The 71730-nt window shown below is 46.4% G+C and overlaps 2 protein-coding genes across 3 annotated transcripts in view; both read right to left on the reverse strand.

The window, feature by feature from the left end:
- Positions 1-19367: 19367 nt before the first annotated feature.
- Positions 19368-53029, reverse strand: Aldh18a1 (aldehyde dehydrogenase 18 family member A1). Of its 2 annotated transcripts, none has more exons than XM_032891938.1 (18): positions 52879-53029; positions 50165-50280; positions 44386-44600; positions 43132-43281; positions 42944-43048; positions 39168-39320; positions 38678-38768; positions 35766-35890; positions 34582-34726; positions 33878-33951; positions 32348-32441; positions 30419-30639; positions 27814-27951; positions 25622-25817; positions 25394-25515; positions 22665-22851; positions 21558-21653; positions 19368-20455 (listed from the first exon to the last, which is right to left on the reverse strand). In XM_032891938.1, exons 2-18 carry the CDS (start codon positions 50250-50252, stop codon positions 20274-20276), a joined length of 2382 nt encoding a protein of 793 aa, XP_032747829.1. In that variant the 5' UTR covers positions 50253-50280; positions 52879-53029; the 3' UTR covers positions 19368-20273. The 2 variants fall into 2 exon arrangements, with proteins under 2 accessions (XP_032747829.1, XP_032747828.1); XM_032891937.1 differs by having other exon boundaries at positions 39162-39320.
- Positions 53030-58738: 5709 nt separating this feature from the next.
- Tctn3 (tectonic family member 3) overlaps positions 58739-71730 on the reverse strand; it is a 13927-nt gene continuing 935 nt past the window's right edge. Inside the window, 12 exon segments of the mRNA XM_032891939.1 lie at positions 58739-60797; positions 64015-64152; positions 65203-65356; positions 65596-65690; positions 66098-66205; positions 67165-67290; positions 68209-68289; positions 68823-68858; positions 69302-69417; positions 69511-69619; positions 69811-69916; positions 69918-69936. Of these exon segments, the coding sequence (XP_032747830.1) occupies positions 60564-60797; positions 64015-64152; positions 65203-65356; positions 65596-65690; positions 66098-66205; positions 67165-67290; positions 68209-68289; positions 68823-68858; positions 69302-69417; positions 69511-69619; positions 69811-69916; positions 69918-69936 (1322 nt within the window). The 3' untranslated portion in view covers positions 58739-60563.

Consider the following 71730-nt stretch of genomic DNA (forward strand, 5'->3'; position numbering starts at 1 on the left):
AGGAAGACATGTGACCTTGATCTCTGGCCTCCACAAGCACATTGGCACAGGTATACATGAGCCCCCTCATTCATAAACACACACTAGATACACACACATACAAATGAAATAAGGAAAAAGAGATTCTGTAGGGAGGGGCCCTTCTGCGCAGAACAATGCCAAAGGGTGCCAGAAAGAGGTGGGATGGGTGTTTTAAATACTTTTCCTGTTATTGTGACAAAATTCTTTGACAAAAGCAATTTAAGGAAGGGATTTATTTTGGCTCACGGTCTGAGGGTGTGGAAGTCCTAGAGGCAGTAGCATGAGACAGGTGGCCACATTGTATCAGTTAGAGGCAGGAGGATTAGACAGCTGGACACATTGTATCAGTTAGAGGCAGATTAGACAGCTAGACACATTGTATCAGTTAGAGGCAGATTAGATAGCTGGACACACTGTATCAGTTACAAAACAACTAGTGATGATTGCTGAGATTCAGCTAGTGACCCGGTCCTGACCTTTACTACTGCAGCCACCACCTCTCTGTTTCAGATGGGTCTCACTATGTAGACCAGGCTGGCCTCAAACTCATAGGTATCTGCCTCCCACATTCTGGGATTAAAGGCCTGCACCATCACACTTTGCTCTCTCACTCTTCCTCTCTTTCATATAAAAATTGAAACTATATTTATTACTATTATGTGTATAACTGTATGGTGTATGTGTGTGAATGCAACCATAGTATCAGAGGAAAGGAAGGAATACTCTCCATCCACCGTGGGTATCAAGAATCAAACTCAAGGCTATCAGACTTGTACAGAGATTACCTTTACCTACTGTGCTGTCCCAGCCTTTCTCCTTATGGTGATAATGCCTGTCAGCATCACACTCAGTCTCATGGAGATAGATTGTCTAGATCAGGTTGGCCTGTGGGTATGTCCAGTATAATTACCTTGATTGCATTAATTAAGTGAGGAGACCCACCCACCATGGGTGGCACCATTCTCTAAGTAGGAGATGGTGACCTGTGTAGGAGTAGAGAAAGAAAGCTGAACACAAACGTGCAATCATCGATTACTTTTTATTTCTGAGTGTGGAGGTAAGGTGACCAGTTCTCAAAAGCTTCTATCGCTGCAACTTCCCAGATTATAATCTGAAATTGAGAGAAAGAATAAACTTTTGAAGTTACTTTTGTCAGGATATTTTTTAGCACACCAACAGGAAATGAAACTTAGACACTCCTTTTTATCTAGTCCAGTACCATAGCCCAAGGAATAGTGCCACCCACTTTCAGGAGGTGTCTTCTCATCTTAACTAATGAAATCAAGATAATCCTTTACAGCCAAGTTCAGAGGCTTGTCTCTTCAATAATTCTGGATCCTTTAAGGCTGACCATCAATCTTAACCACCATAGGTGGAAACAGAGGGAAGAGGGTGTGTCCCTGGGAGAAGCTGGAGAGAGGGGAATTAAAAAACTGACACTTAATTTTTTTTTAAGATTTATTTATTTATTATGTAGCTGTCTTCAAACACACCAGAAGAGGGCATCAGATCCCATTACAGATGGTTGTCAGCCACCATGTGGTTGCTGGGAATTGAACTCAGGACCTCTGGAAGAGAAGTTGATTTGAGCCATCTCTCAGCCCCAAGAAGCTGACACTTTACTGCTTTAGGGCTCCACACTCTAGCCTGCAGGAAAGGCTCAGTATTCCTGAGAGTACATTTCCCCCTGAGTTTAATCATACCATACATTGAGAACTCGGGATCTGGTACAGGACTTCAAATTTGAATTCCACCTTTAGGAGGAATGGCTAAGCGATAATGGTTTAAACCCTAAGAGTGGAAGACCAGGGTACCTACCACCTCAAAGAGGCAATGAGAAGCTTAAATGAGATTATATTGAAAAGTTCTCAGCAAAGCACTTCCTACTTAGTGAATACTCAGTAACTGTTGCCAATAATTATTATTTAAAAAATAAGACATTTTGCTTTTTTCAGGCTCAAGACGACCGGTCACCAAAGGCATAATCTCGACAAGCTGAGAAAGTCAGAATGATTCTTACCCAAGTGCGGTTTTATCCAAAGGCTCTGTTCGTTTCATAATGCTTGACATGACCTGGATTCAAATGGGTGGAGAACGGTAGGAGCAGGAAACAGAAACAGCCCATTAAATAACTCGAAAGGCGTCAGCACAGCTTCAGTGATTTTCGCAGCTATTTGTCAATCTAGATGTGTGTTCTCTCTGTCTCAGTTTCTTTTCCTGTGTAACCACAGCCAGGTCCTGACTTCTGCTAAGTAGCTGACTCTGGATTTGCAGATGGATCTTCAACTCCTCTCTCCTAATATCTCTAAACACCATCACTGAATCTAGGAAATACCTTGGATCTCTTCCTTTCTTTCATTCACATTCCAGCAAACTTCGTTCATTCTATCTTTAAAGACCTTAGGGACTAGAGAGGTGGCTCAGCAATTAAAAGCATGTGCTGCTCTTACAGAGGTTCAGTTCCCAAGAGCACACGCTGCTCTTACAGAGGACCTGGGTTCAGTTCCCAGCACCCACACGGTGGTTCACAACCATCCATAACTTCAGTTCTAGACTATCTAACACCTTCTGACCTAGATGAGTACTAGGCACACGCAGAGGGAAAACACCCATGTGCATAAAATAAGATAAATCTGAAAATATTTAAATAACAATAAGAGTTTAGGTCCCTTATTCTCAGGGACTCAGGCTATTACTGGATCAAAGTTGTAGGTGCTAAGAGCTATAAACATGCAGCATCCAGGGACTGACAGACCAGAGATACAAAATCTAAGAGAACCTGGGCAGAACATTCTAGACTTTTCACTTGTGTCTTGCCTCAGGCCCTTGTCTATTTTCTTGATATTATGGCTTATAAGTAACTAATGTAATAATTTGTTGTCTGCCCCTCCCCCTACTGCCCAACACATAGTAAAAATAGATGTTAGCTTGTATTCCTTTTGGGCTACAGTCTCTGGAACAGGTATGGTACATTGTGGATGATCCACATTTGAGACTGATCAGTGGCTCTCAACCTTCCTAATGCTTCGATCGTTTAATACAGTTCCTCATGTCATGGTGACCCCAACTATAAAGTTATTTCCTTTGTTACATCGTAACTGTAACTTTGCTATTGTTACGAATTGTAATATAAATGGTTTTGGAGATGGAGGTTTGCCTGAGGGGTTGTGATCCACAGGTTGAGAACCACTGTAATAAAGTTAATGATGGAGCATTGACCAGGCACCTTCAGTGATGGAGAGCTTCAGCAGCATGGGGACAGCACCCCACCCTACCCCACTTCTGGAAACTCCTAGGTAGACGACCGTCTCAAGGCTGAACTCTAGTGCACTTCTCCTTCATTAGCGCCCCAAGTGGTCTCCCTGAAAAGTCTCCTGCAACGATTGCTTCTCTTTCACATTCCCAGTGTCCCATCTTTCTCTTTCCCAAAACTTCCTCATTTGACATGGGTTTTAGCCTCACTGGCATCTAAAAGCCCACTAGTCTGACAAGAATCTATTTACTGACCGACACAACACATAGCACTCCACCCTGAATCCGTTCAGTCTTGGAAGGTGATCTGGGGGGCAATCAGAGAAGCTTCTGGAAGAGTGACTCAAGATTAGCAGCCAGAGCTCCGGAGTTAGCACACCCAGTTTAAAATTCGCACCCTGCCCATCACTGACTTGGGCTGAATCTTGGGCGAAATGCTTATTTCTCCAAACTTCAGTTTCTCCATTTGTGCTGAGAAAAACTAGAGCAGCCACACTTCTGAGTTGTAAAGTTAGGTTAAGACAGTGGATGTAGACCTTAGCAGAGTGTCTGATATTATTTCTAAGCCCCAGTGCTTCCCTAAACTTCCTATCTGAACTAGTGCTCCCTGTCAAACCCTTCCCTTCACCCAGTTTCCACTTGGACCTCCACATCCCTTCAGTCCTGATAACACTCCCTGGTGACCTCCTGGCTAGTCTGTCTTCCCATTCTGTCATCCAGACCCTTCACCTCGGATTCTCCCTTTCTCTCTCCATCCTACTGCCTCCTCCTCCACATTTCACCCTACAGCCATTCGCCCTTTCTCATTCATTCCTCTTTTTGCTTGATTTGCTTTGATTAACGTTTTGCCTTTTTTTTTATGAATATAATGTCACTGTCCTCAGACACACCAGAAGAGGGGACTGGATCCCATTACAAATGGTTATGAGCCACCATGTTGTTGCTGGGAATTGAACTCAGAACCTCTGGAAAAGTAGTCCATACTCTTAACCAATGAGCCATCTCTCCAGCTTGTGTTGTCATCATCATCATCATCATCGTCATCGTCATTGTTGTGCTGGTTCATTATGCCTCCTACCTTGGCTCCAGATGTCTAAAAGGAAACAATTAAGATGGAAACAGGGGGTTGGGGATTTAGCTCAGTGGTAGAGCGCTTGCCTAGCAAGCGCAAGGCCCTGGGTTCGGTCCCCAGCTCCGAAAAAAAGAAAAAAAAAAATGGAAACAGGGAGGTGAGTAAGTGCTACATAGGCATCTTAAGCTGTGGCCATTTTGTATCTACATGGACTCCTTCATGCTCTCCTTGAAGCTTTTCTCCCCTCACATTAGATCCCCAATCCAAAAGGAGCTATTTGTCATGTCCCTCACAGGGACAAAAGTTCCTCTGATAGTTTACCTGACAGTTTACCACTACCCATGGCTCCCTCCACTGCACCTCCAACTAGGTTTGTGGCTAAACAGTCTTTATCCAACTGGAGGGAGAGCTCTCCCATCTACTTTTTTTTTTTTTTTTAACTATGATGATACTTAGTTGAGTTTATTAGCTTTGAGTTTCTAGACAGGATTAGAGCACTCAAGATGAGAAATCAGAGTCCCTCCACAGCAGGCTGCCTGGGAAGTACGAGAAGAAAGGACTGAGGCCAGGCAGCCAGGCTGGGGATGAGGGAGCATCCTGTCCCAAGACACTGTGGTGGTACACATAAACCCTCACAGTTGGTTCTTAAATAAAGACGTTGCAATGTGATTCTAGTGGACCCCTGGGTATAGTAACAACAAAGCCAGCCTCTAGATCTTGTAATTTATAGAAGCAACCCTGGATTTTTAAGGAACGTTTTGACTAAAGCTGAAATAGCTAAAACTCCATCTACCTTCCATGCGGAAGCTTTTTGGAGATAGACTGATGCTCTCTGTCCGCTCTAACAGCTCTGTGAAAACCGGCTCTTGTTCTTGCTGTAAGCAAATCAGAACATTTTCTTTTCTCCCTGAAGAGAATCCCCAAAGGAAACCAAATCATTCCCAATGGAGACAAGACTTGATTACAGGACCCTTTAAAGGGGCTTTTTAGAGTTCCACCCTGAGCCGGAGAGATGGATCAGCGGTTGAAAGTACTTGTTGCTCTTGCAGAGGACCCCCGTTTGAGTCCCAGCACCCACACGGTGGCTCACAACCATCCACTACTCCAGTGCCAGGAGATCCAAAACTCTCTCCTGACTTTTGTGGGCGACAGGCACATTTGCGGTAAACATACTTGCTCGTAGACGAAACATCGGTATACATTAAACAAAACAAATACATCTGAAAATTAATTTTAAAAGTAAAGATTTCAGTTTTACATGTGGGTACCTTGGCATCTGAGGTGGGCTGTTTGATCTCTACTGACAGTTTGGGGGGAGGCTGGAAGGAGCTAGGGCATGTTTCTGCCATCCTGACAGGAAGGACTGTTGAAAGAAGACGTTGCTGGTGAAACATTGATAAGGAGGACGTCGCACTGGAAGGACTCCAGCAAAACTGATAAGATTCCAAAGTAAGTACTGAACACACAGACATTTCCCAACAAACCAACCTGTGCCCGAATCAGGGTTGATGAAGGCAAAGAGTGTCCTAATGACAAAGTTCCGGTGTCTCTCGGCTTTTTGGCTACTGTAGCAAGCATCCCAGACAATAAACTCAGACAATGGAGGCTTCAGCTCCTGTTGCACAGGAAGATTCTTGCAAGCCTCTGGTAAGAGGGAAGGAAGCACATCACAGAACACTCTGAATGGCAGAGACAGTCATCTCACAGTGGGAAGGAAAGAGGAAAAGGAGACATGCGGGCTCTACAATTCCCGCTGATGGTACAACTGCAAACACACACACACACACACACACACACACACACACACACACACACACACACACACAAACACACACATGCACACAACACACACACAAACACACACACAAAACACACACACACACACATACACATACACAGACACAAACACACACAAAAACACAAAAACACACAAACAAACACACACAAAAACACACACAAACACACACAAACACACACACACCACACACACACACACAACACAACACACACACACAAACACACATGCACACATGCACACACACACAAACACACATGCACACACACACACATGATCTTGCATTAGGCCTCCCCTCTGCAAGTTTTCCCAGCCACCAATAGTGCATAGCAAGACACCAAGCCTTTCATACACAGGCTTTTAGAACTATAGACTCACCTCTACTGATTGCCGTCTGCCTCTATCATACGCTTGTAGTGACTACCGTCAATGGACAATTGGTCAACCTGCCCCGTGTAACCAAGAGATGGCTGTGCAGGTCTTCCTACCTCAATCGCACTCTTAACTGGAGAGAGGAAAACACGGGCTCTGAAACCTGTCATCCAGGGGAAATTTAGACTCCCCAGCAACGTGTTAGACAGCTGCGGAACAGTCTCAGCGGTGGGGAGTCAACAAAATCTACAAGAAAACATGGAAAGAGCTGGCATAGCTCTGCTTCAAAAGGAGAAGGTGACAGTCTATTATAGCGGCCATTTGCAGCACAGAAAACAAGATCATCAGTGCTTTCCAAATCTCTGTGCTTAGCCAGTGGTGCTGTGCTGGAAAAGCAGCGAACCTGACCTCAGGAGAGTGAGGCTCCACTTTCACCACCGCTAGCACAATGACCGTGGCAATCTTCTTTTATAGGTCTCAGGTTCCACGTCTGTAAAATTTCAACGTTGGGCCATTTGGAGAACTCTTTGGAGGCTTCTTTTAAGGGTCCATAAAGGACGAAATGTCTGGAATAGTTGTACTTTTAAAGTTTACTATTGTTGTTGTTTTATGTGTTTTGCTTGTGTCTTAGTTAGGGTTTTACTACTGTGAACAGGCACCATGACCAAGGCAAGTCTGATAAAGGACAACATTTAACTGGGGCTGGCTTACAGATTTAGAGGTTCAGTCCATTATCGTCATGGTGGGAGTATGGCAGCATCCAGGCAGGCATGGTGCAGGCAGAGTTGAGAGTTATACATCTTCATCTGAAGGCTGCTCGTGGAAGACTGGCTTCCAGGCAGCTAGGATGAAGGTCTTAAAGCTCACATCCAGTGACACATCTATTCCAACAAGGCCACACCTCCAAATAGTGCCACTCTCTGGGGCAAGCATATTCAAACCATCACCGTGCATGACTGTGCGCCACATGTACACCCACGGTGGCCGGAGAGGGCATCAGGTCCCCTGGAACCTGAATTATGATGATTATGAGCCACTATGTAGGTACTGGGAACAAACCTGGGTCTTCTGGAAGAGCAGCCAGTGTTCTTAACTGCTAAATCATCTCTCCAGTCCCTAAAATAGAATACTTTTAAATCAGCACAAACCAAACACATTCACCTGGTGATCCATACGCTATGGAATTTGAAAGGTAAAAAAGCTTGACAATGTAAGCGAGAGACAAGCCTTGTGCGGTGGTGCACACCTGTAATACCAACACTCAGAAGGATGAGGTGAGAGGCTTTCAAGTTCAAGGTCAGCCTAGATTACGTAATTACACAGTGAGATCCTGTCATCAGAGATTCTTTTTTCTTAGTTAAGGAGCAGACTGGAATCATTCTAGAGATGGTATGGTACTGTGGTTCCTGCATCATCTCCTCTTAGACTCCCAACATGTGTCTCTTTAGTACATAGGGCGAATGGTGTGCTCGTTGGGATTCAAACATACAGACATAGAAAGAACATACAATTGGACTTGATATACCCATTGCCCAGCCTGAAGAATCTTCCCGAATGGCCACTCTACCTTTTCTGCATTCCCACTAACAGACTCTCCTTAAACCTTTCTACAAATTACTTTGAGGCAAGTTTCAGAAATCCTATAATTCCACCTACAGATATTTCAATGTGCCCTGGTTTAATCACTATCGCTTGGTTATTTTTTAACATAGGGTTATATTATATAGCTCAAGGGGTCTTGAGCTCATAATTCTGTTGCCTCAACCTCAGGAATCTAGGATTATAAGTAAGTGCTACTATGCCCAGCTTCAAAGTATCACCTTAAAAGACAAATTACTTTGTAAATAGTGAAAAACCACACGATATCATTATCACATATAAAAAGCTAAGATGCACACTTAAATATAACTCCAAGTTTTTCTGATTTTTTAAAATCAGAACAGTTTTAAAAACAGTTTTTAAAATAATTAGCTAAAACTAAGATCTAAGTTTCACTGATGCTATTCCTACTAAGGGCCAGAATACTGGTGCCATTAATCTAGATCCCTTCTCGAAACTGATTAATCTAGAGCCCTCCTCTACCCTTGACTCCTTCTGATTTACATATTGAAGAGATGGGGCCACTTGTAGTCTATACAAATTGGTAGTGAGGGCAAACGTTGGATGAGGCCTAGGTTCAGATTGCCAGCAAGAATACCGCATAGGTAGATTTCTGTGTTTCTATCAAGATGCTGGAAAATAGCGATCATCGTTGTCTAGATGAATTATTTCATCAAGAGCAGCAAACAATGATATGCTAACTTCATTTCTCGCTTTCATAAGGAAAAGAAAATCCTCAGCGACTTCCTTCTTATCTTGCGCACAGCCAGGAATGGAAGGGCAGAATAGCTGCTCCTTTTCCTGGATTTGCCTTTTCTAATTCATGGATGGATAGCTGGGGGTGGAGCTCATTCGGTAGAGTTTTGTCTGCATTTGATCTTTAGAGCCACATAACCCACAAGTGGAGGCAAGTGGATCAGAAACTCAAAGTCATCTTTGTCTACATAGCCAGTTCAAGGACGGCCCGGGCTATATGAGACCCTTCCAAAAAAATTGATTCTTTACCATCTTTCAAAGCATGACAGATGAGATGAGAGTCCTCTCTTGAGGTTTTGCCTTTGAGGAACTTTTGAGGAACTCATGTCCTCAAGGATGCTGTGAGTTTATCACAGGGACAACCACTCGGTCAGACTCAGGAGACTAAACAACCACGAAACTGTCTCAGTATCCAACATCCCACTCAATCTCTTTCTCCTTGGCACACCCTTAGTCATGGTGGAAAGGAAACAGAGAAACCTTAAGTCGGCAAACAGTCGGCTTGCGGTCTCAGGTTTCTGCTTTCTGTGTGAGAATCATCAAAGAGCAAATATCGCCTTCCATATACAAACAGTTCTCCTCCTCGCCTGAGACCGCATCCTTTAGGAAATTCCTCTATGAAGCCTCAATCATTTGAATCTGATGGGGACTTCCAAAAAGTGACATCAAAATTTAACAGCTAGAAAACTCCAGCTATAGACCAATCAGAGGAGAACCACGCTGTTATGAGTGGATGGGGTTCTTGAGACCCTGGCTGTTGGTTTTTTCTTGTTGGTCATGGAGAAGTCCTGTGTGTTCCAGTGTGGGCCAGGGTGGTTGCTGGGTAAGGAACTCAGGAGGCTTGGGTGACCAGATACACCGGTATGCAAAGACTTCATTTAATGAGTTTTAAATTTCATATATTGTGTTTTTGTTTGTGACTCTTACTTGATTCTTTTTATAGATTGCAATTGCCTGCTGAAATGCATTTTCTTTATTTTCTTTATGTTTTATAATCTTCATCCGCTAACTCAGACATTTTTGTTTCCATGTTTGCTTTCTTTCTTGGTTATTAGGTAATTTTCTTGTTCTTTGCCCGACCGGAGGCAGCAGGTACTGAGTGATGCTCCTTTTTGTCTGCTAGCAGATATGGTGAGGGGTGGTCATTACACAATAGATTGGGTTGGACCAATTTCCAGTTTACTTGATCCCGGTGTGTCTCTGGGTTCTTCTGATGGTTTACAAAACCCACTTAAGCTCTGACTTAAAGACTGACAGCCTGGAAAATCTCTTGTCTTCTCACTCCTGAAAGTCTGGGGAAGATTCAGTTCCGGTCTTGGGAGCTTGAGCTAAGCAGGCTGTTTGGTGGTTTACCCCCACCCGAGTTCGGCAAACATCTTGAGAGGCACATCTGCCTTCTGGTTGAAGCAGGCCTCCTCCCTCCAGTAGGATTTTGTTTCTTGTATACTGTAAGCCCACAGGAAATGTACCCCGATATCAGAGCCTGAACTCTGCTGCTCCCTCAGACTTACTAAGGTAAATAAATGCTCCATGGTGCAAACTGTCTATGTGTTCAGAGCTCCTGGGAGTCTACTGTTGTGCTGGTCACATGAAGCAACTAACTATGTTCTTGTTCTCTTTGTCCCAGTCATGCCGAGAACATTCTGTAGCTTTGACTGGCACCTGGATTTGGAGGAAACAAAAGAAAACAAAAGCAGGAGGGGGGGGAGGCAGAGGAGGGGGCGGGGGTGTAAAATTGTCAGATGTGATGAGTTCATTCAGAAAGGCCTCTTTTCTCTCAGAATTTTAATTCACTAATCCTCATCTCTGCCGGAGCTCTCTGCGTCCTTAAAGAGCTGACCTTATTTTTATACCATACCTAGAGTTTATTAGACATTTTAGTACATGCAGAAGAGGAGATTCCATGCAGTTACTTTAATATTTAACCATAGTTAGGTCATACATATGTGGCTAAGCCAGCCTAGATCATGGACCGGTGACCCAAATTGACAAGAGAACATCTTTTAAAAGTGAAATGGGAGGGCAAGGGAAGGAAGAACACTCTTATTATTGCAGTGGGTAGGAAGTGTGACAAAGCTGCGAGAAAACTCTAAATGAAGTTAGCCAAGGACTAGAGAAACGAAGCCCTCACTCTGGAGAGGAGGGCAGTTATATCCAGGGGCTGGGGGTGGGTTCGGAATCACTGATTCCTGTCCACTTGCTTTTTCTGTGGTTTGATGACTTGAGGGACACATTTCCCTTTTACATCTGAGCTGACTTCATGCCTTTGAGAGGCTGGGTCACCCTCAATCCATGTTCACCCTCGGGCTCGGAGGACACTCCATATCCTTTTCTTCTTAAGCTACGTGGGGCTGGTTTATGTTACCTGTACCTCAGAGTCTTAACTAAGACTGCTGCTTTCGTGACAGGCAGGTCTAGCGGGGCCTGCGGAAAGGTACCTCCCCAAGCGCAGAGGAAGAGAGAGAATGGCTGGAGATGAAGGGGGCCTCAGCTTTATTAGATAATGAGTCCTCGCAGAAGGAGAAATTGGAGCTTCTGGATTTGGGTCACACAACCCCACGTGGGAGGAGCTTCAGGTGCGTCTAAGATGTCACCTGAATGTCTGCCTAAACCAAGCTGTTTCTGACTTTAACCAAAGCAGGAACGTGAGTGCCCCAAATGGCATCCAAAGACCGGGGTTGGGGGGAGAACAGGAGATTCCTGTGTTTGCACATTTTACCTACGCTCAGGTCTCCAGGCTTGAAGAAGAGCCTTGAGTTTACACCAGAGAGTAAACAAGAGAGCTATTTGGACGTCACATACCACTTTGCCAGTTTCCGTTTCTCTTCAATTATTTACCGCCTAATTGTCTACAGTGAAACAGAATCTGCAAACAGAATCCAAGATGTGGCCTCCTGAGTGAGCTGAGCCGGGAAAACTGGAGTTGAGTGAAGTAGTTTGTGCCGACTGGTTTTCTGTCAACTGGACCCAAGCTAGAGTCATCAGAAAGGAGGAACGCTTATTGAGATAATACCTCCATAAGATCTGGCCATAGGCAAGCCTACGGGGCATTTTCTTACTTAGTGATTAAAGTGGGAGGGCCAAGACCCTTGTGGGTGGGGCCACCTCTAAGCTGGTGATCCTGGGTTCTATAAGAAAGCAGGGTGAGCAAGCCATGAGGAGCAAACCAGTGAGCAGCATCCCTCCATGCCCTCCCCATTAGCTCCTGCCCCCGGGTCCTGCCTTGTTCTTGACTTCCCTCAGCGATGGACTGTGATGGGGAAGTGTTAGACAAAGAAACCTTTTCCTTCCCAGTTACTTTTTTTTTTTGGTTCTTTTTTTCGGAGCTGGGGATCGAACCCAGGGCCTTGCGCTTCCTAGGCAAGTGCTCTACCACTGAGCTAAATCCCCAACCCCCTTCCCAGTTACTTTTGGTCATAGTGTCTAATCAAAGCAATAGAAACCCTGAGACACAGTTGGATATCCCGTGGAGCTGGCACTGGCAGAGACAGAGTCTGGGCGAGAAGAAACCTCAGAGTTCTGGTCCAGTCTCCTCTAAGGCCCAGTGCTTCTGCAGGGCTGGCTACTTTGGGCCACAATCTAGACTTTTGCCTCAACTGACTATGCCTCCAAGTGCCCCGAAGTCTTGGTTTCTTCTCTTTAAAAGACAGAATACAAAAGGGCTGGGAGGGAAAGTAAGTCTCTCATTAGAGTGAAAAAAAAAAAAAAGACCTAACACTATGACTAATTTTGTGTTCATTCATGCCAATCACAGAAAAAATATTAATAGCCATGAAAACAAGGAAAATGTCCTAAAGTAGAAGACTTAGAAAAACAATGACACAAATCTAATCCACTGTAGTCTCGCTGCTTGTATTGGTTACTCTCCTCCTTGCTGTGACGTACAACAGACAAAGCAACTCAAGGAAGGAGGAAGCCAAAGCTCACAGTTTGACAACACAGTCCATCACGGTGGAGAAGCAATGGTGGCAGGAGCCTGAGGCAGCTGGCCTCTTCATCCACAGTCAGGATATTGGCTTTTCTTCTTCTTACTCAATTCACAACTCTAATCCAATGATTGTTCTACCTACAGTTAGAATGGTTCTCTCTACTCCGGCTAACTGAATCCAGAAACCCTTCTCTCAGACATAGCTAGAGGTTTGTCTTCTAGATGAGTCTACTTCCTGTCAACAATCAATATTATCCAGCCCGTTGCTCAATAGGAATTTCTCAGGAACATTTTGATATATTTTCTTTTAGTTTTCTCTCTACATAATACCATTGAGAATACTATAATTTTTTAAAAAACTTTTATTTGTATGGGGGGAGGGGCTCATGCTATATCAAGAATGGAGTCAGAGGGTGTTTATCACATGGGTTCTGGGGATCAAACTCAGACTGCAAGGCTTGGTTGGCTGGCAAGCTCCTTTACCTGTTGAGCCATCTTGCCGACCTGAGAAGTACTGTATTATTTATAGCCTAGTTTTCCTATTGACATTTTATAATAAGCTTCTTTTCAGTGTCAGTAAATACTTTAGTTTGCTCTCTGTTGCTGTTATAAAACACCATGACCAAAGCCAACTTGGAAAGGAAAGGATTCATTTCATCTTAGGACTCCCCAATCACAATTCATCACTGAGGGAAGTCAGGGCAAGAACTGAGCCAGAGACCATGGAGGAACGCTGCTTACTGGCTTGCCTGGCTACCTTACTTATACAGCCCATTTATCTAGGATGGTACCGCCCACAGTGGACTGGGCCCTCCCACATCAATCAGCAAGTCTGATGGAGGCAATTCCTCAGTTGGGGTTCCCTTTTCCTAAGTGACTCTGGTTTGTGTCCAGTGGACAAAAACTAACCAGCATGATAAAAGCAAGACTTTTAATGATGAATTATTTCATTATAAGGAGATACACGATCTGAACTCGGTGGATTCCTTTGGTTTCACTTTAAAACGCAGTTTGGGAGCTAGGGAAGATGGCGACCACAATTCAGTCACAAGCTGATGGTGCAAATGAAGAACAAACCTGGAAACAGCTCTTCGCACCCCATCTCCCACCCCACCAGGTAAGAATAGCTCCTGAAAATAAAGTGAGGAAAAAGGAGTGGAGCAGTTAAGGTCTGGGGTGTATGCGAGTGCCTAGGTGAAGGCCACACATGGCCCTAGTAGTGCCATTTGCCACCTTCCTATTCATATTTCCTTCCAATTATTTTTCTAAGGCATAGGACACCCCCTCCTGCCACCCCTGTTCACTTAGCTGAAATGTACAGTATGGAAACCTAGCTTATTTTCATTGATGTAAACTCATACTTTGGGCTTGACTTGTGTAAGTTTAGGATCAAGGAAAGGAAACAGGTGTTAAGTGAAAAGGATGAGTTATCCACTTGTTACTTTGGGTCTTATCTACACCAGCAGGGGCAACTTGAAGTTTGCAAGAAAACTGGTCCATGTCTTCCAAAATGGATTTTGGGGTAGAGAATGAAGGAGGAGGCAGACACACCGTGCAAGATGGAGAATGTCACCTCTTTCTTCCTCAGACATCTGGGGGAGGGGACAAGGGTAAGTAAAGGCATGTGGCAGAAAGTCATCGCAGCATCCACACCTGCTTATTATATCAAGTGTCTAGAGACCCCCTAAATAATTAAGGTTCAGTTGGCTCCCTCCCAGAGCAGGTGTGGATGAATTTCCAGCCCAGCAGCTCCTCTTACAATGCCGGAGCAGAAATAAGGATCTGATTACTAAAAGGGGGTTTAGTTAGTAGCTATGACCACTTCCTTCAGCTACAGGACTAGCCTTGAAGCTAAGGCAAAGATACTCCTGGGGGGAAAGTCTTCAGCCACAGCCTAGTGAAGCCCATGGTCCCGTGTTTAAATCTAGATTCCACAACCATTTCCCACGTGACCTTGAAATTCCTGCTCAACCTTTCCAACTCTCAGTTTCTATATCTATGAGACAAAAATAATGATTTTTCTCAGATTATTGTAGTACCCTACTATGCCATCTGATACATAGTAGCTATGTCCAAGGAAGGGCACTACCTCATTTCCTAGGAAGGGATGCTTAAACATTAAAGAGCAATGTCCAGGGCTCAGGAAAATCTATTCCTTAGAAGTATACATTGTAACATTAAACCATGTACCAAGTGCTGGACATGATATTGAGTGCTTCATATAGGATCTTTAAAAACTCGCTTATGAATCAGTATTACAAAAGTTTAGAAATGTTACATAATTTCCATAGGTTAAGCAGGGAATTAAAAATAGCCCAGGTCTTTCTTCTGTTGGTGAGCCAGTCTCTAGATGCAATTTGGTAATTCCTCGCTGAGAAGAATGGGACCTGTGAGACGTGATTGAGTGACTGACAGAAAGCAGACTTGCTCAGGTCCATGGGTCTAGACTGCCCTCTAGCGTTAGAGAGCTCAAGTGGCTCAGGGAACGTGATAGTGAATCTTCTGACTCAGCTTCCTCCATAGCGCTGGGAATTCAGGCTTATGTAGCTACATCCTAGTTCGAAAGGTGATTCTAGTCCAAGTCTTCATGCTTATACAGCAAACATTCTTACCACTGACTCCATAGGAGTCCTTTCTAAAACACAAGGCTTTCAAGACAACCACCATTCCCAACACACTAGGTGGTGAGCCAATTTATTTCTAATAGTCTGCAGCTTGGGAAGGCCAAGGTCCAGGATTCAGTTCTTGGTGGGGGGTTGCTTCCTGGCTTACAGAAGACAGTCTTTTTTCCCCTTAGTTTTAGCTGGTCCTTCTGTGTTCTTTGGGCCAGTTTGAAGGTATTTGAAGCCCATAAAATCAGTAATGACTAAACGTGTGTGTGTGTGTGTGTGTGTGTGTGTCTGTGTGTGTGTGTGTGTGTGTGTGTGTGTGTCTGTCTGTGTAGGAGGAGTGTCAAAGATGTACTTAGCTTTCAAATGTTCCCCCCAAACTCCCACTCCCCACAACACCTGGGCATAAGTAGATGCCTCGTAGAAGGAACTGAAGCTTTGCAATTTAGCAATGGAAAGTACATCCCCGTTCCTCAATGGGAAACCCTCTGCCACTGTGACCGACCTATTGAATCCGTTATGTTTTGATAAGCTCTGCAGATGCTGTTGAAGACTCTAAAGCTTGAGGAGTCTTCAACAATTTACAGAAACTTCTAGAGAGATAGGACCACAATCCTAATCCAAGCACGTCAGATTGTACCTCCGGACGCCGTCAGTTGTATAAACAAATACAATTATTTTTCTTTATACTCGTTTGAGTTGCACTTCCTGTTACTTGCACATGGAAACACAAGTACAAGAGGACTTTGTTATAACAGAGCACAAAATCTTACCCCCAAATGAAACAATATCTGTCCTTCTTAGGGTTGTTATTGTTGTGACGAAACACCATAACCAAAAGCAAGTTGGGGAGGAAAGGGTTTATTTGGCTTACGCGTTCACACCGGAACTCAGGTGCGGAAAAACGGGAGCTGATGCAGAGGCTACAGAGGGCTGCTGCTTATTGGCTTGCTCCTCCTGTCTTACTCAACCTACTTTCTTATAGGCCCCAGTACTACTAGCTCAGGATGGCACCAGACATGATGGGCTGGGTCCTCCCCCATCGATCACTAATCAAGAAAATGCTCTACAGGGTTGCCTGCTGCCCAATCTTATGGATGCGTTTTCTCAATGGAGGCTGCCTGCTCTCTGATGACTCCAGCTTGTGTCAGGTTAACATCAAAACATCCAGCACACAAACTTAGGGACATCACAGAAATAATGACACAAACACCATCTCATAGTTATACAAAAGGGATTTGATCAACAGGAAGTCTGAGCCAGTTAAAATTTCCAGATAACCAAAAACGTACAGAAACTTCGTGTTTTCTCAGGGATGTAAATTCTCCATTTATTATTTTTTTTAACTTATTATTTGGGGAGATGGCATTTGCACTTACGTATGTGAAAGTTAGAGGATAACTGGGAGGAATCAGTTCTCTCCTTCCAGTGTGGGTTATAGGGATTAAGCTTGGGTTGTCCGGTTTGTGTGGATCTCTTGGATCCCAAGGCTCCGCCCCCTCTATTCCTTGCCACACTGTATCTCTCGTGTGTAATTTCTGGAGACCTTGTTTCTCACTTTGTTGCCATCCTCTCTCCTTCAGTCTTCTCAAGATCTCAGGATCACCCCCTCTTTCAGGCAACAAGCAACATTTCTCTCACTTTCTCTCCGATTCAAATTCTAATCTCAGCCTCTTCAGTCCTTCTCAGTGACAGCTCCTCACACAGCCCAAGTGTCTAACTGTCTAGTCAGACTCTGTGCTCTGCACCACACTGTTCATAGAAAGAACCAGTCTGGTCTACTGGGGGGCAGCTGCAGACAGGATAGGAAAACCTGGCTTTGGATGTAGCCTCATCAGTAACAAGAAACTTCTGGAATTTGGGAACGGCACTGAACTCGTGAGGAATCATAGCATGTGGTCATCTCTCCCTCACAACGCTGTGTCATCTATCTTACCACCTATGTAGCAGGCACAGCAACAGTCCCAAGAACAAACAAGCTAAACTTCTTATTTAGGCCATGCAGTTTCTTGACAGCAGAGCAGAGACTTGAACCCAGGCCCAGTCTTCTAATATGAAAAACAAAAAGCCAGCTCAAACTAGTTTAATCCAAAAACTGAATTGCTGAGTTGAGTCTAGGAGTGTATTTCAGACACAGGTTGGAAGGAGCTGGGCTCACTACACGACCTCTGGCTTCTCCTCTGCTGGCTGACTTACACAAACTCTTCCTACACGGTAGGCAGACTGGACACAGTCAGCTTTAATCTCTTGGAAATAGACTTTACGGCCCCAGGAGACTAGAGCTTACTTTTCCTAATAACTGCATAAAAATTCTACCAACATGCTCTTTGGTCAAAATTAAAACCACATGCCCAGCAGAGTGCTTGGATTAACGAGGCCTGAGTCATGTGAGCATGGACTGTAGAATACGGGAACAATGTCCCGCTTTGAACCACGCCAACTGACAGGCCCATGACAAGATGAGGGAGAGACAGATTCATGAAGTAAGAGAAGGGTAGCCATACCACCTCCCATGCTGTGCTGATCACCTAATAATCTCCTAATGGCGGTATGTCCCCTAGTGTTGCCTTGGGTCGTAATCACAGAAAATCTACAACCAAGTAGAACTGCCGTTTGATTAAGAACATGAACCCATGTGTGCCAGAGACTTTTCTTTTGTCCCTCGTGGGAACCGGGAGACTCGGGTTGGTTGGTTCTGTGGCATGTGTGGTCTAGGAGCTGGTGGTGGGAGGCAGGACCACAAGAGTAGCTTCAGAATAAGATGTCCCTTCCCACAGGACAACAGTAAACACTGGGCCACCCAAGTAGGGCCACTTTCAAAGCCATGACTGCCTCCTACTTCCCTTTACGTGTTTTTTCACTTTGAATGGAGAAAGGGAGGGTGCGGGTGGCCATCTCTGTGGAAATTGACAGGGCTACAGTTTCTGTTGTGCCCTGCTGGTTGTTCTGCCTGCTCTTCCGAACATCTCTGTCTCTGACCCATGCTCTAAAAACACGGCCAGGAGATGATACCAACACCACTGCTAGGACTTACTTTCTTGAAACCTATAGCCTTCTGCCCTACATCAGCAGTCACTGCTCTCCAGACTCGATGGCTTCATCCTTGTCCTGCACCAACCCGCAGCCTGCAAGCCACACCACCGGTCAATCCCATCTTCCCCAGAGCCCACATGGCAGCCTGTGTACACAGTGAGCTCCCACAGGGCCCAGCTCTCTTGACTGCTATTTCAGACCCCTGGGGTATCTGTTGACTGGTGGGAGCTGCTTGCAGAATCTGGGTTCTTTTCAGCTGGATCTTGCTTATTGCCTTTTCAGGCAAGCTATGTCAGGCCCCCACTTCACGGGGCAGGGCGGGCTGGGTGCCTTGCCAGACCATGTAAGGGTCTAGATGACAGATAGAGCCAGCGCCAGCCTGGGAACATGATCCACACAACACTGTAATTCTTACGCCTGTAAAATTACCCTAAGGGTCAGAAGCAGCATGTCGGTGAACACTCCGCTTCTTTTGGAGGCCTCCAAAAAATAAAGTCTTTGAAATGCAGACTGCAGAGTTCCAAAGACTCTAAGGATAGGGGCTAAAGGAAAGGGATTGAGGGGATTAGAAGTGTTTAGAGACACTTGACAGAAGAGTGAATTTAGTTAAAGCCACAGTGAACCGAAGATGTGGGCTGGTGACACGGTGGAGTGGATGCTTCGGGGACGTGACAAACACCAACGTGTTCATGTCACGCACAGCCCCAGGCATCAGATCACCATATAACCAGCCAAAGTTCTTGGTGCCCACTGTCCCGCTTTCTTTTCCTCTCATGGCCAGAGGGACTTCCACGGAAGTGCTCCCTCCTCCCCCCTCCGCTCCCTGCTCAAGCCAACTTCCAGGAACAGCATGCCGAGAGCAGGGCAAGGAGGGTCACCAGAGAGGGAGAGGGGAGACAACGGTAAGGACAAATAAGGGAGAAAACTTTGTGCATGTGGACTTTTGTAAGAACTTTATTTCTCAAAAAATGGGGAAAGAATCTAAAGTATTAAAATAATCTCTAGTCTTTGTCCAGGAGGTCAAGAATAGGATGACGAAAGAATTCACGTAAAAAGGTCAAGCAATAATTGCAGATCTTCCTCCCACTTGTAGGGACATCCTGAAATTCATCCCTCCAGCGTGACGCTCAGATCCCAATTACCTTGAAGGTACCCTGTGTCCCCGGGCCAGGGACAGACTGTAGATGTATAAGATGTACACCCATAACTTCACAGCCACAAAGGTCATCTTCCCGGTGGATGTAGGTCGGTCTGTTTTAGTCTCCGTTTCCAATGAAAATGTTAAAGGTTTTAAGGAGTCACCCTTCCTTAAGAATTCCCAGTCTCCCCTTCTGAGGATGAGCAGACATAAAAGAGATGGAATTACATGTCGAGAGGCTGAGGACCGGCAAGGCTGGCCCAGTCAAATGCCGAGAGACTCCCTCACTGAGGTGTCACAGCAGACAGGACTTCCCGTTGTCTCTGATGTTAGATGCATCCCTTAGTTTCTACCTGTGGTGTGAACAGACTGGGAAAAGCCAAGCCTCTGCCTCCGACAATGATTCTCTTCCTGAGACTGCAGGCCAGGGAGACGTGTGACGGTGGATCATTTGCCTAGCATGTGCCAGGCCCTAGATTCAGCCCCAGTAACAGAGACAGACACACACAAGGAGGCCAGAATGGAGTGTGAACATTAGCTAAGGTTGGACAGGCTGAGTTGAGCCAGAAGCATAGGTGAACTGTCCAGAAGGCAGACCCTTCCAAGAAGTGGGGGATGAGATCAGGTTCTCTCTGGAGATCCTCGAGTGGCCTACATGTGCCAGACTGTACGGAACAGTCCTGACTGACTGGCTCCTCTCAGCTGAAATGTCTCTGGGGGACAGGGAGGTTCTCGTGAAGATACTTTAGCCTTCCGTGCTCTGAGAAGTCTGAGACCACGTGGTCTTGCCCTCGAAGCAACCACTTAGTAGTTAGCAATCCCTCGAGTCCTACTGGTCCCCGGGCGTGGATTCGTGATGTACTGATTCCTACTTCAGCTCCTATTCAAAACAAAACAAAACAAAAAACAAAAAGTCATGGAGGAAGCTGTGGCCTTTCCCACTTTCTGCTCCGTGTCCACCCGTGAGCCTGCAATGGATGTCTTCTCTGCTAATTCTGACCCATCGTCCCCAGACCAGTCCCTCATCCACGTGGAGGTGTTCTCTGTCACTGTGGATCATAATGCCCCTTCCCAGACTGCAATGCAGTCCAGTACAGTATGTCACCTCTCTTCCTGTCCTCCATCCAAGCGTGTTCTGACGGTTTTAGAAGACCCATCTTCATCAGCTTAAACATCTCAATTGTGTACCCCATTTTAACATCTGGGCATGTCTTGAAGCTTTCAACAATGTCTAGTATAAGGTTTGTATTACAATGCAATACAAAACAAAAACCACATATATACGCCCTTCAAATATTCACAAACTGTGCCACAGTATCTTACTGGATGCCTGTGTAACGGTCCCTTGGAAAAGCAGACAGTTCAGACAATTCTATGGGGGGCTGGAAGGTTTGTAAGTAATGAAAGGACCAAGTGTCACATTTGTTTGTGCTTGTGCTAGTGGTGAACCCAGAGCCTGTGCATTCTAAGCACATGCTTCCGAATGACACACACACACACACACACAACTTCCTTCCTTCCTTCCTTCCTTCCTGGTTCCTGATGTTGGTGCTTAGGCTCTGTGTAACCGCCAATGTCAACACCTTCCCTCCTACGTTCTGGTTCTTATCTCTGAGGCAACCTGTCGGTGTCACTCAAAGCAGTAAGTCTGTGATGGCTTGCTCTCTGGGAACCATAGCAGCTTGTGAACCCAGATAAGCTGTGCTGGCCTGCTCGTAATGGGGACGCCCAGGCTTGTGTAAGCTAGATCTGACACTGGCTGTATGACTCTGGACAAGTCTTGTCTCTTGGTTTCCCCATCTACGGAGAAGGGATTAGGAGCAGCCGCCATCTTCACAGGCAGGAGGTCTGCCAACACAGGTGACATGGGGCTGTCCCATATCTATCATGTGACTGGAGGGAGGTGTCATTGCTTCACCACAGTCCCTAGAGCCACCGCAGTGAGAGAGCCAGAGGGGACTCCTTTTCCCTGTCTTTCTTACCCAGTCCAAAGCGGTAGCCATCAGAGAAGCGGGTACTGGCGTTCCAGAACACGCAGGCACTGTCCACGTGCTGGAGGAAGAATTCGGCTGTTTTCTCTACAGGGGAAAGAGAAACCAACGAGGGTGACCCACGGGGAACACACCCACTTTTGGTCACTCACTGGTGACAGATCTGGCTGCACGTATTTTCCTCACACGTTAAACATGCAGGTTGAGGGGAGCTCTGAAGGGGAAGGCAGCAAACCGGATTCCATGGCCCGGCTGGTAAGAGACAATCGGTTGGAATCAGATCTGTTGGCAGTTATGCCTTCATGCTGGGACAGCCTGTCTAGGTCTGACCTCCAAGTCCACACCGATTAGCTCTGTGGCCCTGAGCTCTGGGCATGAGGGAGAAGGGAAGGACATCACCTGCTCTGAGTGTGAAGGAGGAAGCCAGTTGTTTGCTGGGAATCCTCGCCCCAAGGCCTCATGGTAAGCGGTCAGTTACTGATTGATGCTGCTTGGTGCTAGGGTAATAGCTTCAGTAAATTGGCTGTGACTTCCCCAGGGGCCATATGGCTTCCTTCCCCAGCAGGCCTCAGTGCCAGCGGCCCTGGCGTGGATGCTATCTGGGTGTTAAATGAAGCAGTGTGCAGAGTCTGTTCTGCTCTTAACCTCCAGGAGAGGGTTTACTTCAGCTGTAAATTGTTTATTTATTTTTATTTTTATTTTTATTTTTTTGGTTTTGGACCCAAAATCTTGCTATGTAATTCAGGCAGGCTTTCAACTTGTGGCAATCCTCCTGCCTTAGCTTCCTGAGTTCTGAGATTACAGTTGTTTAGCCACAATGTGTGCCTTTGAACTACATGGTGGGGCAGCCTCACAGGTAAAGATATGCCTGAGAAAGAGGGGAAGCCAATCATCCCTGCCCTGCCGACGGGGGCCACTGGGATGGACCCACAGATAGATCAGAGAGCACTCAGCAAAGCCACCTGCTGTCTCCAATGCCAGGACTGTCACTGGTCAGTCTGGAGTGGGCTTTCCTGCACGACCAGAGGTCTGAGAGCACCGACTGTGGGTCGGAGCAAAGAAACCGGGCACCACGTGCCTGAAGCACTGCCAACTGACCGTTCTCGGTGATGATGACATCTGTGTGGGAGCTGCCGTACTTATGGATGTGATCAATGGCTTCCTGGACGCTGTCCACCACTTCGATGCACACTTCCAGGTCCCCGTACTCCGTCCGGAGTGACTTCACTTCTGAGGGGCTGAAGGTCAGGTAGGAGGCAAACTTGGGGCCTGCGTGAATTTTTACCTGTCAGAGGGGAAATCCGATACAAAAACAGGAGAGATGAGACGGCGGCGGGACCCAGCAGCTGGGCCTGAAGGACCAGCCTGTGTGAACAGGAGCTGGGTCACGCAGCGAGGCCCTGGCGAAGGCCAGGGTTGTGGGCTTGGAGGATGGTTTAGCCCTCCCCACACCAGGATGCTCTGCTTAGGGATACAGGCCAGGGCTTGCTGGCCACTTTTCCAGCAACAGGCCCTTGAGCAAGCTGGGGCAGGACTGAAAGGAAGAGCCTTCGAATGCTGAATGTATGGGGCACACGAGCCCCTGACTTCTGGCTTTTTACTAAAGGAACATCTGGCCATAAACTCTCGTTCTCTATGAAGTGGGACCTGTGCTGGTTTCATGAGAAGGCACCATAGTTGTCTCTTTACTCACTACACCCCAGGAAGGCCCTGGCTTGGTGTTCAGGGCTAAGTACTTCCAACTAGTGACCTGAACGATTTTGGCCTGACACACCAGCTCCATGCCCTCAAAACCGACCCTGTTTCCAGTCAGAGCAATGTAAGGATCCTGGGCTGGCCCCTGAGGGACTTGATCACAGTCCAATACCACACAGGCCTTGTTCTCTGAGACTGCCCGGGACTAAGTTCACGCCTTGATTCCTTCAGGTCTTGGTTCCGGCTATGACAAGCTCTGTCTTGCCTGGTGGCTCGAGGCCCCGATGTGATTTTGTTAGGCACTCCACTTTCTCCAGGATTGGGGAACCCAATCTGTGATCAGACCACCCTGAGGATTTTAGTGAGGATTTATGCACGAGGGTGCTGCCTGCAGTGTGTACACTGCCTCATCTTGGTTTGAAGCCTGTCAAGGCAATCCTCATTCTGACACTGAGGATGCCCAGGGTTTACCCACATTAGGATAAGGGGGCTCAGTTCCAGCCGAGGACACCTTTCCTCCTGTGCAGTGGCAGGTGACTGTGATTCTTGGCATCTACAGGTAGCCAACAGTCAAACGGGCCACTAGTTTACCAACCTGAACATGGACAGTTGTGTTATGACCCCCTTTTACTCTGTGGGGTGCACTTTCACCTTCAAAACAATGACTTCAGGTGCTGGCTCTGTTAACCTGACTGGGGATTAATGAAGCACACCTCTGTATGTATCAATGATCAGGTCAAATAAGGGTGTCTGTTTCCCAAGAGATGCTTAGAACCTGAGGACTCTGGCTTAATGAATGGACCAATCCCTTGGTAGGATGTCTTATGGGGAGGGGGTGAAAGGTAGAAGATGAGCCTTCTTTAGGAAGGAGACCACTGGAGAGATGTTCTGGAAGACACTATTTCCCCTTTCTCTGCTTTCCAGCTACTATGAGGTGAGCTGCTCCCCCACCATGATGGAATGAACCCTCTCAAATGGTAAACTGAGGTAAGGAGTTAGGGATGGCACCAGGCTACGGGCTTTGCTGGTTCTCGGGTTCCCGAGCTACAGTCTTGAGGAGACGCTGGGCTCCACTATGGGGTCACATTTCCACTGGCAGCCTCTACTCTGCATTTCAGACCAGACCGATAATGCGTTTCTGTGCTTGGACACACAGATTCTAGGACTTTTCTTTCCTTCTGAGGATCTGTATGGTCCTCCCTGTAGTCATGTTTCTTTCAAGTACAGTCTTTTAAGTTGCTTTTCTTGGGCGTTTGGCTTGGCTGTAATGCCACAGAAACCTACTGATAAGCACCTTTCCCTTCCGGCAAAAGGATGCCACATCAGGGTCACAGAAAATGAAGCCAGCAGGCTCGCTCCTGCTATCAAAGCTGGAAAGGCAGCCATGTACGACCTTTAATAGACTGTCCATTACCTTCTAGCAATTTGCAACTGTGAATTTAGCACAGCGTAAACCTGTCTGTACTTCAAACTTACTGTTTGTGTACAACCTCAATAGCAGGTTATGAACAAAACCCAAAAGAAAGCTATTCAAACTGCTCATCCTGAATGTCACTCAGTAAGTGCGTTTGCATTGGCAACAGAAGACAGTCTGGAGCAAAGGCGTGGATGCATATAAATTTTACTCTTGAAAAACACTTCTGAGGTTAGAGGAATGGCTGTGCAGTTAAAAGCACTGGCTGCTCTTCCAGAGGACCCCAGTTCAATTCCCAGCACCCACATAGCAGCTCCTAACTGTAACTCCAGTTCCAGAGGCACGTGTGGTCCACAGACAAGCATGTATAACACTCATATACATAAAATACAGTTGTAAAAACACGGTGCCCCAATCCACCCAAAACTCCTCAAAACAAAAACAAGCACTCTGCACAGTTTTTTTTTTTCTTAAGTTACGTAAATGGGAATGCCTAGATGGAGATAAAACTTTATTACCCAAATAAAACACTGCTATAAAGATCCCATTCTGTGTGGTGCTATGTGGTCTGCTACCTTTGAACCCTCGCAGCGGTGTGTGTGTGTGTGTGTGTGTGTGTGTGTGCGTGTGCGTGTGCGTGTGCGTGTGCGTGTGCGTGTGTTCCCTACATTGCGTGGAAGCTGCTCTTGGTCTGATCTTTCCCGTGGGTCTACCATACCTGTTCCACTCTGAGCATGTCAATGATCTGGTCAAATAAGGGTGTTCTCAGCAGATCTCGGTGGATGAGCAAAGTCTCCAGGGCATTACAGGCAGCTGGGTACTCACATTTGGAATCTCTGACTGAGGAGAAGAAGAAGGAAGAGTGGGTCCTGTGCACACACTCCACAGGCACAGAGGACTCTCCAGGAATTCCCCACGACTCCCCAGGAGCCCTGGGTCAGCTCACCAAGTCGGGTGACCTTGTCCACGCTGGCTTCGGAATCCACGTACATGTGGCAGATCCCTTCGCTGTGGCCCATCACTGGGATCCCCTTGGCAGCTTTCTGGATGTCTCTGACCAGCTGGGAGGAGCCTCGAGGGATGATCAGGTCAATTATTTTGTCCAGGCGGCAGAGATCTTCCACTTCTTCCCTGGTGTTTACCTGAAGAGGGAGAGAATCGAGAGGAAGACGGCATCTTCTGGTCAAACCGCAGAGACAGGGCTGAAGGTCTCGCTTGGTGCCATGCTCTGCATTTCTGACAGAGACGTGGTCGGGCCTGGAGAGCTCAGTCACAGGAGGGAGGGCAGTGGGACGGTTAACCACACGGGGTGGAGGAGCTGAGTGCTGTGCAGGTGGAGGATGGGCAGGCCCAGATGATGCCACGCTACAGGATCACTAAAGTGGCTGCTGGAGGGCAAGCTGAGTCTTGTTAGGAGGGGGTCCCATTTCCCCAAGATGTCCGCTGCCAATCTCCATCCTGAGATGCAGACTAGACCAATCACAAGGGCCTGTGGTGGGTCATGGAAATAGCAGACATTTTCTTTTTAATCAGTGTCTTCCAACTGTTACGTCACTGTTACGTCACAACAGCTATATAAAGGTACACGGCTGCTTTATTCATGAAGCCAATACCCAGGACCAGCCTAAATTCCAGTCGCAGCGGTGTGTGGGTATAAATGAACTACTACTCGGTAATGAAAAAGGAGAAACGAACTGCGGGATGCAAAAACACAGATGTAATAGCACCGAGATAAAATAAACAAAAGTCAAAGACTGAAAGTACATCCTGGATGGCTCTGGGTGACTCTGTCCAAGTTCAGGAACAGACAAAAGTAACCGAATGTGGTGCAAGTCGAAGAGGGAGGGAAGGGCAGGAAGGGCCTTGTGGCATGCTGGGGACATGTGGTTAGCGGCCATGCATAGACACAGTTACAGAGCTGTCTACCTGCAAACTGCATGTGCCACTGTAAATACAGTATACACTGCCAGGGAGGGAGGAAGGGAAGGAGGGAGGGAGGGAGGAAACCCATCCAGGCAGGCTGTTTTAGACCTGGGCTGAATTCCTAAGCCTGGGATCCTCCCACCAGGCTCTCCCTGAGCAGGTAATAAGGCAGTTTCTTCCACAGGAAAGGAAAGCTCTAGAACTGGCAGGAATCAAATCCAAACCCTACCATAGACTGGTGAGGTTTTTGTACTCCAGAGTCTGCTTTTACCCAGTCCAGAGCAAGGGCCTGAGAAGGAACAGCATTTCCTCACAGGGTTATACTGAATTAACGAAGAGAAGGAAAGCTCCTCACGTGACCTGCACTTGCTGGCACAGAGCTCATCTGGTGGCTCAGGTCAGGTCAGTGACCACAGTAACAGGGGCAGCAGCATGCTCTCATTCTCCCGTACCACACGAGGGCTGATGACAAACTTTCCTGAAGTGGCTTAGGTCAAATCAAAAACTCTACCAAAGACTTCCTTTCTTTTTTTTTCTTTCTTTTTTTTTTCTTTTTTTCGGAGCTGGGGACCGAACCCAGGGCCTTGCGCTTCCTAGGCAAGCGCTCTACCACTGAGCTAAATCCCCAACCCCTACCAAAGACTTCCTTATCCCCAGTCAGATTATCCTAAATAACTGAACCCAGCCCTATAGTGGGTCTGCCACTCCTGTAACCTAATCAATGAGGATCTGGGGGCCAGTGTTATGGCTCAGTAAGTAAAGGTGCTTGCCACACAAGCCTGAAGACCTGAGTTCAACTCCCAGAACCCAATGTAAAGGTAGACGGGGAGAGGTGATTCCACAAAGTTGTTCTTTGACCTAAACACACACACACACATGAACACATGAACAGGACAGCACACCAGTAATAAAGAAATTAAGGGGTTTTTTTTTGGTTTTGGTTTTTGTTTTTGTTTTTTTAAAGAATGAAGGTCTAATTGATACTGAGTAACCCAGTAGAATCGGGAAACATCTGTATGGCAGAAGCTCTCCCAGGCCAGTAAAAACCCACAGTGGCTCTACAGAATGGCCTAGGGTGCACAGAACTTGCTGCCTCTCTCATCAAGCTTGCTTGTAGAAGCTTCATGGCTTCATCAACCTAATATTTGCTACAAATTTCCACAGACCTCACCTGGCCCTCCCTGGATGGGACCAGGCCCGTTCCCAGCCACCTACCAGCTGTATGGCCTCCTTGACTCCATGAATGGAGAGGGCCTCCTGGGTCAGGAGGTGAAGAATGCGGTTGCTGTGCATAGCCTCCTTCCCGCCTTTGAGCAACAAGCCGTTGCCACTCGCAATGGCCAAGGCTGCCACCTGCGGACCAGAGGGAAGACAAGGTGGTTTGCATTGCTGTGTGTCGATCTCACCTTCACCAGCATCCAAGTCAATGAAAAACTCACTGTATCCCATTTTATACCGAAGCCCAGAAAGGGTGGTGACTCTCCAGGTCGCACAGCTTACAAATGCACAGCCCGAAAACACTCCGAGATGCTTGACTCTGGGGGCCGAACTATATGGTTTCCATAGAAGCCAGCAGCAATGCTGGCTAAATCCATGGTCAGGGTCCCACAGTACTCCCTCCCCACTCTGGCCACTGTGGGAGGGCAGGATGCCTCTACAGTAACGTATCTGCCCCACCGTCTCAGCGGGGGATGAGGAGGGCGGCTATGGCTGCAGTTGACTGTGGTCCTAAAGCTGACCCCAGGGCTTTACATGCCTGATCCTAAGAATGTAGAGATCACAAGCTCGGGCCAGCCCTGGACAGTGACAGTGGCCTGCTGAGGGAGCACACACTGCTCGGGGCGGGAGGACGGTGAGCATCCCAGCAGAGACATGGGCTCAGTCATCCTAAGCCAGGAGCTTGATTTTCTGAACACTTTCTAGCTAAATGAAAATCACTCCAGTTGTAGGGGGAAAGCTACTAAAAGCCTGGCCATTTTAACGTCCTTCACCTGGCCATTTTAATGTCCTTCTTAATGCTTTTTATTGGCTTGAGTTGCTCTTAAGCCCCTTCTGATGGTAATGAGAACTTTCTCTAGCCGGATGCAGACACTTCATGTTCTGCACACAATTTTTACGATTTGCGTGTAATCTTCCAGGGCTACGCTTCAGGTGAGGAGCCTCAGCCACAGGGGAAAGCCTATTCCTCGTGAGGAACCGGGTGGCTAGGACACTTCATGAACAGAGCCACATGGAATTGGGACCCATTTCTGTTAGCACAAATGAGTTTTGCAGCCACCGCAGGGCTCTTTCACAAGGCCAGCTTGTAGCCAGAGGGGTAGTGAGCCTGGCTGGGGACAGGGAACCATGGGAAGGGAGTCCTGTGAGGAACAAGCTGGTGGGAGGTCCAGTCAGGGAGTGCCTGCCACAGGGCTCTGCAGGCTTCACAGTCCATGATGCCTTACACATAGCGGGGCTAGCTAGCTTTCCATTTTAAAGGAGAATTTCCCTGTGAGGCCTTGGAGCCTGTACAAATAGAGTAGATCTTATCCCACTCACGGCTTGGTGGGAAATTATCGACTATTGATTTCTCAGGGAGTTTAGGGCAGAAGCGAGGCCAGCTCTCTACTGTCACCTCATGTGACAAGGCGTGGCTGCTTTGACATGTGCTAGCCACACTCTTTAAAGAGGGCTGCATTCTATGTTCCCTTAACTACACAGAGGGCTTTCTCTACGTGATGTCCCTACAGGAAGTACTCGGTGGTGCTGATAACGGAGTCCCTTTGTGTGGTTAGTCAGGTGTGAGGTGAATGGCTGCAGGAGCCGAGCAGGGACGTGCAGTCTCAGAACAAAGAGCACCATGAGCCAGGAGAGCTGGGAGTTTCTTCTCCCCCTCCCTGCAGGGGGCTGATCTGGGCTTGGGTGTGACAGGAAATATTAACTTTATAATGCCCGGTTGTGTCTCTGCCCTGGGAGGGCTGGAAGAGCATAACTCAGCTTAACAATAAACTGGCAACGTCACGGAAGTGTGTTTGTGCTGAAGTTAAGATCTCTCTCTTATATATGCACATGCTTGCTCATACATACATACATACATACATCCGTATATACATACATCTGTATTACATACATACATACATACGTACATACGTATATACATCCATACATCTATACATCCATCTATCCGTACACCCATACATCCATACATACGTATGTACATCCATCCATATGTACATACATACATCCATACATACATGCATACGTACATCCATACATACGTACACCCATACATCCATACATCTATACATCCATCTATCCGTACACCCATACATCCATACGTACATATGTACATACATACATACATACATACATGCGTACACCCATACATCCATACATCTATACATCCATCTATCCGTACACCCATACATCCATACATCCATACATCCATACATACGTATGTACATCCATCCATATGTACATCCATACATACATATGTACACCCATACATCCATACATCTATACATCCATCTATCCGTACACCCATACATCCATACGTACATATGTACATACATACATACATACATACATGCGTACACCCATCCATCCATCCATCCATCCATCCATCTATCCGTACACCCATACATCCATACATCTATACATCCATCCATCCGTACACCCATACATCCATACATCTATACATCCATCTATCCTTACACCCATACATCCATACGTACGTATATACATACGTACATACATACATACATCTTTGGTGCCTTATCTATACTCCTGGTAGTAAATGCTCCCCCCACCCATTCCCAGGCAGGGTCATGGCCCCACATACCTGGGGTAGACAGTCAGGACGAGACTCAAAGATCACCAGTAAAACACCTATGGGGACGGTCACTTGTTCTAACTCCAGGTTTTTGGCAATCCGAGTCCGGCGCAGGACACGGCCTACGCTCTCCTGAGAGGAGGCTGCGATCTGCCGCAGCCCGATGGCCAGGCTGTTCAGTTTAGACGTGGAGAGGCTGAGACGCTTCAGCAGGGGTCCTGCAAGTCTTCCTAGAACAGCAGGGGACATGAGAAAGTGGCTGATGTGGGCGGGCCTTGGCCCCCAACTTTACTGAAATAGGGATAGACACAGAACTCAGAGCGTGGGTGACGCCCCGACACTCAGGTTTACCGGGCTCTTCCTCAGGGTGGAGAGAGACCGCTTGGCAACTATACCTCATGTCCCCAAATTATCACTTTCAACATATGACATTTGAAAAAACACTTCAGCATTTCAAAACAGGGAGGCCTGGGATTCTAACAATTTAAACAAGAGGCTGTGATGCGATTGTTACACATGATCTACCACAGGTACTAAGCCAGGCTATCTGAAATTGGCATGTTAAAAAAAAAGAGGCCAACCCAGAAACATCAAGCCTATTCATCAAACATAACTGAGGCATTGTGTGCATTCGATGGCATCAAGAACAATGACAATTTGTCACCTTCCTGCCGTCATTGTCGCTATTATTATTATTATTATTATTACTATTGATAGGGCCTCACTATGTGGCCACCACACCCAGATACCCCACTGTCTTAAGCTGGCAAAGCAAAATGAAGAGAAAGAAGGTGCCTGGGTCTCAATGACTGTAACCAGTCATTGTGATAAGACCTTAGCCATATCGCCTGCTCTTCCATGAGCGTCACACAGATCTGTCTGGACAGCGCTTGATGCCTGCCATAAAGATAGCAATCACACTGGTTTAATGGCCCAAGAGATGTCTCATCGTTCACCACAGGCAGCAGCACGAGCCATTTCTGTGGCTCTTCTGTATGGACAGCTCATGTGAACTGGAGTCCTGGGTCCACTGTTGGCCACATGACTTTGGGTGAATGACAGCTTTGCTGAGTGAGACTAATAGACAGGAGCTCCCTTGGACACGATTAGGCTGTGCGGTTTAAAGGGGATCCTGCTGGGAAAGCCCTTAGTGCAGTGTCTGCTAATACCACGGTCTCGGCTGTAATTAGCTGAGCATCTGCAACGGTGAAGCTCTCGGTTTCCTTTTCTAGTTCTAAAATTGCCACGGAATCCAGAGCTCCTGTGACCCCTGAGACCAAGATAAGCTCCTCAGAGGGTTGGGTGAAAATAACTGGAAATGGAGCAGAGGTAAGTACCATGAATAGTTAGAAAGGAACACTGGTCGCACGAGCCACCGACCCTTAATAAAAATGATACACAATAAATAATGTAACTTCGTCTAACAATCTCGCCTTTAGATAGCTATGAGAATTACCAGTAGTCAGGCAGCGGTGGCTTACACCTTTAATCCCAGCACTTGGAAGGCAGAGGCAGAGGCAGAGGCAGGCAAATCTCTGAATTTGGGACTAGCCTGGGCTAGTGCACATGCATATGTGGAGGCCAGGACAGAACTGAAGCTTACTCTTTTGCCTTATTTATTTATATTTATTTATTAACAGGACTTTTAATTCCTTTCTTAAAAAAGGATTGGCTTTAGTTCCAGCACTTTGGAGGCAGAGGCAGGTGGATCTCTGAGTTCAAGGCTAGCCTGGTCTACAAAGCTAGTTCCAGGTTAGCCAGGGCTACACAAAGAGACCTTGTCTTGGAAATCAAAAGAAAAAGATGAGGGGGTGGGAGGAGAAAGAGGAGGAGGAGGAGGAGGAGGAGGAGGAGGAGGAGGAGGGGGGGGAGGGGGAGGGGGAGGGGGGGGGAGGAGGGAGAGGAGGAGGAGGAGGAGGCGGCAGGATAAATGCTTACCCTCTGCTTCCTCCAAGTCTTTTTTGTTGGCTAACAGGATCTCTTCCCGCTGGTCCGTCAGCAGGTCAGCCAGATGATTGATAATTTCAGCTCTCTGCAAGAAAACCAAAAGCAAATCATTAAAACAACAGTATATACAAGAACACACATGCTTCTTCCTCTACCCTCTGAGTGCCAGGCTCTCCCTTTCTTTCACACATTCCTGGTGTTGCCCACCTCCTTCCATGCTTCCGACCTGCCCTTGTTTCTTCTTTTCCTTCTCCCTTCCCATTCTGATTGTGGCCATTAGGAACCCATGGCTCAGCACCGAGGAGAAGAGAGAATCTGACCATGAGAGAATTAGGAATGACACACAACTTTATAGAATTTGTATCAATAGATTGCTTATTTCCCGGGTAAGCCCCCCTCCCCTTCCTTCCTTCCTTCCTTCCTTCCTTCCTTCCTTCCTTCCTTCCTTCCTTCCTTTCTGAGACAGGGTTTCTCTGTATAGACCTGTTTGTCCTGGAGCTTGCTCTGTAGACCAGGCCAATCTTGAACTCACAGAGATCCACCTGCCTCTGCCTCCTGAGTGTTGGGGTTAAAAGTGTGCACCACCAACGCACGACATCCCCGGTAAGTCTTAACAACCGGCTTTTCTTTAAATTTTTTTTGAGGTTTGTTTTTATTTTACTTTATGTGAGCGTTCTGCCTGCACATATGTCTGTGTACCACAAGCGTTCAGTGTCTGTGGAAGCCAGAGAAGGGCAGGATACTAGATCCCCTTGGAACTGGAGTTACAGATAACTGTAAGCTATTACATGGGTGCTGGGAGTCTTAACTCAGGTCCTCTGGAAGAACAATCAGTGTTCTTAACTGCTGAGCCATCACTCAAGCCCTTTGGCTTCTCCTTTTGACCAATTATTTGGTGTGATTAAAAGGAGAACATTCCAGTTCCCAGTCCCATATACCCAAGGGGACTGATCCTCGCCATCTACTGGGAAATGTGGCAGAGGAGGTGATGTCACTGAAGCACAGCAGAGTGGTCTGAGAGGAGCCAAACCCTTCCTTTGCTTTAGTGTTTCTCTCTTGTAGCCTTTCTCTTCTCCCTTCTCAGACCGAAGCGCTCCACCGAAGAAACCTCTAACACTGCAGCCGGAGCGGCACACCCTGAGGAAGCCAGGCCCCGGGTTTCACCTGGCCTCACGGTCTCCAGCTGTACCCAGCAGCTGCTTAACCTAATTCACTATGGACAGGAGGAGAACCGCAGGGCGGGCTCTGAAGCTTCCCTTTGTCAGATGTTGCAGGCGATTCAGTGGGAAAGAACGGGTAATTTTCCCGTGTGTACATGTGTCAGACCAGCAGCTTCCCTGATCTTGTCTCTGATCAAGACATAGCGATAGAGTGTCTTCAGACAAAGGGGAGCATACGACTGATTCAGATAATTCTGCTAACAGTGGGAATAAACCGGGAATAAACACAGACTTGACTGTGATACCGAAGTGTACGGCATGTTTTGCTCTGAAAAACCCCACCTGTCGTGGATGTCCTTACCTGTTCAGGCTCTAAGGTGGCCAGCATTCTCCCTCCAGATCGAGCCATCTCCCCCTGCTGCTCCACCGTAGGGCCTGCAAGAGCATGTGCGAGCATCAGACCAGACTCGCACTCAGCCAGCACATGCTTCGCCAAATGCAGAAAGGAATGTGGGTTTCGTGGTACGCTTGGTTGACCCCACGGAGACCGCCAAGGCCAACAGAATGGTAACACCCCTCTCCCAACCAATAATAACCTAAACCACAAACATGCCACAGTAACTGGGAGATAAACCCAGAGACTTCCCATGTCTGAAGCAGACAAGAGTCTCTGGGCCTTCCAGGGTTCAATTTCATTTTTCCAAGCACGATTCTCAAGGGCTTGCGTCTGTGAGTGCAGATAACGGGGCACGTCTTTGTGTGCACTTCAGAGCTCACTGTGTGCTGTGTCTCACGCTGTATCTCTCCATACCTAGTGCTCATTAGCTCTTAGCATCCAGTGCAGGCCTAGTAAGTGTTTCCTTATTTTGGAGAGTCAGAGTTAGACTAGGTAGGCAGGGTAGATGGACTCGCACAAAACCCAGTTCTGTAAACAGTCTTTACAACACCACACTGATTTCACCACCTGGATTTGCAAGGTGAGAGAGCTCAGGCTTAAGTCCCATCTAGGCTGGGATGGCACTGGCTATTACCCACAGGCCCTGGGACTTGAGGGGAACTACTCACCAGCAGGCTTTACTTCTGAAAAGAAGGTGCCAACTTTCTTTCCCTCCACGATGTCTGTGATGACGTGCCCAGACACCTTGGGGTGGGTTCCGTTGGCAATGACGACAGAAGTGCCGCCTTGCAAAGCCCAGAGGGCGGCTTTCACCTACAGGGTCAGGTTAGATCCAGGATGAGATTCACAACTAGAAACACGAATTCTGAACCTGCACTATTGACAGGAGATACAAGTCGATATGTAGTAAACTAGAAAGACAGAGGAACGTGTTTAAAGCTCAGGACCTCGGAAGCCATATGCGGCCCACCATCACTTTCCGGCCACAGCATGAACTGTCTGAAGGGGAGCCAACAAGTACTGCTCTCTCTGAGACCCTCTAGTACTGGACTCAGAATGTGCACAGTTTGATTAGTTATGCCTGGACGTTTTGATTTGTCATGCCTGAACAATTACAACTGGATAGCTAGAGGAGTGACCAGAACAGGGTTCTATGAACAAGGTTCTGTTCTTCTTTTCTACCATTGCTGACCTGATGTTCTTCTGCGTTAAGGGTACATAGCCTCTGAGAACAAATAGTGGGAGGGAACGGAGTTTTGAAAGCTTCTAGAAACATCTGAGTTGGTAACAGATTAAGTGTGAACATTACACAGGCCCTGCCCTCTACAGTTACAGCACAAGGACAGTTACTTTTCATGGTCACTTGACTGGATTTGTATTCATCATGGAAACACACTTCTGAACTTTCAGAAAGCTTTAAATGGAGAAGGAGAATCCTTCATGTGAGCTAGGGTTGCAGACTAAGTAAGGAGGAGGACGTGAGCCGGGCACAGTACGTCTTTTACTTCCTGACTGTGGTGCAATGTGACCGACCAGATGTCATGTAAGCAGCAGCCATGACGTCCTTGCCTCGAAGAATTGTGTCCTCAAACTGTAAGCCACAACAGCTTTTGTCATAGCAGCAAAATACCAATGAACACATGCACGAAAAGTACTGCCTATGTGTTAAAAAAATACAACTAAAGAGATGATTCAATATAGGTGTGTATACAACAGCCATAAAGCACATTTAGATATGTGCACATTTAAGTGTGTGTGTGTGGTACCTAAACCATAACTTCCCAGGCAAAGTTGACAGTAAAGATAAAATGCCATTGGACTCGATGACTGGAACAGTTCAGTATCTGCTTACCTTGGCTTCCATGCCCCCTAGGCCCACTCTAGACTTGGTTCCAAACGTCACAGACTGCTGATCTCCCGGGTAGAATATATCAATCAGTTTTGCATCATCTGAGCCTGGGGGGCTGTCAAAGAGGCCTAAAAAGTGAATCGGAATCAGTAACACTGCCCTGACCCACACAGGCCTCCCCAGACACTTGCTGCTATACAAACACCCCCCAAAACAATGAATGCACTGTACCAACACCTGTCTCACCAGGAAAGAGGAAAAGGGATCAGAGGAGCTGACCCACAAAAGCAGTAACGCCAGCACCTTCCGTGCTCTTTTAACCAGCCTTAAACAAACATCTCCCGAGCTCTGAGCAAGGTCACATCCTTGGCTCAGTGCCTACAGCGCTAGCAAGAGTCCTTCCCTCTGCCCTCTCGGCTTATCATGCTGCACCCCAACAATATAACCAAAAGAGAGACAAGTGCAGAAGGACACCGGGCGCACACACCACTTGCACAGGGTGAGGAGCGGCGCGGGTACTCATTAACTCTCGCCGTGCCCGTGCAATCGCGCAGACTGATACCCGGTTTACGAGCGAGTGTCTTGGAGGTTGGGCTGAGTCAGCAGGAGCACTATGACCGTCAGCTTTCAGGCTGGCTTCATCTCCACGAAACACACAGTCTGTGTGCAGCTGAGCAGGGTACTACCTCGGCGAGGTGAAATGTTGTACATATACAACATGAGGTTTAAAGACATCCTCAGTTTCTCTTTGAAAGATAAGAGGCCCAGTAAGGGGAACATCGAAGGGAAGGACGGGTCTGAGAAAGTGGTGTCGAGTCAGGACCAGGGGGAGACATGCATTAAGGAGACTCTGCCCATGGCTGAGAACTGGCCATGGGACATTTCGGGTTGTCCCATGCTTTGTTGTATGTGTTTATACATACATGAGTGTATAGATATAATACGCATATGTACATGGCATGTGAAGGCAGAGGACAAACTCAAGCTGTCGTCTCTCAGTTAACATCCACCTTTATTCACTTTTTAAAGACAGAGTCCCACTGGCCTGGAACTTACCGAGTGGGCTAGGCTGACTAGCACCAAGCTCTGTTCATATCTCCTCAGCTCACAGATTGCAAGCCCACCCCACTAGGCTTTTCTTTTCTATTTTTTTTTTCTTTTCTTTTTTTCGGAGCTGGGGACCGAACCCAGGGCCTTGCGCTTCCTAGGCAAGCGCTCTACCACTGAGCTAAATCCCCAACCCCTTCTTTTCTATTTTTAATGTTTGTTCCGTGGGTCGAACTCAAGTACTCATGCTTGCAAAGCAAGTGCTTTGCCCACTGAGCCACCTCCCCAGCCATTTTTGGTTTTAAATCACTGCTTTCCCTACATGGGATGCCCACCTCATTCCAGATCTCTGGGACAGTCCTGGTCCGTGTAAAACCTCTCTGGGGACTGAGAGAGTCAGGGTGCGATGCTAACGCATGAGCAGTAAGTGCCCGACCTAGAAGGCTCAGCCAGTGCCCCACACATCTAGGGTTCCTGGATGGGGTCCTCCCAGAAGGTGACAGGCATGGAGTGAACTAAGGGCTTTTCAGTTTTAGGTAACTGTGGGAAAGGCTGTCCCTCTGGGAGACATTTTCCAGAGGCCCTCCCGGCACTCTGTAATTCTGTCTACTCCTCTTTCCTCAGTCTTCCAAGCCCACCATCAGGATCTTTAACGTATGGTACTGTTCTAAGATTTCACACTTGATGGCAAAGGCGCTTATCGCTAAGCCTGAGTTTGATCCCCAGGATTCACAGGATGGGATGGAGATCAATCCTCATGAGCTGTCCGTCCTCTGAACTCAGCACACACATAACAAATGTAATAAGATTTTTAAAGGACAGGAATAAACACTTCTCATTAAGACAGTCACAACACAGAAAAACACACAGTTAACAAGTAGGTATCGTCGAGGGTCAGACAAATTAGAACCCTCACATTCTGTGGGTGGCAACACCAAATAGCACAGTGGCCCTGGGGAAACATGGTGGTTTTAAATACCAGGCTGCCACATGAATCAACACGTCTTCTCTCCTCCCCACTCTTCCTCACTTCTCTCTCTTAACTGTAGGCTTGGGGATTGGCTCTAGGGTGCTGCTCTTGCTAAGTAAACATTCTCTCATGAAACCCAACAATCACATTCTTAGGAGGAAAAAACCAAACCAAACCAAACCAACCAACCAACCAACCAAACAAACAAACAAAAAACCCCAATCATACAAAAGTAGGCTCCCAGAAGCACTGTTATTAATAGCACAGATGCTCACCAACTGAAGACTGAATAAATAAAATGTTGTATGTCCAGAATGCAGTATTATTTGGCAATCAAAAGAAACAGCACTGGTGCATACTCTAACGTAGGTGAAGCCGGAACACATTATACTGAGTGAAGCCAGTTACAGAGGACCGCAGAGTTTATGACTCCATTCACATAAAACCTCTAATGAGGAAACCCACAGAGACAGAAAGTAGACTGGAGGTTGTGTACGGCTGGGGATTGGTATCCAAGTAGGCAGAAGCTACTAACAGGTGTGAGGTTTCTTGTCATGAGGAACATAACTTATAATTGTCTATGGAGATGGTTGTACAAGTGTATGAATGTTATAAAGATCACTGAACCGAAAACTTTAAATAGGTGAATTATGTGGTGGGTGAATATTTCCTCGAAGCTGTTTAGAAAACAAAGAAACAAACAAACGAAACCCCACAGAAGTACCTAAAACCATCATTTGGGCATTCAAACTGCCGTTTTCCAGAAACGCCCACCCGATTCACACAAACTCTTCAGCTCCCATGGCTTGGGAACTGTCCACAGTGGAAAAAAAAACGACTGGAAGAAACCCCCGAGTGCTCACACGTGCGAACAAAAGCAAAAGGCATCGCCGTGTACCTTCCACATCTGAGAGGACAATCAAGAGGTCAGTTTTCATCTCCACGGCCAGACGGGCAGCTAGGCTATCGTTGTCCTTAACGCTAATCACCTACAATGCACGGAGAGGAGTGAGTGAGTTAGCTATGAGGTCCAAAAAGAATCCCAGCAGCACCCAGCTAGGCTCTGGCAGGCAAACACCAACAACACAAGTCATGCAGACGAGAGCTCAGGCCCCGCCGCCTGCACAACCCAAAGGCTTCCTTCCCGACGTGCACGCTGAGCTCTCCAAGCCGTGCTCACAGCATCATCTAAGCCACGGGAGCGCCTCACCCTCGGAACAAAACTTCCTCATTTCAGAGGTGCCTCTGCGGCCGAGGCTCTGTATGGGTCTCTCAGCTTCTCAGCTCATGCCACACATCCAGGGTTAGTGCATGCATGCATCGCGCAGCATGTGGTAGTTAGTGTCTCCAGCATGCTCAACTCTTAGGAATACTTTACCCACATTTACCCCCTGAAGATCACTGTTGGGCTCGGCTGGGGGGACAACGGCGTCGTTGGTGTTGACAATGGGGACGATGTTCATCCGAAGCAGCTCGTGTAGTGTCCCGTTGAGATTTCTGCGCTTCTGCTCGTCGTGGAAATCCAGGTTGGTCACCAAAATCTAAAGAGATTAAACAGAAGACGCAGCCGGGGAGAAAAGTGGTGAGCTTCCTAGGAATGGCACAACAAAAAGACACTGAGTACGGATGGGGTGAGCCATGCTTTGGATTTCTAGAATGAAACTCTGGATACCGATCCAGTTCCTTGCTTTATTTCCCTTTTTAAAATTAAAACGTTTTGGGCTGGGGAGATGGCTCAGCGGTTAAGAGCACCCGACTACTCTTCCAGAGGTCCTGAGTTCAATTCCCAGCAACCACATGGTGGCTCACAACCATCTGTAAAGAGATCTGATGCCCTCTTCTGGTGTGTCTGAAGACAGCTACAGTGTATTTGTACATAATAAATGAATAAATCTTTAAAAAAAAATTAAAACGTTTAAGTTTTTGGCAGTGCTCAAACCTAGGGTCTGGGATATCTAGCCAGGTATGTTCCTGGTGAACTACAATGCTCACACGGCTTAGCCAATTGTCTGAGAGATCCTTGAAAGAATTACAGTTGTCTGCAAGATTTACTTAATGAGGCTAAAATATCATCTGCATAGGAAACTGGGAAAGTGATGCATCTACTTTAGAGGGACATCGGGGGATCCATGACCTGCCGTTATTTTAAGAACTATCTTCGTACTCTAGCATCTGACTGAGGTGCTGGCCATAGCAGGCACTTATGTGTAGGTGAATGAGTGAGTGAGTGCTTTGCCTGTCTGCAGGAGTGTATTAAGCAAACTGGAAGAGGGCTGGGCTGTCCCTCGTTTTGCTCCGATGCAGAGCACTGTAGGAGTTAAGAATACTATGTCTGGGGCTGGGGAAATGGCTCATTGGTTAAGAGCACTGACTGCTCTTCCTGAGGTCCTGAGTTCAAATCCCAGCAACCACATGGTGGCTCACAACCATCTGTAATGGGATCTGATGCCCTCTTCTGGTGTGTCTGAAGGCAGCTATAGTGCACTTATAATAAGTAAATAAATAAGTATAATAAAAAAAGAATGCTATGTCTGAGTATGTGGGAATAGAGCTGGTCTCCAGGATGGTAGAACGAAGGGTTGGACAGAACTAGAGGAAAGAATCAGAATAAGGCGTTCAAGGATGGGGAGCTGAGGTGGGAGCTGTCAATGGATCTGTTTTCATTCAAGTGTTAGGCTGAAGGTAACAGGAGACCAAAGTGAATGACAGCCAGAAACTGAAAGACAGCAAACTCTGAAGAAAACAGAATATGTTTTCTTGCAGTCCCTGACACAGGGAAGGTGGGAGGAAGGCGCTAAAGCAGGCAGCAGTTGAGGCTGCACCGGCGTCTGGTCAGCAGGCCTGGGAGCCCTGCGACAAAGAGGCAGAGTGGGAGTGCGACAGAAGGAAGGAATCTCTCACTCAGCATGTTTTCCTGAGTCCTTCTAAAACACAGATTTCCCGCCCCAACCCCAGCTACAACAGGAATGGAGAATGACCATGCCAATGGTGTGATGGAGTGTGGCTCACGCTTGTGAGGAAATGTGAATCCTTTCTAGAAAGCTTCAGTTCTGCAGGCACTAGGCGGGGTCAGAGCTGAAGTCGTTTCTTGCAAGCCTGTGTGAGGCTTGCAGAAATAAGCGTACAGATGCAGAAGGGGAGGGGAGGGGTGAGCAGGAGGTCTAAAGGTCCAGGGAACACCTGTCGCTACGACAGCTTCACAAACAAGGGCTGCTATGGCTCTGGCTGGGAAGGTAGGGATGGGTCCCCCCAGATGGGGAAGCTCGTGCTGGAGCAAAGGTAACTGGCTGGGAAGACAAGTCAGCCTCGTTTCTATGGAGGAAACACAAGCTGCTGTGCTTGGGTAAGTCTTTAACCCGGGGCCCACACGGGGAAGTCTCAAACTCACTGATAAGGGTCTTCTACACAGGATTCCTGGAGAAAATAAGGAACCATGGGAGAAGGAGCAAAGAGCACATGTGATAAGCCCTGTGAGGGAGAGGGGCTGGAGTGGAAGAGGCCCAGGGTCTGGAGATTCTCAGGAACAGGATGGACAGAGCTTTTACCTCAGTGTCAACACAAACAGTGGCAGTGACTTCTTTTTTTTTTTTTTTGGTTTTTTTTTTCAGAGCTGGGGACCGAACCCAGGGCCTTGCGCTTCCTAGGCAAGCGCTCTACCACTGAGCTAAATCCCCAACCCCGTGGCAGTGACTTCTAATGGAATGGTTGGTCGCTACCAATGAGGCAAAATGGAACCTGTCCAAAAGCATCAACACTGAGAAAAATAAATAAGTAAGACAGGACAAAAGTGAGGTGCCTGGATTGAAGGGTCCGCACCTCCTGGCAAACAACTGCACTGCAGAGAACGGAGAGTGGGTGGTGACCATGATGGATATGACATGTCTACTGTATTCACACTAATTTGGTGGGTCTCAGTCTTCCTAATGCTGCCGCCCTTTAATACAGCTCCTCAGCTGTGGCGACCCCCAACCACGAAATTATTTTCTTTGCTACTTTGTAACTTCACTACTGTTACAAATTGTGAGGTCCATGTGATCTGGAGATAGAGGTTAGGCAAGGGTGGGGGGGCCTCGACCCACTGCACTAACTGAAAACCACATCTGAGATTACAGTCGCAGGCCGCTGAGGGAAGAACTCCAGCTTTTTCTTTCAGCACACTTGAGAACACAGGAAGATGACAACCAGAAGAAGCAATAGGAAACGAAGACCCAAATCCTGAGTCATGCTGGGATGTAGCTGTGTGTGCTTTTAATCCCAGCACTTGGGAGGCAGAGGCAGGCAGATCTCTGTGAGTTTGAGGTCAGCCAGGCTTACATAGAGAAACCCTGTCTCCAAAAACAAAACAAGACAAACATTTAGGTAAAAGGAAATGGTGTAGAAAGAAGGCAGCAGCATTCGGAGGTGAGCACTCAACAGTGAGTCCCGGAGGACTGGAACCTCGGCAGCCTGTGCACCATGGAGCTCCAGTGCTGGGCAGACCGTTTACGTACATCACCAGGGCCCAATAAATACTGGGTGGATGTGAGGCAAGCCACCCACTAGCATTCCTTCTTTCTTGTCAACACTTAGCATGTATTTCCTATAATGGCAACCAGGTGCACAGAGAAGTGAGCTAGCGGAAGCCAAATGAAGCAACAGAATCGACGTCTAACTTGTTCAGCGTTGGCATTGATAGCAGTCTCTGGAGCAGCGATTCTCAACCTGTGGGTTGAGACACCCCACATGGGTCACTTATCAGATATCCTGAATATCTGGTATTTATATTATGATTCACAGCAGTAACAGAATTACAGATGTGATGTGGCAGTGAAGCAGTTTCATGGTTGGGGGCCACCACACCATGAGAAACTATATTTAAGGGTTGCAATATTAGGGAGGTTGAAAAATCACTGCCCTAAAAGTTATTGCCATAGTAACTCTTGGGTTTGAGGTATATTATGTACCATAAGCCATCTTAAATATGTCTCATATATTTCCTCCTTGGACCTTCCCTAAAACCTTCTGAAGGAGGCATCGATGTCACTTTGATTTTTCAGATGAGGGAACCCAGGCAGAGACTTAAAGACTGCATGCTGACTGGCTGCGGAGTCTTGCTTGTAAGCTTCTTAAGCAACGAGAACCACCCTCACCAGTCCCACATCCCCAGGAAGACCCAGTCTCTCACCTGGGCAGCACAGATGCTGTACTGTGTAAACATGGCCTCATACAAGGCCATCAGCCCACTCTGTCCAGCGGCTGCGCAGGCTCGGGCCTCTAAGACTGGAATTGCCTGCAATACACCAAATGGGTTAATGGTTGGGAAGGAGGGAAGACCTGAGGATTCTGAGGCAGGGTTGGGAAGGCGGCACTCACCATCTCCTTCAGATGGTTCTGTCCTGAGTGCAGGGCTTGCCGCACGCTCTGAGACAGAAGGATCTCGTGGCGCAGGCGCTGCTTGCCAAAGGCGACCGCTCCACTGGTCACCAGCATCATCTCTCGGCCCTGATTCTGCAGCACCGAGACCTAGCATGGAAAAAGGAAAACGCGCGAATCATGCACAGTACACACAGAGAATTAAATAAAACAGATCCTTTGGCAAAAGATGTATTGGCCATTTGGATCTTTCCAAAAAAGGGATGCCTTTACACTTCCACCATGGTTTAACGTCAATCCCAGACTGTCCCACTGTCCCAGCAGCAACCACTAAAAACCATGGAGTACGCATGTATGCGTCTGCAAAATCATTATCGCCCAAAACATTTGAATGGCATCCTTCGTATCAAATAGCCAGCACTCACATTTACACCCAGGCTGGTTTGTTTGGCTTGCCCTCCCTTTCACGGTTCCCCAGCCCTCATTTTTCTGGCTGTGTCCACATAAGGTAATGGCGGCTTCTGTGGTTGGGGTGCGTGTGTCAAGAATTTTCTTCAGGTTGTAAGCATAATGCCTGGGTCTTTTCCCATCGATGAAGTTGGCAACAATTGTTGATTATCACTGAGAGTCACTATTTTCATTAGGGTTTGTGATATGTTGATATTCTAAATCAGACCAAACCCCGGTGGTCAAACCCAGGGCTGAAGAGCTCTATCCCCAACTCCATCGATGGGTGCCTAACAGTGATATTATAAACTTGTGCATTAAACACATTTCATTTCCCTGGAGCAGTTGCCTGACTCATATTTGAAATTTTTCAGTCTAGAGCCATTGGGCAGCACTTGATGTTGCCTTCTAAATCCACCTAGAATAACCCGATGTCTCCAGTGAGACTGTGAGTAAGGCCCCAACCTAACTGCTCGAGCCTTTCTCTCAGGTTCACTGCAGCAGAAGGCAAGCAGGAGACTAGAGGTCTCTCTTTCTTCCAGGTTCTCTCAGCCATTTCATCAGGTTTCTCCTCTGGACAGAATCTTTCCTCTCCTTTGAGGCTGAAGCCCCGCTCTAGACCAAGGTCTGGACCCCCAGCTGCTGTGATGATCCACTTGGCTCCGACTCCCCTGATGGTCCCATCCATCACCGTTCCCAAGCTGCCTTCTCCTTGGCCCATCTGCTCTCACACACGTTATTAACAGGTTTGGCACGAACTCAGAGACTCTGTTTTAGTTTAGCGGAATTTCCTGCCTTGGCAATTACCTGCTCGACAATGGACGCCAGGCGCCCCAGTGCCAGGCCACACTCATCTCCTCTGGTCACCACGGCACTGCCGAGTTTCACTACAATTCTCTTGGCGTGCTTCAGCTCGCTTCGGTGGGCAAAGGGCTTGCCATGAGCACGACTGAGGGGTACCGTGATAAAGGGGATGTTGCTCCAGGAACGAACATGTCTAATAGCTGAAGGCTGAACGCGATCTGTAAGTCCCAAAGTCACAGGCAACAAACAACAAACAAACAAACAAAAAATTAAAATACAAAATACAACCAAAAAAACGAGAGAGACACAATATAACTTTACAATGAAAAGAATCATACACAACAGTAACCGGCTTGGCTACCTAAGACAGCTGAGCAATCATTGCACTATATCTCTAGCTCTTAAACAGAACTCCTTTGTTGTTTTGCTTTTGAGTCAGGGTCTCACTATGTAGCCCAGGCTAGACTCAAACTCACACTCTTCCTGCCTCAGTCTCCCAATGCTAAGATTGTACCATCCTGCCCGGCACACATTAATCTTAGAAAGACCATCTTTTACAACGGTACAAAATAGTCCTTTCCTTCTTTGTTATATAGCTACTCTTTCAAGTAACTATGTTTCAGGCTGGGGAAGACACTCTGGTTTTCTTTACCATGGGCTTGCAGTGTAGCACCTGGCCCAGAGATGTTCACTGAGGCACCACTCTGGACAGGGGAGCTGTAGCATCCTTTCTAGATCCACAGGTACACCGTCTCTTCCTCCAGTGACACCTCAGGGACTAAAACACTGGTGTCTTTTTCATTGGAGCTGCCTGCCTTCTCCAGGCTAATCAATATAGCCGCCCTACCTCAGTCTTTAGGGTATTATTCTAAATGACACGAGTACCTATGTCTTATATGAACGTTGTATACCTGATATTTCTCTTATGTCACCTGCTAGAGAGAAGGTTGGTGTAGGGACAGACTTATATCCTTGGGGGTCAGAGCCCTGAGCTCCGCCCAAGTATCGAGAGTCCCTTTGGCAGCTGTCAGGACCAGGTTTGCTGGCTCAATTTGTCTCTCCTATTTATTGCAGGGCCTTTCTCCTCTCAGGAGTATGGGTGTGACGGCCTGATAGGGTCCCTCAGGGGCACAGACGGAAATTAATATGTTAGTCCATATGGTGAAATGGCAGAAACCAATCAGGACCCAGCAGCTGGGCTAGCATGAAGGAGGCTTGTGATCCACACGGTCTCTATCAGCAGAGGAGGCTGGTCTGACTTAGAGCCAGGCAGTCAAGGTTCATTCTGCCCGCAACTCGGTCACAGCAGATTAGGGCTGATAAGGTTCAAACAGAGGTCACGACTATCAGCACGGTTTCAAGCAGATAAGAAATTAGTTCAGTAGGGGCATTCAAGGTAAGTCTCTAAGGATTGAGTGTTTAGGAGTTTCCTGTTGAACAAAACCATTTGATCTTCCCCACCCTGAATGATCCTTCCATTCTTTTTCTTGAGTTACAGTCTCATGTAGCCCAGGCTAGCCTCAAATTTACCAGGTCACCAGAGGTGGCTGTGAATTCCTGATCTTCCTGCTTACTACATCTTGAATATGAGTACACCACCATTCCTGGCTTCTTTTAAAATATATTTTATAGTTTATTTTACACTTTAAGGTTAGGACTGGACCTTAAATCCTGTCAGTAGTCATATGGTCCACACCTTGGTTGCCAGCAAACAGGGCTATGGAAGGTGGTGTACTCTTCAGGAGTAAGGTCTAAGAGAAGAAGGTAAGGTTACTGTTGGTGTGCTTTTGAAGGGCCTACTATGACCCTTGTCCCTCTTCTGCTCTCTGGCTGCCACTAGGTAAGCAGTCTTTTCTGGCCTGCACCTCTCAGTGAGGCACTGCCTTACCATGGGCCAAAGGGAAAAAATTCCTCACCCTGCCTACCACGGCAGTGCCCTGCACCAAAGTGACCACGCACCAAAGCTTCTGAAGCCACGAGCTCAGAGAATCCTGGCCTCATTTCAAGTTCATTTTTTTCTCAAGTTCTCTGCCACAGTGACAAAAAGCAGACCAGGACACAGATGGAAAAACCTTGATTAATTAGGAAAACCCAAAGCTTCTAGGTAGTTCTCCCTCCATTTCTAAAAAACATCCTTGCCCTCGGGGCACCAAAGAAAACCTGTTTCTCGAGAGGAAGTTCAAGAGGCAGCGAGAAGCACATGTGCACGCTCATATGGTGAGGGGTGTGCCTGAGGGGGCTGTCCGTGGAGGAAGTATGTATGCGCATGCCCGTGGTGAGGCGGGTGACAGGGCTGTCCAAATTCAGGGTGCCGTGGACTGTACACCAAAGCCCTTCACAGCTTTCCCCCTGAGTTTGAGGAGTTCAGTGATTAACTGGGCTGCCGCAGAGGCTTCAAGAAGGGACCTTCTTACTTTGTCTCTCTCCCTGGCCTTTCACTGTTTTTCTCTGAATACCTGGTGAGGTGGTTTGAATGGGAAAGCCCCCCGTAGGCTGCCATATCTGAATAGTTGGCCTCCAGAGGGTCCTGGGACCTTCGGGAGAACTTTGGGAGGCGCAGAAGTCACTGGAGGTGGACTTTGAAGGATTAGAGCCCCCCCAACCCCGTCCACCCTCTCTGCTTCCTGTGTGTGGAATAAAATGAAATACAACAGATACAACAGCTTCCTGCTGCTTTCCCCACTAGCATGGACCCGAGACTTCTAGAAACATAAGCCAAAATAGACCCTGCTTTCCTAAAAGTTGCTTTGGTCCTGGTATTTTATCACTGGGCCGGGTGATGTGCGTCAGCAACCTTAGTACTTGGGTTACAGAAAGAGGATTGTGAGTTCAAGGCCAGCCTGGGCCACACAGCAAGCTTGAGACTAGCCTGGGCTAACCAGTGAGATCCCTCCTGTCAGTAAATAAATAAATACTTACTCCACTGTGGAACTTCTCATACTAGTCACATGCACCGTGTGACCAATCCTGTATAGATTTCCTCAGGCATATTGTCATAGCAATGAGAAATACGCTACCAATCGTCATCGTGATTTTACAGACTTCTTAAGGTTGAGACTGGGGAACTGTACTTGAGCTATTATCCCTGTTTGATACCTAAGGAAGCCCAGGCCAGGAAAGAACAGTAATTTACCAACATTACTAGACTGCAAAAGATGACCACAGCACTTTGCGGCTTTTCCCATCAACAGGTGGGAAGCCTGCTTGAGGGCGGGAGACCACCTGGAACCCAGATGAGCTAGCAACCCCAGAGGAAGCCCTGACCACAGCGATCCAAGTTAGGGTCCACAACAGACATATAATCCAGGCCCAAACACCAACCCAAGAACAGCACCCTTGATGGATAGTTGTTTTTAGTCACTAAGTTATGTCCTTTGTGAGCATAGTTTTCAAATTCATGGAGCTGGCTCTGAACCTCCAGTTTCCCATGTATATATGCTTTTGTATATGAAGGGGAACAGAGACTTTCTGACAATGATAAGAAGATGATAAGATTTAGATTTGGTATAAACTGAGGAGATGACCAGCTCAAGATTCCAGTCTTTCTATAAATGATGCCAGAACACTTAGTATTACTGGACAATGGCGGCAGAGGCCTTTAGTCCCAGCACTTAGGAGGCAGAGGCAGGTAGATCTCTAAGTTGAGGCCAGCCTGGTCTACAAAAAGAGATCCAGGACAGTCAGGGCTACACAGAGAAACTCTGCCACCAAAAACAAAACAAATAAATAAACAAACAAAATCAATCAAATAAAAGAATACCTTGTATCTATTCATAAGCTAAAAAGAGGAACTCTGACCTAAATCTCATATTTGTGCAAAAAATGAACTTAAAAAGTCTTGGAAGTGTGCAGTGCTTGAATTATAAGCATTCGCACACAGCCTTGCCCAGAGTTTTGCATGGGTGCTGAGGATTTGAACTCAGGTCCTCAGGTTTTCAATACAACTAAAAAAAGAATGGGAATCTTTTATCTTGGCTCTAAAGTAAAATTCATAAAAAGAAAAACCAGTAAGTCTGACCCCATCAAAATAAAAATCTTTCCTCTGTGAGAGACCCTATTAAAAAAATAAAAGGACGCATCAATAAACCGAGAGAAAGGTTGGCAAACCATCTCCTTACCAAGGATGAGTACCTAGAAGACATGAAGAATTCTCCAAGTTCTACAGGAGAAAATAAAATGTTCCAATCAAAAATGAGGGTCTAGAAGATGTCTCAGTGAGTAAGAGCACTCACTTGTACTGAAAACCCGAGGGTCTGGGTTCAAATCCCCAGCACCCATGCAAAAATCTGAACAAGGCTGTGTGCCAATCTCAGCACTGCACACTTCCAAGACTTTGCTTGCCAGCTAGCCTGTCCTAAAGGGTTAGCTTCTGTTTCGGTGAGAGACCGTGTCTCAAGACAATAAGGCGGAAAGTGACATTTGGTGTCCTCTTGTCTTTTGCATTTTGTGCATGCACACATGCAAAACACACACGCATGCATGCATGCATGCATGCACTCAGGCATGCACTCACGCACTCATGATGCAGATAAACATTTCACCAAAGAGAGTATTCAGCTGGCAAACAAGCTCTTCAACATCATTACTCATTGGTGACAAGCAAGTTAAAGTTACCATGCACGTCATATCATATACTGAAATGGTTAAAATTAGAGTCACTGGATATGGTGGTAAAGATGCCGAGAAGTGGATGAGTTCCCTCCACTGCTGAGGGGAGGGTAAAAGGCTTTAGTTACACTAAAAAAATGACTGGGCAAGTCCTACTAAACCATATGTGTAAGGCTGGAGAGATAGCTCAACGGTTAAGGATACTTACTGCCCTTTCAGAGGACCCAGGTTCAATATCCATATCAGTCATCTCACAACTGCCTGTACCCCCTGTTTCTTCATGCACATAGTTCACAACTCATACAGGCACACATGCATACAGATAAATAAAAGTTAAAAAAAAAACCTTAATAAAAAAAAAAAACAACTAAACATGATCCCGGTGAAACTGTCATATGGTCCAACAACTGCAAATCTGGCACTTATCTCAGAAAAATGAAAACTAAGTTCATGTAAAACTCCTTGTGTATGAATGTCCAAAGTGGCTTCATTCATATCCTCTATGCAGGCTCGAGAGGTCAAAGCCCAGATGTCCTTATTGAGACTGGTTATTCTGGCTGTGGCACATCTGTACCACTTTACAATGCTTCACTCACCCCATTAACTAAAACTCAGATCAGGGGCTGGGGAATCATGCTGAATTAAGAGAGAGAGAGAGATAGAGAGAGAGAGAGAGAGAGAGAGAGAGAACACACAGCAACTCGAAAAATCTGTCATACATCAGATGAGTCCATTTACACAGCATTCTTCAAATGGAAAACAAAATTAAACATAAGAGGAGATTAGAGGTGGCCCAGGGTTAGGGATGAGGGAGAGGAGACAGTGATAACAAAGAAACAAACACAAAGGTCTAGTGGTATCTTCTCTGTATTAATGCTAGTACTCTGCTGGAAACATTGTTTGAAACTGGAGTGAAGGATAAGAAATCTCTCAGTATCATAAGTGTAACAACTCAAAATTAAAATTAAATACTTAATTGCAGCAGAAAGAAAGAAAGAAAGAAAGAAAGAAAGAAAGAAAGAAAGAAAGAAAGAAAGAAAGAAAGAAAGTCAAACTAACTTGTACATATTTTGGGAGGAATGATCAGCAGGCAGCTTCCTACATACTTCTGCCAAACTACACCCCCATCCCCCCACCCCACCCCCACTCCCCACCTCCCATCAGCGGTACATACGAGATCTGGGCAGAGCTATGGACTGGACCCACGGTAGCAGACGTTGGCTGAAGGCCTGGAGGCCAGAGCGTTGCACATGTCTCAACATGTTGAGATGTGGTCACAAATCCAAACACCTGTGGGAAGCTTTTATTAATGAGGGGAAATCATGAAAAAAAAAAAACCTCACTAACTTATTATATGCCCCTCCACTTCTCTTAGAGCAAAACTGAGACCTTCTTGGTTTAAACTTTGCTAAATTAGAAATTATTTTCCTCAGTGTTATAGGAGTAGAAAAGGTATTTAAGAACTGCTTTTTACTTTTTACACCAAACAGTAATTAGATGCAATGAATATTTTGAATGATAAAATATTTTTAAGATACAATGTTGATGGGCTGGGGAGGTGGTTCAGAGGTTAAGAGCACTGGCTAATCTTCCCGAAGTCCTGAGTTCAATTCCCAGCAACCACATGATGGCTCACAACCATCTATAATGAGATCCAGTGCCCTCTTCTGGCTTGCAGGTGTACATGCAGGAAAAAATTGTATATATAATAAATATAAAAAAAATACAATGTTTATATATTGGTATTAAATCTTTGTTATAATGACCTGTTCTGCTAAGACTGGTGGATATAGTCCAAATCCTTTGTGCATATGTGTTGGTAGTCAGGGGTAACTGCAAATGTGGAGGTCAGAGGTCAGTTCAGGTGTCTTACTCTATCTCTGTCCACTGTAGTTTTTGGGATCAAGTCTCTCACTGAATCTGGAGCTTGCAGTCGGTTGGACGGTTTGAGCTTTACCTGCTTGTTTCCTTCCCCCAGCTCTGGGATCACAGAGGCAAAGCACCATGCAAGATTTTACATGAGGGCTAGGAGATCTGAACTTAGGTCTTCACGCTTTCACAGCAAGTACCTTACCCACTGAACTATTCCCCAAATCTCTTTTTCAGTGTGCCTCAAAAAATTAGCATTTAGCTCCGCAGCAAAGAAAAAACAAGAAATGGAATATACCATTCTGCAATTGTCCTGCACAAAATCACAGAAATGGAGAGAGGAGAAAGGGACAGGATAGCTCTGTAATAGAACATGGCAGTAAGTAGATAACTGAACCTGGTGAGTGATGGCTTTGCTGGCTTCAGTTTCTGCAAAACACTGAAGTATGTTGCGGGGCCTATGGTCTAAGTTCAACACTTCAGTAATGGCCACTGTACAATTACTTACACACATCCTGCAAAATACCTATACAAAGCTAATAGTGACATAATTCTAGTTGTGCCCCCTTTGTATCACCTTCCCAAGCAACTCTAGTCTTCAAAGTTGGACCTAATCCTCTGGGTGAGCTGGTTCATGTGTTACTGTTGCTCTCCCAGATAGGCTCTAAGCTCCCCTTTGGAGTATGGTACACAGGATGGGGACCCACACAACTTTAGACTGGATAGATTTAGGGGTTGGCTCTCTCCTTGCCAAGGGAACTCAATCTCCTCACCTGTAAATGAGGGATAATAACAGTTAATATGGCCTGAGATCACTGTGGAAGTTACACATGGCAACACATGTGCACAGATAAAGCTAAGGTCTGCCTCTCTCCTCTGTCTTTTAAAAGGTACTGACATGTGTTAACCTTTCCACTTATTTCCTTCCGGACACAGGTCACAGGAGCCACTGAGGGACAGCTGTGACTGGTGGCATTTGCCTGTAATCCTAGCATTCAGGGGAGGAGGAGGAGGCAAAAGGATCAGAAGCTCAAGGCTGTTCTCAGAACACAGCCAGTTCTAGGCCAGCCTGAGCTACATAAGACCCTGTCTCAAAAAAAAGGTTCTGATCTAATCGCATGCACATTTCTAGACTGTTTACCCCTCTCTTGTCTAAGCACAGAAAGCCTTGAATGTTTGAGATCCATTGAGGTATGAGGTCTTCCATTGTGCCACTTGTCTCTGGCCCAGGGAGGCAAGATCTTATATTGCAAAGGGACTGTTCAACCTGACGGTTTATTGTGCAAAAACCAGACCTGTGATGTAAAAGCCCAAAAGATATATATGTGGATCTGTGATCGAGAGAGAAGTTCTTATATTTTGAACTCAGAACAGCTTTCAAGCGACTATACACATGTACACTGAGAGCTCTTATCTCACTTAAAGAAGTGAACTTCAGTCTCCACAAACTACCCAGAAAACCACATGCTGAGTTCATGGTTCACTACTTAACAAAAAGACAAAAGCCCAAAGATAAACGTTGCTGCTTCAGAGGGTGGGGGAATAATGATGGGGTAAGAATCTGAGTGCACCCTTACTGTGCCAGGAGATATTTATCACACACGGGGCTCGGGCTCCAGGAGTAACTCTGGCTGCAGGGAGGATCACCTATGCAAAGGCTCCATATGTCAGGTCTCGAGCCACAGAGAACTGCAGACTCAGGCCCTGGGGGTGCGCCCGCGGCTGGTCACACACCAGGTGGATGACTACTCCCAGCACAGCACTGGAAGCCGGTTGCAGACATGGGTGGGAAGAGGCTGCAGGGTCCTCCAGCCTCCGCCTGGTCGCAAACTCAAATGATCACCAAAGATCCCTGGGCCTCCTATGCCCTGTACCGGGAGCTGTGCATGAGCATCTCAGAGCACCAGGCGCCCCGCGCCGCCGCCGGCTCCCGTGTCCACGCCCCTCCGGACCCGCGGCTGCGCCCGCATCTCCCCGGTTCCGTGCGCGTACCCTTGCCCAGTGCTGCCCCGCACCTACCTGCTGGCCGCCGACCCCAGCCCTGGCCCGCTCTCCGCGGCGGCCGCCCTCTCCTCCGCCTTTTCTTCCGTCTACGTCCCGGCTCTCCGGAGTTGCGTCAGCTGCGTTACACTGAACCCCCGTAGCGCCGCTGACGTTGGGCGATGGGTCCGACCCGCGCTACGCCACGCTAACGGCGCAGGCGCTTCTGAGAATCGCGCCCACGCTCCACGTGGCGGCCCCCTCCCATCCCCAGGCTCCCCGCCCGCAGAGTATAGGGGCGGGGCTCCGAGCACCCAGAAAGGAGCCGCCCCAGACAGCTTCCCAGAGAGGTAGAGAAGAGCACAGGTTCTCAGTTGCTGATGGATGTCATAAAGCGTGTTTGACAGTTGATCGTCTATATGTCAGACTCACCTTAGAAATAGATTGAATCAACTAAGACCATCCCCCCTCAAAAAAAACAAAACCAAAAACTGGCTATTGAAAAAAAAATTGGCACCATGATAAAACAAGTTGGCACCCAGTCAACTGAAAATAGCACCCCAAGTGTTTTCAGCAAAGACGGTGATAAGAATTACTGCATTTTAAAACGGTGTCTAATCTCTGATTATTAATAATCACTGATTATTCCGAACCTGAATGTATAACGAGCACAGACCATCTCCTTCCGGACTGGCGATGTTCTCCCATATCCCCATTGCTCGTCGTAGGCCATTGTCTAGAGAAGGTCAGCTGTGGTTTGGAAGTTAATGCTTTGTGCTTTGTAGTTCTGACAACCAACGCTGCTGAGCCTACTCGTTCATTTTCTCATTCACTAAAGGGAACTTACGCTACTTCTCAGTCCACGATGCAGGGGTATGGGGGGGGTGGCTAAAAGGAGAGATTCACCCTCATGGATGACGGATTGGCAGGAGAGAGAATCTGACTGGGAGCCTACTACGCGAAGGGTATTCTGTGCTAGGCTAAAGATTTTGAATCTTACGGGGCCACCAAGTCAGTAAATCCAAACTTTTAAAGCCCTGGAATGATATGATCAGGTTTTTGTGTCAGAAATTAGCAGAGGCGTAGAAACTGGGAGGTCGGTTAGCCTACTGCAAAGCTCCACGTAAGAAATGATAAGCGAACAAAAGGCTCCAACAGGGGGCGTGGGAGCAAAAAGGAAGGAGCGCTCAGCACTTTTTGCTAGGGTGAATGCCAGGAACAGGAGTTCTTTGAAATGAGATGGTGCTGCAGTATGAGATCCAGGAAGTAGATGAGAGGACCTGTGGTGCTTTTCGTAGAGCGTGTTGACGCCAGGACGAGTTAAATTTTGAGCACCTTGAGGGTGGGAAGGCGGGGCATTCAAGAGAAACAAAACAGCAGGAGCTGATTAGATCTGGTACCTGGGGGTGGGGGTGGGGGTTGGTATATATAACTAGACTAAGGGACTGGGATGTAATTAGACTGAGGGACGGAGCTCTCAAAATCAGAAGGCAATTCTGGCTTTTCAGTTCACACATAACCTTATTGTAATTGCTTGTCGACCTTCCCTCCTAGGAAGCTAGCCTCTGGAGAGCAGGAAAGTATATTCCTAGAATATGAGATACTTCGTAACTATTTGAGGAGTGAGTAAATATGATTTCTTTAGTTTTTAAAAACTTTTAGGTTTCTTAAAAAGTTCATTGGAATTGATCATTGGTGCTGAAAAAATAAAAGAAATTGGGCTGTTAACAACATCCGTGTTAAGCTGGTCTTCCTTGAAGGCATTGTCCTCAACTCTAGCATAGATAGCCAGCCTGGGCTTCATACATAGTGAGTTCTAGGTCAGCCTGGGCTCTGCAACAACATACTATCTAACAATGTCTCAAAGAATCAAGCATGAAACTCCTTAACATTCTGTTTTTATTTTTTAGTTATAGTTTTCTTACTGTTTTACCCCTAATATTCTACTTTGCCAGTAGAGAAAAAGGAGTGCATTAGATGAGTGGGGATAAGGGAAGACCCAGTTCTAGACACATAGCCTGTCTTCTATGAAAACCAAGGAATTTAGCCATGGTATCTTTCTCACACACACAACAAATGTTCTTCTTGTTGACTGGGGCTGGGGGCGAGGGGATGTTAACTTGTCCTAGCAAATGGGAACAAGGCTGAACAGGGCCAGGAAGTCATGCAGGAAGTAGGACATTTAGAGTACAGTCTTTCACTCTGTAGCCCCAGCTTCCCTAGGACCTGCTGTTCTTGACTGACTGAGTGACTTGGGAGGGACCAGACATGCCATAGCACTCTGGGACATCAGAATTTATGGAGGTTGGTTCTCTGTCTCTACAATGTGGATTCTTGGAGTTGAGCTACGATCATCAGACTTGGCATCAAACTACCTTTACCTACTCAGCCATCCTACTGGTCCTGGAACTTGCTGGGTAGACCAGGTTGACGTAGCGTCCAAAATGCTTTGATTACAGATATATGCGGCCACCACTGCCACGCAGAAATATATCTTCAGGTGCCAGCCTTAATTTGTCGTTCTTTTCTTTCCGGGGGGGAGGGTTGGGGGTTGGGGCAAGGTCTGATTCTGAAGCTCATGCTGGTCTTGAACTCAGGCTGGGATTAGGAGAATGGGCCACCACACCGACTTTAAAATAGCTTCAGGTTGCTTCAGATAGCCAACCCAACAAAGCGATTTACTGGGAAGGGGGTGGAGTGTGTGTATGATTGAGTCTCTGAGGGTGATAGGGAGCATTGAGAAGCACCTCAGTTGTTCAATCTCAAACTAACGTTTGACCTTAGTTGTGTTAAGCCAACTTCCACTGTTTACGATCACCCAAATCCTCACAACCCTCAGAATTAGTTTCAGAAGCACTGATGGGAAGGCTGTTTACAGAGAAAGTGGGGGCAGAGAGGGGGCAGGATGAGAGATGTGTAACGAAGAGACTCTTGGGAGTGGAGGATAGCATTGGTTCCTAATTGTCCAGCTTCTTGTTTTGTCTCTTGGGAGACCTGAATTTTCCTGCAGGAGGCTAGCAGGGATCCTATTTTCTTGTTATCCAAATTGTGTGAACCTCTTTGTAAAACTTGTTCCTTAAATCTAGTATGATTGTAAAATGTCTTCCCCATGTAACAGCCACATTAAGAACTGCATTGGTTTGCATGTAGAGAAGATTCAGGATCGAACCTAATATTTATTGAGCTTTCCAACAAGCATAAGGATCATTGTGAAGTTCTGTTAGAAGGAAGAAAGTACCCTGGGGGTCCACGTGTATTGTTGTAAAAATATAAAAAATAAAAACGCTGTCTTCTATCTCCACTTGGTCCAGCACCATAGTGCCCCAAGATATCTGCTGGATATCTTAATTCTCAGTCAGCAAAGCCTCTCACCCTTTGCTCCATTCCATATCACACTGCTGAAGGCCTCTCTCTGAGCTGTCAGCAATCTCTCTACCTACTTAGTTCCCAAGGCAGTTTCCATGTCAGAAACACACATCCCAACTCCATGGTGGCCCAGACCAGCCGCCCCACACTCCATTACACTTAAATCTACACATGAAAGAACACACAACACAATAACCTTTGACCCAATTGATAAGATATAATTGCCCACCTAAACATACAAAGCCCAGTACCATCCATCCTTTAAGAACATTAATAACAACTGTAAATACAGAGCGGAATCTTTTTTTTTTTTTATTTTTATTTTTTCCGGAGCTGGGGACCAAACTCAGGGCCTTGCGCTTGCTAGGCAAGCGCTCTACCACTGAGCTAAATCCCCAACCCCCAGAGCGGAATCTTAACGTCACCTTCCATGTTGTCTACCGGCTACTCTCTCTCTCTCTCCTCCTCTGTTCCTATCTCCTCCTCTTCCTTCAAACTCTTCTCCCGCCCATCCTTCCTTCTCATCCAATGACAGGCCTCCTTCTATCCTGTTCCTGCTCTCACCTGTACTTTACAAATTAAATGGGGAGAAGGTTCTGGTGAAGTCACCAGAGTCCTGAGTATGTGTCTAGGCAGCCATCCTTGGGGCAGTGGAATTAGCATCAAAATACAGATAACTCCAGGGCAAACCACAACAGAATTACCATATGACCTAGCAACTTCACTCTAAGGTATATACCCAAGTAAAATAAAAAATAGATGTCCACACTGAAGCTTGTACAAATATTCACAACTGCCGGAGGCCAGAGTAACCTAAATGCTACTGTCTAACAAACGGGTCAAATGTGGTAGGTCCTTGGGAGTATTTGGCCATAAAGGAGCAACATGTTGATACAAATTACAAATCAGATGAACTCTGAAAACACACAAAGTGAAAAGAAGCCAGACACGAAAGGCACCATGATGGACGTCCAGAATAAGTGGTCTACAGAGGGAAAAAAGGGATTCTGATTACCAAGGACCACTGGGAGGAGAGAGGTAAATATTTAAAAATGATGAACCTTTTATCCCACGCTAGTGCCAGCACCTGTGGGGCCACGTGGCACTGCGGGGTATTTTTATCTCAGCAGCTCCATGCTGTCCCCAAGTACTCTCAGACCCAGGCAGTCCCAAGCCGTTCCATCGTGGCACCTTGCCACACTGGTCCTTAGAGTTAGTTCTGCCACCGGAGGGTCACATGGGACTAACCATAATTTATCTCTGGTTAGTATCTCTCCCAGAGGCTCTCTGCTAGCCTCGAACTCTCTGGCTCCAGCTACTCGGTAAAATCAGGGCTGTAGAAGTCCAGCATGGGGCTCGCCTATCGCGGCTGTGGACTCTGCCCACACTCTCAACAACCGCCCCCTGGTAGTTATGGTATAAACTCCCAACAACCCAGTGAATCAGGCCTCAATAAACTGTAATTTATCAATCAGATTTATATGTTAAATTCTCAATCCACAATCTGTACAATAAACTCACAACCAATTGATAAAAATATAAACCGCCCACCTAGATAAGGTAAATTGACCTGTAGAAATCCATCCCTTAAGAAGTATTCATAACAACCTGTATCTATGTACAAGGCGAGATGCATGGCGAGGATCGTTTACATCTGCCTCCATGTTGCCTCTTCTCCTGCTCCCCCTCTACCTTTCCTTCTAAAACTTCTGTTCCTGCCTCCCTTCCTTCTTGTCCAATGACAGGCCTCATTTTATCTTGTGTCTGCCTTCATCTGTATAATGACATCACTTTACCCTTTCTGTCTAATTAATAAAAGTAACTTTCTGCTCAAATATTTGCTCAGCACAACTATTACCATTTTGTAATTTATAAAGCATAAAATACACCTAATACCCAGCCCAACATTTTATCAGTTAAACAGAACATTTAGTTATCTATTCCTGTTTAAGAAAGGCTTAAAATCTATGTTATGTCCCGGCTAGCTTGTATACCACCTGATAACTATCCAATTAAATCTGTATTCTCAAAGTTACACAGCCTGGGAAGGCTGTGAGACTATAACTAGTTTCAACCCTATCAGAAATCTGAGAAGGTGGGAAACGTGCAGTTCTAACTCAGCTTCTGGAACTGAGGCAGGTTGAAGAGATAACTGTCTGTCTGTACAGTCCCGTTGCTAACGTCGAGGAACACCAATCTTCAGCCCTCTGACCAGGGATCTGACAGACCTTAGTGAAACAGGAGTTAAGGATTAGCTCACTGTCTCGGCAGAACTAAGCTGTCCTAACCTGTAAATTGTGTCCTCTCGAGGACAGTACAGATCTGTAGGAGAAATGGGCAGTTTCTGCCCAGTGGCCACATAGCCACAATGTACCTCACCTGAGGTAGAGATGCTCAGCTGTGTTTTCCTGTCCATGGATGGGGGAGTGGTTAGGAGCAGTTATGTCTCAACAAGTGAGTAGATAACACTAAATGTCACCTTTTGTGAAACTGGCTACTTGCTAAGGACTCCGGAATGGAACAAAATTATACAGCAACTGGAGATGGAATATATTGTTAGCGCCTTTCTTCTGCTCCTGAAGCTGGATTGTGTCTGTTTCATTAAAAGACAATTTGGGAGCAAGGTGGTGGTAGCCCATGCTTTTAATCCCAGTTCTCAGGAGGTAGAGGAAAGTAGATGTCCATGAGTTCAAGGTCAGCCTGGTCTACAAATCAAGGTCCAGGATAGCCAGACTATCCAAAGAAACCAGTCTTGAAAAAAAACAAAACAAATGAACAATCAAAAACAATTTGGGTTTCAGAGTATTAATAACCTCCAACCCTCTCTGCCTGGCTTCCAAATTCCCACAATGCAAGCTTCCATCACTTCCTAGGATCACTTTAATCCACAGAAATGCCTGTGCCTCCCCTCAGGTTGTCCTCAGGTCCTTCCCCCTCCCACCCACTTTCCCAGGCCAGCAGGTTTTTGATGTAAGTACCAACCTGATTATAAAGCTCACCCGTCAGGAATGTAAGCCACACTGGCTGTCTGGCTCCAGTGGTGCACGTCACTCAGAGGGGGCGGTGCCTTAGAACTGCACGTTTCACACGGTTTCACTGGAGTCATTCTTTTGCATCCTAACTCATTCTATTTACTGCCTCATTCCAAGGCTTATGTTTAAAATAATTAGACCTAATGTCATTTCTTCCATCAAAACCTTGCCTTAATTAAAAGGACAGCATGAGTCTTTAAGTTTTCTACAATAATTCTCAACTAATTTGTTTCCATTCAAGAAGAGGAAATGAGCTCAAGAAGTTGGTCTCTGTGCGTGCTACTTCTGTGGATCGGCCAGACAGGCAGGGCTCTGTGGGAGCTAACGAAGTCTTTCTTACCCTTAAAGAAACAGACTTCAACAGAAGTCACGGGCATAAAATTGGACCAAAGGAGAATATTTCCCCAGAAAAGAAATCAAGTCCCCTGATTCAAATGCTACTGGACAGTTTATGAGGGTCCCCGTTCCCCCTTTAAATCTCATACATGTAAAAATACTCGGGGTATGTATCATGGGATGTCAACTTCTGCCATGCTACTGGACTTGCTCTCAGTCACTTTTATTACCCCACACCACCAAGTAGGGAAGGACAGAAAGGACTGATGGGGTCATTCGCTAGCGAGAAAAGGATATGGAACTCCATCCACGTTGGAAAACGAGTAGAAAGAACTACTCTCCCAACTCAGGTCTGGGCAAAGGGTGTGGCTATACTTTGGCAAAAGAGCCAGACAAAATACAGAGCCAGCAGTTTCCTGGCTCAAACTGTCAGCACTAATGCACTCTGAGTTCACTCTGGGTGAATTGCAGGAGCACGTGCCCGTGCGTGGACCCTGCAAACATTTGTTAGAGGCAGACACAACGTGAAGGGAAGCAACATGAACAGACACAATGAAGAGACAAGGCTCTTGGCCTGCCCAGCTTTAGAAACAGAGAACACAGTGTATACCTTGAGACCTGAGGAGCCCGAAGAGGAGAGCTATGATGACAGAATATTTATAATCGTTTTTCTAACGTGCCACCTTCAATTTATAAAGATTCCTGGCTGGGCATGATGGCACATGCCTTTAATCCTAGCACTTCAGAGGCAGAGGCAGGGGGAAATCTCTGTGCATCTGAGGCCAGCCTGGTCTACATTGGGAGTTCTAGGCCACCCAAGGTTACATAATGAGAAAATGGAAAGGAAAAAAAAAAAATCCTTTTGTTAGGTTTTGTTCCCTAAATTCCCTCCTGTAAGCATGAGTAAGCCAGGACCTGTTTAGCCAAGATCAGTAGGCTGTCTTTAGTTTCCCATAGGGAAAAATGAAACCTGATTATTTCCTTTCTTCACTAGGTCTGTGAGTTGAGAAGTCCAAGTAGAAAGACACACAGGATGAGGACGAGAGAGGCCGAGTCTTTCTGAACACTGGCCCCTCTGCTGAACGCCACTTTGAAGGGAAAGAAGAAATCGAATGGCAGTTTCCAGTCTGGTCTAGGTTGATCCCTTGGCGGCTCTGGCTTCTGAGTAATGTCCATAAAGTTCACGAGAGTCATCAAAGATACTTCTATTCCCCTCTGGAGCTCCTACAGGGAGGAAGTCAGAGATAGGTGAGCTCTTGGTACATTTCATGGAGTCTCCAGATGCATTATTTTCTTTGGACTGAAAACACGTGACCCAAGCGAGATGCATCCTCTTGAATGGCTGCTTGTAGTCTCATTGTGTGAGATACAAGCAAACACGTTCCCAAAAACAGCCACTTGACCAAGTATGCCTGAAGCCTCATTCGCAGAGCCTACCACACATGCCCTTGGAGGGCAGAGATGGGAAGACCAGGAGTTCGAGGTCATCCCTGACTATGGCAAATTTGAGGTCAGTCTGGGCTATAGAAGACCCTGTCTCAAAAGAGACTTTGGCTGTTTCTGACTGGGGGGCAACCCAAAAGCAGGAAGGCCAGAGGACTAGACCACCGCTATCGATGCTTAGCAGCTCGCCCCGAGGGGGTCCAGCACCTGCGGCTCTGAAACAATCCATAAGTGAAGGTCGAAAGGATGGATGGTCACAGGGAACAATGAAGTGCGTGTGTGCGTGTGCGTGTGCCTGTGCGTGTGTGAATCAGAGGACAACTCATGGGAGTCACTTCCATCCTTCCATCATGTGGGTCCCAGAGATCAAACTCAGGTTGTCAGGTTTGGTGGCAGGTGCCTTTAATTGACTGAACCATTACCCGGGGCCAAACTGATATTCTAATGTCTACTTGTCTGACTCCCTTTTTATCATATATAATTATATATTATATATATATATATATATATATATATATGTAGGGTACAGTGTACTATTTTAAATCATAAATACAGTAGGAATAATCAGCTCAGAAAAAGTGACCGTGACACCTCTGTCCACTCAATAATAATACAGTTTTCAGTTCAGTCCTGGTGGCGGTCGCTAAGAAGCTACATACAATAAGCTGTCTGAACAGCTGTCCTTTTAGCTGCATACAGGACATGCACGTATGAGAGACGCTTCTTGACTGGACTTTCTAGATGTTTTCAAAACAGTGAATCCACGAAACAGATCAGAAACTCCCCTTTCACTGAAATGGGAAGGCAATGATCTAACAGAAATGTGGGTAGAGGCAGGGGTCACCAAGGAAATGAAGGTCATGTAGAAGATGGAAATGCTAGCTATTCTCATTTGATCGTTTCATCTATCAAAATCCCAGTCTGTTCCCATGGACACGTACAATTATTATACTCCAATTAAAACCGAGACAAGTCTTCACGACTGCATGAAGTCCGGAAGACTGTTCCGTTCAGAGGGATGGAACTGCATTTACCAGGTCAATGAATAGCACTGAACGTTGGGGACCCATTAGAGAGCAGTTTTAATAACCACGGGGAGAACAAGGCTTTTCAGCCATGTCCAGTGTGTTAGATTGGAACTCTGAGGTCTAACGTTTCTGTACGTGGGCTATAATGTTACGCGCAGGCAAGAGTGGAGAACTGTGTGGTGTGCGTCACTAAAACAGGTCCCTCGGCCTCTGCTCGCCTCAGCACAGCCACAGCAGCACATTTCTGTTTCCTACGGCTCCGGTTCTGTTACGTGAGGGTGGCGTCACCTGATCGTGTTTTATGACGTTTACTTTAGAAATCACCAACGCTTCCTGGGTGTGAGTTTATTTGCTCCACTTCAGTCAACAGCGCAGAAACACGAGATTTACTAACCAACAACTCGAGGCGTTTGGCCGGCTTCGTCCGGCTTTTACAACGGGTACACACCTTATGCATCACTGCAACTTACCGCGTCAACTTTTAAGCCACCATGTTCTCCATCGTCTTTACCATGAAATATTGGTAAAAGGCTGGGATGCTTCCTCTGAGACTTGTGTTTTTGCAGCTACACTCTCTACTATGAACCAGAACGGATCTGTCTTTGGTCGGAGTGTAACCCATGACTGAGACACAAGCTCTTTATTCTACATGAAAGAACACTATCAGGTACATATCCTGTGAGCATTTCCCTCTGCTCTGGTTTTTCTTTTATTTATTTTTTCCTTAAATGTCTTTTTGTTGGGTTTTAACGCTTTACTTGACATATAATTTACAAACATTAATGCGACGGGCATTACCATTTAGGTCAAGTTCTAGCTGATAACTGCCATCCAGTCAGAGCTGAAACAAGAGCCAGAGGTCCAGTGTCTTGGTTCTTCTGTGATCCCTTTTCAATCTGGACTAGCTAATGCTTCTTCAGCTACTCATGATCAGAACACAGCCGACTCTAACTATTACCCACATCCATCGGGTAAACTGAATGACTGTATCGTAGTGTAGGCAAAGCAAACTACCAGAAAAAGGCAAGGGGTAAAATATCTAGAAGAAAACAGGCACTCCATGGCCGTAATGCCCAAGAGAGGCAGAGACTTTGAAAAAGAACAAACACAAAAACAGCCCCATGACAAGAGAACTCTAGTTGAGGAAAATTTATCAGGGGATTTGGTGAAGGTTCTGTAGCTGACTATCTGAGTCATACAGAAACATGGCCATCCAGGCAAAGAACAAGCTCTCAGTGAAACGTCCGGACAGCCGAGTGTTAGCCCACTGAGGCACAGGCAACCAAGGTGTCCAACCCTGCTGCTTGGAAGAGTAAAAGTATGTTAGCCAAACCTAAATGCAGCTCCCTGTTTACTTACTGGAAAGCAAATACAGTGCAGCAAACAGAAATCACAAAGTGTTGATTTTCATTAAAAACTAATAGCATACCAGTTCATACATGATTCATTTCACCTCAGTATATCTAGGTAAAAATGTCATAGTTTTGAACGTGTAAAGCCAAAGATTACATATTCTCAAACTAAGGCAGATGGTAAGTGTGTCTTACAGCATGTTATAAACCAGAGATATATGTTTACTCCAGGTGAAAGCATTTATTTATGGAGACCATAGAAGCAAGAATTGGTAATGACACCAGTAACATTATCACAATGGCAGATTCTGAAACAGTATTAGTTGAGTGACTGTTGCAGTGAACTCACATGCATAGAAAATGCTTTCTGTGGTCAGATCAGTAATAACAGTAGGGTTATTTAAAAGAAATCTGAAATCTGGAGGGGGGACCGAGAAGGATGAATATGGTTGTATTCACTATGACAAAATGCTAATTTTCATAAGCATGCTGGAAAGACAGACCTAAAAGTGGGTTCTCAAGACTCACCCTAGAGAAACACTGATTGGTAACACACACTGGCTCTCGGAAGTTTAACAGCGCCCTGGTGGTCAAATGGCTGGGAGGAGTGTGACTTACCTGTACAGACTTGCACTGGTACAGGAATCGGGCTCCTGCCACATGAGCTTGTGGGTTGGACTGAAGTCCTAGATGCGCCCACAACACCTGGATCTCCAGGGACACTGGTATCATGCAGCAGGAAGTGCAGTTAACTGTCTGCAGAGCATAAAGAAGCAAAGTGTCTCCTAAGGCTATGAAAGGCAAACAACGTGGAGCACAGAAGTAAAGACGGGTTACATAAGACACAGTTGGGGTTAGACTCTAAGTCTGTTTTGAAGGTACTGGGGAGCCATGTAAACTGTTCTAACAGAAACATGGCATAGTTAACGCAGTACCTCAAGGGAAATAACTGCGAGATGTAGGAAGATACATCCTATCTGACTGCAGTTTTTAAACCCTTACTACCCCTGCAGGAAATGTGAAATGTGATCTGTGTGTACTCAGAACTGAACCCAATTCAATTACCTGGCAAGGGTGCTACACTGTCCTAAAAGCCTGACCTGTTGCGATCCTAAGAGGATAAACCTGCTGCCAGCCTCCTAAACAAACCCACGCTGAGCGAACAGTGAAGACTGTGAGTGCGGCTGGAGACTCAGCTCAGCAGGTAAAGCTTGCTTGCTCCGAGTCTGACAACCTGGGTTTGATCACCCACACGGTGGGAGAGAGCCATCTCTCCAGGCTTCCCTCTGACTTCCACACATGTGCACTTACATGATAAATGGAACAGAGGAAGGAATATGAGAGAATCTTTGAGCTATACGGCATGGCTTTGAACTATAAGGTACCATCACTGGCGCTCCACCTTCCTAATGCTGCGACCTGTTACACAGTCCTCATGATGTGATGACCCCGCCCCCCACCATACAATTATTTTTGTTGCTAACTGTAATTTTGCTGCTGTTATGAACTGTGATATAAATATCCATGCTTTCCGATGGTCTGACCTCTGTGGAGGGTTGTTCAACCCCGGAGGGGTCAAAACCCGCAGCCTGAGGACTGCTCTAGTTTATCTTCAAGTTTATTTTACAGTAAGGAAAATAGGATAGATGGAGGTGTAACCGAAATATGGACCCCACACGGGAATAATTTCTTATATTCTTCTTGATGTGATAAATACAGACAAGACTCAAGACTGCTTTTGCCTTGGTAGCCATAACTGCAAAGGTGGAAAGCGAGTCACCGGCCAGCGGTGGCTTCCTTCCTTACTGAAACACTGCAGTTCTTGCTGAGGATCCTGGTCCACCCTCCTTTCTGGGCTGGGTCAGCGTTACCGAAGATGGCAACGTGCTCAGGTCTGGGCCTTCCATGGAGAGTCTGGTAAATCTCCTCCTGCAAGTGGCTGCAGTTCACCTCTTTGGGTCTGAAAGTAAACACCGTGGAGGCTGGAGCCCAAAACTAGCAAGGTAGCGACGCCATATTAGTAGTCAAGCATAAAACTAATGCTATGATAGGGACTGGAAAAGAGCCTTAGGAGGCCCTCCATAGATGCAAAAACTATCGTTTTCTAAGGTGTAATTTAAATCAGTAAACAGTTACTTCTACATAGTCCCGATAAACAGAAACAAAATGGTTGCGAAGAGCTCTGAGGCAAATAATTACCTTAACTGGCACCCCGACATGGTGTTCACTCCAAACCGTACTTCGTGCCTCTTAGCAGAGCAAAGGCCATTACCCTCGCTCTGCAACAGGGTCATCTGAGGTGCGAAAGTGACGGTCAAGGTGACTATAACAGAAATGGGAAGTGGACAGGGCTCGGAAAGCGATGCTTTCACTGGACCCTAAGCACTGTTTATATTTGACTAAGACACTGTCAGTTCAGTCACACATTTTCTCTAGTAGTTAAAAAGGCAAATACTGTCTCTCTGTAACTCATTAACCATATATTAGCATATGAATGTCACGCTAAAACAAGCAAACATCAGTATCATTTTCACCTTAGTTGTCTGAGGTATAAAGTCTTTGGCATCAACCTTTAAGAACATAATATACTCTGCTACAGAACTTGCTACCGCAACCCGTCAGAACCTTGAGAACGGAAGACCCGGAAGATCAGCGACCTTCCTCATTGTTGTAATAATCCGCCCGGTCCTCAAAAAGATACAGAGTGACTTAGGTCACCAGTTAGCACCAAGAGTGGCTTCCCCGTGAGGTAGCCAGGATTCCCACTTCTCGGAGCAGCAGGAAAAGCAGCCTTTCTCTGTTGAAATGCCTGCAGAAGGAAGAAGAGAACTTCCGCTGGACTCATGTCTTCTGTCCTAACAGCCAATTCGTGAGCTTCACTGGGCAAGCTTCCCTTCACCACACAGCAGCATAATCTCCACCATCCCCTCTTCTTTCTCTAACATACATCTGGAGTGATCTGTCTGTTGTTTTGTCTTGGGGAGCACTGGGGATTAAATTTAGGGTCTTGTATATATGGTAGGCAAGTGCTCCCCACCCCCACCCCCAGGATCCCCTACCGATCCTGAGCAATCTGAATGCTGAAATTCACTACGTGCTAATTCTGCCGAGGGCTGAAGCCAAGGATCCGCCGAGGATCCCTTGACACTACTTCTCAAACATTAACACTGATTTCGTGATTTCTGGCTGAATCCAGGGGAATCTAAATATAAATTGGCTTTTAATCAGTAACAGGGCTGAGGGACCCAGAGCCTGGCTGATCAGACTTGGAGAGAACTGCTTGGCTTTAAAGGAGCAGAGAGGCAGAAGAAAGGCAGGTGGATGATAGCAGTGAAGACCACAAACCGGAGGTCACTGGGAAATACAGTTACCAATAGTGAAAGAGCAGGGTAAAGAATTTCTGTGTGCTGCTGACTGAGCAAGGGGAGCACCTTAAACGAACTCAGCACTGTTCTGGTTGGATCCAAGGAGAGCATCAGAGAAAAAGACGTTAATGACACACATGTCTGGAGCATCTGTCACTCTGGTTAATTAAGGGACAGTGAATGTCGACACCTCAATTAAGACCGAAGTCTTCATAGAAAAGAAAGATTATTTCTTTTCTATGAAGCAGAGTGGGAGATTTTATTAAAGATAATTTTGTAGGAGAAGGAGAGATGCTCAGATAGACAGACAGACAGACAGAGAGACACAGTATGGATACTGGCTCTGCAAAGTGCTCTTTCTAGGACCCAGCCTCCGAGCCCTCTCGCAGAGAAGGCTGCTGACCCTGAAGTGAATGATGAAGTCCTGCTGTAGAGAAACGCCTGGCTTGACAGTCAGGTTGGTCTGTCTGAAGCTGACAGAGACTTTCTGGATCCCAAAGGTCCCATTGGTCTCTATCTCGTAGATGACCTGAAAAACAAAAGGAGAACCCATTAATCAAAATTGTGGGCTTATTGTGTTTAGCACAGAAGGCTCCTCTGTCTGTTTTAACTGTGTGCAAGTGACTTCCATGACAATCAGAACAGACCAAAAGCAACAGCACATAAAGACAGCTTGATATTACAACTGCATGTGAAACAGAGACCAAATATGGCTCATAGGAAAAGTTCACGGAAGAGACGTGCTTACTAAGAGTTTTGAGTGGGTGTGGAATTGGGCATGGGTAAGCACGGAATGGAAGCCTGGGTTACTAGGCACTTAACTGTCTGAAGAGAAATAACGATACTGGGACGGAAGGGATACTTTAAGATAATTCTCATTCCTTTGCGCATCTTCATTGATTATAACAGAAAATTAAAGTTGGCTAGTCTCAGACTTTGCTGATACCGTGGCAGCAGATGAAAACCTGAAAAGTCGGTGAGAGCCAGTGCAAGACTGTGTGTACGAAGGAGGAGTCTGAACCTAAAACACTGGAGGGCGATAGTGAGGGACATACTGGGACATAGTGAAGACATGCTGAGGACGAAAGTGACAGGCTCAACTCCTGATGCCAGAGCTGAGATGACATCCAGCAGTCAGTCAGTCTACCTGAGTGGTTCTCAACCTGTGGGTCGTGACCACATTGTGGGTTGAATGACCCTTTCATGGGGGTCGCCTAAGACCATTGGAAAACACAGATATTTATATTACGATTCATAACAGCACAATTACAGTCATGAAGTAGCAACAAAATAATCTTATGGTTGGGGGAGCAGCACACCACAAGGAACTGTGAAAGGGTCACAGCATCACGAAGGTTGAGAGGCAGTGCTCTATCCTTTACAGAAGATGAGGCCCCTCTGGGGATATTGACCGCCATGCACCAGTCTACAATTTGAGTTTCCATACCTGGGAAACAATATTCTGACACGTGTTGCCAGTCAACAGAGGAGGGCTGGTTTGTGAGGCAAGTGTCACAGGAACCTGGAACTGGCAAGAAGGAAAGGCATAATCAACGGCAATGGAGAACAGTCTTTTCTCTTGAAGCTAGAGGAGAGCTGCAGTCTAGCTGTGCGTTATGCTAAAATGGATGCTTTTCTTTCCCCTTCACTATCCCATTTTTCTCTCCTTCCAGTGCCAGACAACTTAAATTCAGGTCATTCTGAATCTTCACATCTCAGCACAAGCTTCTTGGAACACTGGTTCTATCAGATACAGCACAAGGGCCACAGCCAATCAGATGTAAGGAACCTGTATTCTGACTTCCCTCTCAGACATTCATATGCCTGCTGTTATATGGAAAGGCGCCCACTCCAAGCACAGCGTTTAGTGTGGTTTAACTCAGGTGTTTTCTGGACTTACCAACATGTCACTGATCTTTACGTCACATGAAGCTATTTCTAGAGCCGTGTTTGACTGTGGTATACAATGCCTACGTTCTCCTCCGTTATTCTAATTTATAATGACATGGCCTTAGATAGTCTGCAGTAAGGTATTGTTTTTCTTGATAAACAGCATCATACCTTCATACTCTGAAGATCAGTCATAGCTCTTGGAACCTAGGAAAGACAAAGAATAGAAGCATGGTGGTTCTACACGCCTTTCCTAAAAGCACCAGAGTTTCCACTTCATATGATCCCCAATCAGACTTTGGTGGGGGAAAGGGAAGATGGAAATACTGGAGCGGCCTCTGATCTATCACCTGACTCTCCTCTCACCAAACATCAGAGTGGAGCTGGATGCTACACTACACTGAATGCCACACACCCAGACAGAGCTTGCTCAAAAAGCTAGAACTTTGCAAAACAGAACCGTCACTGGTGCTTCACTCTCAAGTAAACCCATAATCCAGGACGGTGCCGAGGTCTTATCTTAGGAATTATAAGCTCCAGCGTAGGGATTTTCTACAGCACACAACAGTGGGTGGCCTATGAACTTCACAGTGAGGTTGACTCATGTGACTGAGGCGAGTCTGCATATTGGGTAGAGAGGAACGGCTTACCTTCAGGACTCTGAAGTTATGGTAAGAGGCAGCATCCAGGGCTGGTTCCGAGGTGCAGCTACTGGCCAGGTCCTTGAAGAAACGAGCACACGTTGTGCTTTTGCTCTCTAGGAAACCTTATAGCACAAAGAGGGAAGAGAGCAGTGGTGAGGAAGACAGTCTATCTCCTAAAAACCTGAAGGCTTGGTGCATTCCTGCCCCGGACCTACCTGCAGGATTGCTCTCAGCACAAAGTCCCCCAGCTCCCACCGCTGCAGGCTGCCGCAGTAGGCTCACTACGGACAAGCCTGGGTAGTAGATCAGGATGGGATCCCCAGCCTGAATAAAACAGAGTCCAAATTCATTCGCTGGGAATGTTAGAATCAGCAGCCCAGGCAAAGGAAACGGATAAATTAACTAGATAGTTCTGATGAGGATGGTTTACCTCATCGGAGGAGGGTCCTACAAAGTTACACGGCCACTGTACTGTCCAGAAAACCAGATTACCCCACCCCCTTCCCCAGGCTCACCCTATAGAATGGCCCTGGCGGCTGGGTTTTCAGTGTTGACGTGAAGAACTGGCCTCCAAACTCTGCAGCCAGGGCCTGGAAGTTGGTTGCATTGACTGTTTGGAGCCTGGAAATAGGTTGATTTTGCTACAGTTTAAAAAAAAAAAAAAAAAAAAAAAAGAACAGAAACTTAGATTAAATAAAAAAAAACATTTCATTTTAAGTATCTGGCATAAGAAACAACCTTTGAAGCACAACACACACATTTTATCACGTGCAGATGAACATCCGATGAGTTTAAGAAAGAACTCTAAGATGACTCAGCTGGTCAAGGCAATAGCCACCGAGACTGACAACGACCTGAACTGGGACCTACGTCCTGGAAGAAGGGAATGGATTCTGATAGGCTGTCTGTCCTTCCATCTCCACACGTGTCCTATGGCGTGTGTTCATGTCACACGCGTGCGTGTGCCTACTCCTTCCACATGGGAAATAAGTGAAGTCTTTACAGAACAAAGTCCTGCTCGGGCACAGGGATGCTGGCATCCAGACTGCACACCATCTCTCCTCCATCTTTAGGAGCTGAGGCTCCCGGCTCTGCAGCTTCCTCCAGAAACTGCACAGAAAGGCTACTGGCCTCCTATCAAATCCCGTTACGGCTAGCTTTGCAGGCAAGAGTTAAGTGAACTAGAGAGAGGAGCTGAGTTCAGGAGTCAGTAGCTGTGGATCCTTTCCGTAGCTTTTCTCAGGAAGAGCGAGTTGCCACACGACCCCTCATCTCAGGACAGGTCTATTGGCTGACGTAGTGATAAGGACAAAAGCACACAAGACATACACGGTGAGGCCATACATATACACACGTATATTATTCATATACGAATTCATATACAAATACATAAATGTTCTCATTAGTGTCACGGTCGCACATGGCCTACCATCAGCCAACAATTTAAAGGTAGTGTAGTGCAAACTCTGATAGAACTGGATGTGAAAAGAAGCCTACAGACCATCTCATCCACTCCCATTAGGAAATGTGGATCCTCTGAGGCAAGGTTGTTGCAAAGACCTCAGAGTAAGCTAGCAAAACCAGGAGCAGATCCCCAGTCCCCTACTTGCTGGTCTGCAGTTTTCCCACCCCACCGTGCTGTAGAGACCCTGTTAGAAATAGAACACCTCCCCCCACCCTCCATGATCATTATCAAGACATTGTGAATAAATACAGTTTGCCCTTTTCTAAAGTGATTTATTTATTTTTGTTTTATGTGCACTGGTGTTTTGCTTCTATGTATGTCTGTGTGAGGGTGTCAGATCCCCTGGAGTTGGAGTTACAGTCAGTTGTGAGCTGCCATGTGGGTGCTGGGAATTGAACCTGGGTCCTCTGAAAGAACAGCCAGTGCTCTTAAGTGCTAAGCCATTTCTCTACCCCCACAGCTTGTCCTTTTAAGGGGCTGATAGTTTGCTATCTGGAGGAAGTCATAATATTCACATAAATTTACAACCATACAAAGAACTCTGCAAATCCTAAAGGACTGTCTCAGAACTTCCAACTTCCCAGGACGGGCTCACTTGGGCAGATGACATTAGATTCTTAGGAGAGGTAAGATGTTCCCAATGTAAGAAGAAAGAAATTTAGGAGAAATTTAAGGCAGAGCTTGAGGACAAGGAACATGAATTTGTCCAAAAGAAAAGAGCAGTATAAAATCATTAGAGAAAAGCTTGCAAGAGAAATCAATCAATCAATCAATCAATCAATCAATCAATCAATGCTGATTGCCAGGCTAGAGTTGCTGAGCAGTATTTTAAAGGTGGTGGAGAGTCACTGGAGGTTTCTGAAATTACTAATGAAAGGAAGAGGGTAGTCGTAACATAGGGATTTGGAGGACAGGAGAACTCCAAAGACAGAGTCACGTCGTAATAAACGTTAAATGACAAGAGCGGCCA

Source organism: Rattus rattus, chromosome 2, assembly GCF_011064425.1.
Source record: "Rattus rattus isolate New Zealand chromosome 2, Rrattus_CSIRO_v1, whole genome shotgun sequence".
Lineage (NCBI taxonomy): Eukaryota > Metazoa > Chordata > Mammalia > Rodentia > Muridae > Rattus > Rattus rattus.

What these genes read in the sequence shown, in the direction of transcription:
- Aldh18a1 (XM_032891937.1), bottom strand. Translation starts at nt 50,252, where the DNA reads ATGTTGAGACATGTGCAACGCTCTGGCCTCCAGGCCTTCAGCCAACGT. An exon ending in GTGATCTTCAGGGGGTAAAT is followed by an intron (nt 38,769 to 39,161) that starts GTGGGTAAAGTA and finishes CGTGCATTGTAG; the next exon opens with GTGATTAGCGTTAAGGACAA. An exon ending in AGACTTGGAGGAAGCAGAGG is followed by an intron (nt 30,640 to 32,347) that starts GTAAGCATTTAT and finishes CTGCTGTTCTAG; the next exon opens with GAAGACTTGCAGGACCCCTG.